The sequence below is a fragment of the Capra hircus genome, chromosome 26 (assembly GCF_001704415.2).
Source record: "Capra hircus breed San Clemente chromosome 26, ASM170441v1, whole genome shotgun sequence".
In the NCBI taxonomy this organism is placed as follows: domain Eukaryota; kingdom Metazoa; phylum Chordata; class Mammalia; order Artiodactyla; family Bovidae; genus Capra; species Capra hircus.
In genome coordinates this window covers 48,597,829-48,668,506 of record NC_030833.1, presented here as the reverse complement: position 1 = coordinate 48,668,506, position 70,678 = coordinate 48,597,829, and the positions used below count along the sequence as shown (strand labels likewise).

The window sequence follows — 70,678 nt, the reverse complement described above, 5'->3', positions numbered from 1 at the left end:
ATTTTGCTTGTGATTTGTGCTTTGAATAACTGCAGTTTATTTTTTGCATTGTATTGTTATGGATATTAGATGCTTCTAGATTGGTATTACTTTGAATGGTGTCATTATGAAAAAATTTTTTCAAGATCTAATAACTTTAACATCAAAGGTCCGTCTAGTCAAGGCTATGGTTTTTCCTGTGGTCATGTATAGATTTGAGAGTTGGACTGTGAAGAAAACTGAACACTGAAGAACTGATGCTTTTGAACGTGGTGTTGGAGAAGACTCTTGAAAGTCCCTTGGACTGCAAGGAGATCCAACCAGTCCATTCTGAAGATCAGCCCCGGGATTTCTTTGGAGGGAATGATGCTGAGGCTGAAATTGCAGTACTTTGGCCACCTCATGCGAAGAGTTGACTCATTGGAGAAGACTCTGATGCTGGGAAGGATTGGGGGCAGGAGGAGAAGGGGATGCCAGAGGATGAGATGGCTGATGGCATCACTGACTCGATGGACGTGAGTGTGAGTGAACTCCGGGAGTTGGTGATGGACAGGGAGGCCTGGCGTGCTGCGATTCATGGGATCACAAAGAGTCGGACACGACTGAGTGACTGAACTGAACTGAATTTTAACATCTCTTTCTATACTACTTTCTGTTTTAAATCCATTTTTATTGGAGTATAGTTGCTTTACAATGTTGTGTTAGTCTCTACTCTACAGCAAAATGAATCAGCCCTAGTTATACATGCATCCACTTCCTTTTGCATTTCCTTCCCATTTAGGTCACCACAGAGCATTAACTAGAGTTCCCTGTGCTATACAGGAGGCTCTATGCTACCTTTTTTTTTTTTTTAGATTTATTTATTTTTATTTTGGCTATGCTGGATGTTCATTGCTGTGCAAGGGCTTTTTCTAATTGCAGTGAGTAGGGACTACTCTTCAGTTGTGGTGCTCAAGGCTTCTCAATGTGGTGCATGGGCTTTAAGGCATGTGGGCTTCCGTAGTTGTGGCACACAGGCTTAGTTGCTTCTCAGCATGTGGGGTCTTCCTGGAGTAGGGACTGACCCATGTCCTCTACCTTGGCAGGCAGATTCTCAACCACTGGACCACCAGAGAAGTCCAATTATCTAATTTTTACACAGTATCAATAGTGTATATGTGTCCACCCCAATTTCCCAGTCCTCCTAACCCCTATACCCTTATCCCCCTTGGTATTCATTATCGTTCTCTACATCTGTGCCTCTATTTCTGCTTTGCAAATAGGATAATCTATACCATTTTTCTAGATTCCACATATATGTGTTAATATATGATATTTGTTTTCTTCTTTCTGACTTTCCTCACTCTGTATGACATACTCTAGGTCCATCCACAACTGTACTAATGATCCAACTCTGTCCCTTTTTATGGCTGAGTACCTCATGCGAAGAGTTGACTCACTGGAAAAGACTCTGATGCTGGGAGGGATTGAGGGCAGGAGGAGAAGGGGACAACAGAGGATGAGATGGCCGGATGGCGTCACTGACTCGATGGACATGAGTCTGAGTGAACTCCAGGAGTTTGTGATGGACAGGGAGGCCTGGCGTGCTGCGATTCATGGGGTCGCAAAGAGTTGGACACGACTCAGCGACTGAACTAAACTGAACTGAACTGAACTGCATATTTCATTGTATATGCACCACATCTGCGTTATCCATTCCTCTATTGATGGACTTTTAGGTTGCTTCTGTGTCCTGACTATTGTAAATAGCGCTGTTATGAACATTGGAGCACATGTATCTTTTTTAATTATGATATTCTCTGGGTAATATGCTCAGAAGTGGGATTGCTGGATCATAGGGAAGTTCTATTTTTAGTTTTTTAAGGAACTCCATTCTGTTTTCCATAGTGGTTGTATCAAATTACTCTCCCACCAACAATTTTTAAGTATGGCTTTTTGGCTTTTCCAATGTACTGTATTTCTGTTCAGTACATACTGACAAGTGGAATCGTTGGATAGGCATGTGTTCACTTTAAGTATATGTGTGTGTGTGCCTAGTTGCTCAGTCATGTCCAATTCTTTGTGATGCTATGGACCCACCATGATCCTCTGCCCATGGGATTTTCCATAGGCAAGAATACTTGAGTGGATTGCCATTAATAAACACTGCCAAATAATTGGCAAAATGATTGAATCAATTTATGGTTTACTTTGAGAGTGCCAGTTCCTTCACTTTCTTGTCAACACGTAGTATAATCTTTTTCCATTTTAATCATTCTGATGGGTATATAATAATACTTCATTGAAGTTTCAATTTGCATTTCTGTGAAGATTGTTTAACAATGTGGAGCACTTTTTCAGATGTCCACTAGCAGTATCAAATCTTTTGTGAAAGGCTTGTATATTTGGAAATGAACCCATAGTTGGCTCTCTCTATATAAACATACAGATATGTACATAATTATATTGTGCAAGTGTATAGGAAATTTGGTAGTATGTATTTTGAATAGGTTGAGAGTAAAATGCTGACCCAGTGTTCTAAAGATCTGAATACTTGGTATGCATTGTCTTAAAACTAGGTGATTTTCCTGCATGACCATGATACCAACTTAAATACAAACAGGAAATTAATATTGATGCATTTGGACCATCTAATTCTTATCTCTGTCTTTAACCAGTACATCCCAAAGATATTCCTTATTTCCAGTTCCTTAGAATCACATCCTGCAACTAGTTGTCCTGTCTCCTTAGTCACATTCAGTCTGGAAGAGTTCCTCAGTCTTTCCTTGATTTCCAGGACCCTGCCGCTCTTGAAGAGTATAGTCTGGGTATTTGTAAAACGTCCCTCAGTTTGAGTTTGTCTGATGTTTCCTCATGATTAGATTCAGGTTGTGTCTCTTTGACAGGAATGTTACAAAATGTTTTTTCTGTTTACTGCATCCTGTGAGGTGACAGTTTCAATCTGTTCATTATCGATGCTATTTGCTTTGATTACTTGGTTAGGTTAGTATTTGTCAGCTCTTCTCATCAACATGAATGGGCTATGACTTTTCAAACAAGGTAGCTCCCCCCCACCTGCTCCATGTGGGTGCCCTTCTTACCTCTCTTGGCTATGATACTCCATCTTGGGGTGTCCCTCAGTGGGAGTGCTTTCTTCATCCTACTTCATGCTAAGTCCCCTCTCCAGGTTGTCTCATACTCTGCCTCTGCACCTTCATCCCCACCCCAAATTAAGATATTTCAATAAAAAATATTTTTTTTAAATTAATCAAGCTTCAGCAATAAAATTACAAAGTAATTTTTAAAGTGTGCATACCATGGGACTTCCCTCATGATCCAGTGGCCAAGACTCCATGCTCCCAATGCAGGGGGCCCAGGTTTGATCCCTGGTCAGGGAACTAGATTCCACATGCCTCAACTAAAGATCTCACACTCACATGCTACAATTAAGACCCTGTTGAGGTCCTTTAATGGACCAGAACCCAGTTGTCCAGAGTTGACCGATAAGAAAGTAAAGGAGAGAGAAAGAGGCTGATATTCCTTGGTTTATGCAGAAAGCCAATAAAGCCCCTGACACAGGGCTTGCTCTGTTCATGGAGGCCTCAGGCGCCCTCTCAATGGGGTGAAGGCACAGAGTCCCTTCTTAAGATGGTTTTAGAAGCCCGGGCAGGAAAGTGAACTCAGAGAGCCTCTGCGTTCCAGGGGATCAGCCTGAAAGAGAGAGAGAGAGAGAGAGAGAGAGAGAGAGAGAGAGAGAGAGAGAGAGAGAGAGAGAGAGAGAGATGGGGACCAAAGCTCTGATGGAGCAAAGGTGTTTTAATCAACATGGTGTGGGCATATATACTGTAGTTATTCTCAACAAAGATAAAGATTAAAATTCCAGACTTACAAAACATAGGCGATCCATATTAAAGAGAGAGAGAGAGTTGTAAATAATCACTTTTACCTTATGGTTCACAAGAAGGAAGAGGGTACTTATCACCATATCCCCGTGTCTTTCTTTCTCTCTCTCTCTCAGGCTATTTCTTTGGAGCACAGAGGCTCTCTGAGTTCACTTTCCTGCCTGGGCTCCTAAGACCTTCTCGAGAAGGTGCTCTGCACCTTCACTCCATAGGAGGGCACCTGAGGCCTCCGTGAATAGAGCAAGCCCCGTGCCAGGGGCTTTATTGGCTTTCCGTGTAAACCAAGGAATATCAGCCTCTTTCTCTCTCCTTTACTTTCTTATAGGTTGACTGTGGACCACCAGGTTCCGGTCCATTAAAGGACCTCAACAAGATCCGACATAGCCAAATAAATTTTTTTAAAGTGTATGTCTTGTAATGATAATTCACAAAGAAAGAAAAATGAAAGTGCAAGGAGTAGATGAAAAAAGTTATATGGCATAATTATTCATCAGGGATTCACACTTCATGAAAAACGCTAAATTTCAAAAACAGTGATAATTGGCAAAGTTCTGGGAAACCCAGTACTGTAAGATTCTAAGAAAAATGTAAAAGTGCACCCGCTTTGGAAAAAGACAGGTACACATAAGATCTATATGATGTCTGGGGACCATGGGTTGAAGTGACAGCTAGAAAGACAGAACTGCCTGTCTCCCAGGCTAGTGGCATCCACTGGCCTGACCTGTTCTGGACCGCACAGAAGGGCAAGTTAAGAAGTTTAGGGAGAAGCACAGTCTCTTTAATTTTCAGTTTTCACATTTGGACGTGAGACTCTCAGCTTCCCCTGAATAGAGCACCTATACTGGGGGTGGTGTGAGTCTGGTTTACATTACCCACCCCACTCCGCCCCCCCCCCCAAACCTCCCATGAATGTATATTTTTCCAGCAGGGTTTTAAGCTGTACTTAGGGGAACCTTCTGCAGAGTTCAGAGTTCACTGTGCAACCTCAGCATCAGCCAATGATGGCTTTGTCCCTGCCTCACTCATTTCCTTCCTTATTGATTCATCCCACACCATTGTTAATGCAAGTTTGTGTGCCCAATGCACAGTGAGGCTAAACAAACAGAAAGGCTAGAATTTGGAGCAGAGAAAGAACCTGGTGCAACTTGAGGCGGTTCATATCCTAAAAAGCCTTGAGCTCCCTAAAGGGTATTGGCAAAGCCTTTATTTAAAGGGCAGGTGTGGTGGGGCAGGGGGCAGGATGCCATCTGCAGGGTATGTGATCAGCCTTGTGCAGAGTTCTCTGACTGGTAGCAGAGATGATGATAGTAGCAGAATGGTGTCACAGGGATTAATATTATCAGTCCTTAGGCTCCAGCAGGCCTGGGGCTGTGTATGTGCTTATGGTCATCAATCTGTTCCCCCACTTGTTGGTAAGGGGGATTCACATCTGCAAAACAACTCAGGAAATGTGCATCAAATACTAGTATCTAGGTAATTCAGAGAGAAGCTAAAGCAGAGGATACAAGGGAAGGCTCCAGAGGGTCCTGCTCAGTTATATCATAAACAGGCACATCCCAGACAGAAGGTCTGCACTTCCCTCCTTCTTCAAAGAAACCCTCCAATAGAATCCAAGAGAATCAGAATCTGTCCTTTTACTCTTTATACTTAAAATGATAAAACATTTTCAATACAAGTAAGGCATCAAGACTAGCCCAACCCTATGTACTGAAACTATTACAAACTGAGAAAAGCCTCAGAGTCTGTGTTGAGAGGCCAGTCACACCTCTGCAGGAAGCTGGCTCAAGATCAAATTCCAGGCAGCTTCTCTGCTGGATGTGGGAGTGTGTACAGTAGGTAAGTTGAAATCAAAGGACAGAATAAAAGTTAATGATGTGGCAAAAACATCTAGCAGAATGTTGAAGCATTATTGACTCAGTAGTGTCTAGCTCTGTGACCCCATGAACTATAGACCGCCAGGTTCCTCTGTCCATGGGATACTCCAGGCAAGAATACTGGAGTGGGTTGCCATACCCCTCTCCAGGGGATCTTCCTGATCTAGGGTTTGAACCCAGGTCTTGTGCATTGCAGACAGATTCTTTACCACCTGAGCCACCTGGGAAGCCCAGAGGACTTTGGAGGTAGGTTGCAAGTCAAGTGCTCATTTAACCATTCAAATCAAAGTGAACAACCCATCTTACACCAACGTGGCTGAGGAAAAGAAATAAAAACCCACCTGACATGTCATCATAAAACTTTCCAGACTAAAGAAGGCTTCTTTGAAAGAGTTTATCAACATGTTGAGGAAAAAGGAAATTAAATAACTGAACTTTATCAACATAAAAAAGGGGAGCGCCTGGAGGTATTACCTGTCAAGAGAGATTGTGGCTTGGAGCAAGAAGTGGGATTTTCCTTAAAACCTACAGAAAGTGACTTTAAAAACCTCAAAGAAATACTCCAAAGGATCATTTCTTTACAAAGGCAGATTCTGTTCCCTGGAACTAAAATCTTGTGTTCTTTGGTTGAGATCTTGGGAGGTTGGACAAAATCTCTTCATCTGTGGAGAGGAGATTACAGACTTTACACAAAGATCTACCCACCTGTGATTAAAGTCCAGCTTCCAGGCATGGAATCTTAGGTAGCTGGTGATTCCCTTGGAGCATGTGCTTCCTGATCCTTGTCCAAGGGTGCTGCTTCCTCTGAGACAGGAGAGCCCCACATTCCTTCCCTAGATCTTCCCCTTAAGAGAAGGCTGTCCTCCTTTCCTCCTAACCTGAAATTTCCCTTGGGTCTGAAAGAGCTGGTGTTAAAATCAAAAAAGGAAAGCCTCTCTTTTCCACACAACCCAAATTCAAGTCCCCACTTTGTGATGGTGGTGGTTTAGTCACTTAGTTGTGTTCGACTCTTGTGACCCCATGAACTGTTGCCTGCCAGGCTCCTCTGTCCATGGAATTCTCCAGGCAAGAGTTCCCACTTTAGTTAGAACCAATTTTTGGAAAGTTCTGGGTCCCATTGCAGGTCCTGAGAATGAAAAAACCTTGTGAAGAACCTCACCTCCAAGTGTGGCCCCAAAGGACTCTCCCCTTCATTGTCTGAAGGGTTTACAGACATTCTGCAATCAGGCATTGAAAGCAGTTAAAACCAGCTGCCCAGTCTTATTCCCAAAGACTCATTCTAGGGCAGGAGCTTTGAATTGGAGAGCAAGTGGGTTATCCTTTCGTTTAAGTCCACTGATGTGGTAGAGAAGTTAATCCTTCTGATACCTGGCGGAGTGGCTTGATCAAACCAACCTTGCCACGGATAACAGTGTTTCAACCTAGAGAAATTATCCACAAGAAAACAACTCACAGAAGTCACTGCAGAGTCACTTAAATTGGCATGTCCTAGAGAGGATAGAGTGATGGGGTAACACAAGAGGTGGATTCTCTGTTAGTGAAATTTTCCACCAGCTCCCTGAGTGATTTCACTTGTGTTCACTTCATACCTTGTCAATATTATAATTTTCTGAACAGTTTTATTACACAAAAGTTTACTCATTAATGTTGTTCTTTGTGTTATTTAGATAAGTAGCATTAAAGAACTTTTTTTAACATTTTTGTCTGTGCAGGGATTTTTTCATTATGGTTCACAGGCCTCTCTTGTTGTGGTGTATGAGTTTATTTGCCCCATAGCATGTAGGATCTTAGTTCCCCCTTCAGGGCTCAAACCTGCATCCCCTACATTGGCAGGTAGATTATTAACCACTGGACCACCAGAGATATCCCAATTAGCAGCAAATTTTAATTCAAGAAATCAATCTACTTTTCCCTAAAAAATATGATATTTTCTGTGAGAGATCAGCCACCAGAATCATTTGAAATGTCCAAACACTCTTCCCTTTTTAAATGTTTTTTAGTGTGAAGAGCTCCAGGGTGCCCCCAGGCTTCTCCTCAGATGCATGAGTCCTCCTCAAAGGACCTGGAGGATCCAAAAGACCATTCACCCAGCCCTCAACCCAAGAATTCAAGGCCAAGTCCAGGGCAGTGAGGAAAACACTACTCTTCACTTGTCCTGAGCTCGCTCATTGGGAGCAGTCACTTTGAGCCTGGATCACTCCATTCCCCTCACAGTGGGAGCCCCTGCACAGAGTATGCATGACTTAGAGCTGGCTTGAGGAAGGAGTCCCTGAATGCTCCACCTGTACTCAATAAATGAGATGAAGAACCCATTAGAAAGCACTGTGTGCAAAAATTCTCTACAAACAATTAAGTTAAGTTCAGTCACTCAGTGCTGACCGAACCTTTGTAACCTCACGAACCGTAGCACGCCAGGCCTCCCTGTCCATCAACAACTGCCAGAGTCTACCTAAACTCATATCCATTGAGTCGGTGTTGCCATCCAACCAACTCATCCTCTGTCGTCCCCTTCTCCTCCCACCTTCAATCTTTCCCAGCATCAGGCTCTTTTTCAAATGACTCTGTTCTTTGCATCAAGTGGCCAAAGTATTGGAGTTTCACCTTCAGTATCAGTCTTTCTAGTGAAAATTCAGGACTGATTTCCTTTAGGGTAGAGTGGTTGGATCTCTTTGCAGCCCAAGGGACTCTCAAGAGGTTTCTCCAACACCACAGTGCAAAAGCATCAATTATTTGGCACTCAGCTTTCTTCACAGTCCAACTCTCACATCTGTACATGACCACTGGAAAAACCATAGCCTTGTCTAGACAGAACTTTGTTGGCAAAGTAATGTCTCTGCTTTTTAGTATGCTGTCTAGGTTGGTCATAACTTTCCTTACAAGGAGTAAGTGTCTTTTAATTTCATGTCTGCAGTCACCATCTGCAGTGATTTTGGAGACCCCAAAATAAAGTCTAACACTTTTTCCCCATTTATTTGCCATGAAGTGATGGAACTGGTTGCACTCATCTCACATGCTAGTAAAGTAAGGCTCAAAATTCTCCAAGCCAGGCTTCAGCAATACGTGAACTGTGAACTGCCAGATGTTCAAGCTGGTTTTAGAAAAGGCAGAGGAACCAGAGATCAGATTCCCAACATCCACTGGATCATCAAAAAAGCAAGAGAATTCCAGAAAAACATCTATTTCTGCTTTATTGACTATGCCAAAGCCTTTGACTGTGTGGATCACAAGAAACTGTGGAAAATTCTGAAAGAGATCGGAATACCAGACCACCTGACCTGCCTCTTGAGAAATCTGTATGCAGGTCAGGAAGCAACAGTTAGAACTGGACATGGAACAACAGACTGGTTCCAAATAGGAAAAGGAGTATGTTAAGGCTGTATATTGTCACCCTGCTTATTTAACTTCTATGCAAAGTACATCATGAGAAATGCTGGGCGGGAAGAAGCACAAGCTGGAATCAAGATTGCCGGGAGAAATATCAATTACCTCAGATATGCAGATGACACCACCCTTAGTGCAGAAAGTGAAGAGGAGCTAAAAAGCCTCTTGATGAAAGTGAAAGAGGAGAGTGAAACAGTTGGCTTAAAGCTCAACATTCAGAAAACAAAGATCATGGTACCTCGTCCCATCACTTCATGGGAAATAGATGGGGAAACAATGGAAACAGTGTCAGACTTTATATTTTTGGGCTCCAAAATCACTGCAGATGGTGACTGCAGCCATGAAGTTAAAAGACGCTTACTCCTTGGAAGAAAAGTTATGACCAACCTAGATAGTATATTAAAAAACACTTGGATGACCCAGAAGGATGGTACAGGAAGCGTGGTGGGAGCAGGGTTCAGGATGGGGAACACGTGTACGCCCATGGTGAATTCATGTGGATGTGGGACAGAACCAATACAATAATGTAAAGTAATTAGCCTCCAATTAAAATAAATAAATTTAAATTAAAAAAATTAAAAGCAGAGACATTACTTTGCCAACAAAGGTCCATCTAGTCAAGGCTATGGTTTTTCCAGTGGTCGTGTATGGATGTGAGAGTTGGGCTGTGAAGAAAGCTGAGTACTGAAGAATTGATGCTTTTGAACTGTGGTGTTGGAGAAGACTCTTGAGAGTCCCTTGGACTGCAAGGAGTTCCAACCAGTCCATCCTAAAGGAGATCTGTCCTGGGTATTCATTGGAAGGACTGATGTTGAAGCTGAATCTCCAATACTTTGGCCACCTGATGCGAAGAGCTGACACATTTGAAAAGACCCTGATGTTGGGAAAGATTGAGGCAGGAGGAGAAGGGGACGACAGAGGATGAGATGGTTGGATGACATCACCGACTCAATGGACATGGGTTTGGGTGGACTCCAGGAGTTGGTGATGGACAGGGAAGCCTGGAATGCTGCAGTTCATGGCGTCGCAAAGAGTCAGACACAACTGAGTGACTGAACTGAACTGAGTAAGTAAAAGTGTCTAGTATTTGTCTTTCTTTATCTGACTTATCTCACTACGCATAATACCCTTCAGGATTATCCACGTTCTGAAAATAGTAAAATTTCATTCTTTTTTATGGCTGAGTTAAATTCCATTGTGTATATGATGTTACCTGTTGGTTTGTCATAAATAGCCTTTACTATCTTGAAATATGGTCCCTCTATATCGTCTGTTAAGAGTTTTTTTTTTTTTTTTTTTTTTAATCATGAATAGATATTGAATTTTCTCAAATGCTTTCTCTGCATCGGGGAAGATGATCATGTGATTTTAACCCTTTGTTTTATTAATGTGGTATATCACTTTGATTGATTTGTAGGTGTTGAATCATCCTTGCATCCCTAAAATTAACCCCACTAGATCATGGTATATGATCATTTGTATGTATTGTTGAATTCAGCTAATATTTTTTTCAGGACTTCTTTGTTTATCAGGGATATTGATCGGTAGTTTTCTCTTTTAGTAGTGTCTTGGTTTGGTATCAAAGTAGTGATGGGCTCACAGAATGAGTTTGGAGGTGTTCCCTCCTCTTCAGTTTTTTGGAATAGTTTGAGAAGGATAGGTATTAACTATTTTTTTCTGGCTGTGATGTGTAGCTTGTGGGTTCTTAGTTCCCTGACCAGGAATTGAATCTGATCACCAGCTGTGAAAGCACAAAGTCCTAATCACTGAATCACCAAGGAATTCTCAACTATTTTTTAAATGTTTGGTAAAATTCCCCTGTGAAGCCATCCAGTCCGGAACAGTTGTTTGGAGGCAGATTTTTAAATTGCTGCTTATTCATTTTCAGTACTAGTAATTCATCTGTTCTGATTATCTATTTCTTTTGATTTAGTCCTGGAAGCTTGTATGTTTCTAGGAATGTATCCATTTCTTCTAAGTTGTCCAGTTCATTGGCAAATAACTGTTGGTAGTATTCTCTGATGAGTCTTTGTATTTTTGTGATATTGGTTGTAACTTCTCAATGATTTCTAATTTTATATGTTCCACTCTTAATTTCCGTACAGAGTCCGGCTAAAATTTTATCAATTTTCTTTTCCTTATCAAAAAAAAAAAAACAATTCTTGGTTTTGTTGGTCTTTTCTATCATTCTTTTAGTCTCTGTTTTGCTTATTTCCACTGTAATTTTTATTAATTCCTTCTTTATGCTGACTACGGGCTTTGTTTGATTTTTATAATTCCTTTATATGGCACCAGTGTTCAATATTCCATGATTCACACTAATCAGTGACTTTCAAAATAGGTATTAATACAGTTAATAATTACAATGCCAGCTTATTAAAATGGAGTCAGAAAAGTTTGGTTCTGTAACCTTTAGAATTTAAGTGAACCCATGTCTCGGGGAACATTTTAACCAGGACAAACCAAAATACTACTTTTCTGTCTAACTCACATGGTTCTAACTCTAATAGAACAAGACCAGCTTCTTTTGAATAAAAAAGCTATCACTCTCTTGAAGTAACCATTTTATTCCCTGAGTAAGAGGTGTCCTGCTTGGTACCTCCTTCCTTCTATGTGCACTTCCTCTCCCAGATGTGGGAAGTTTTCTGTCATTGTTAATTTCAATTAACTTTCCGATCCCTTTTCTTTCTCTCTTCTCTGTCTATGACTCCTATACTGCATGTATTGATCTACTTGATAGTGTTCTGTAAGTCCCTGAAACTTCTTTTCTTTTTCTTCCTTTTTTCTTTTTTCTCTCAATTGAATAATTTCCAATGACTTATCTTCAAGTTTGCTGATGTTTTGTTCTGCGTGATCTAGTCTATTGTTACATTCTCTAATGAGTTTTTTAAATACAAAAAGTGATCTTCAGCTCTATGACTTCTGTTTCATACCTTTGAATTTTCTGCCCTGTTGTTGAAATTCCTACTTCAGTTGTTTACTGTTCTCCAGGCCACAGTGAACAACTTCATGACTTATTTTGAATGATGTTTTAGGTCAATCACACATCTCCTGTTTCTACATTTTCCTTGACTCTCTTCATTGCGGTTTGCACATTAGACAATAGCTCGTTTCAGTCTTCACTGACTAGTCACATGGAGGAGAAGAACTTCACCAATCAGCTCAGCCAGAGATTCTGGAGGTCTCTCAAACCTGTGTGCTGGCCCAGTCTGCTTCTTATGTTCTAGAAACTCCCAGGTATGTACAGCTCGTTGAGTCCTTTCAATGCTCCGAGACAGGTAACACAGAGGCCAGCTCCTCATGAAACTCCCCCACGACGCTGAGAGGTTGGAATGCCAGATGTGCATGCCAACTCCTTTGTTCCTCAAGGAGAAGCTGAGAGCTTGAAGGGAGATACCTGCCCAATCACATGGCATATTGTTGGGCTTGGTAGTTGTGATGAGAGAGGATCTGCTTCTCTTTCTGGCTTTGATGTGACTAGGTTTATATTCACTAAGGGTACAGAAGTCTGTCAACTGGTTTCAACTAGTTGATGTTACTCTTTCCTGTGTGAATTTTGACAGATTGTGTGTGAAATTAACCGATATCATTGAACTTCTCAAACTGGTGGGCATACTGCTTCATAATAATCCCTTATTATCCTTTTAGTGCTCTGGGACTTAAAGTTATGGTCCCTCTTTTAGCAATGATATTAATAATGTGTGTCTTCTCTCGGAGTGCAGGATAGGTTACTTATGGGTTTATCAATTCTGTTCAACTTTTCAAAGACTTAGGTTTGGTCTCATTGATTTTTATCGTGATTCCTTGTTTGCAATTTCACTGATTTCTGCTCTAATTTTCATTTGTAGTTTTCTGCAGCTTACTTTGGATTTAATTCCTTACTATCACTGATCTCAGTATTTTCCTACTGAGGCACTCCTGGACACAATTTCTTTCAGTTTTAAATCCAAACGTCAAGTAACTCTAGGTGACATGTAGCCAAGAGAACTTTCCTGCTTAATCTCCTTAGTCCTCTGTGCTGATCACTATGAGGCCAACATGACTTTGAATTACTTTCCTTCCTTTCTTACTTGCATTAGGCACACCATAAGGAAACTCTGAGAACTGGCTCATCAAATTATGCTTTTTATTATGAACGCACACTGGAATAATGACTCTCCATTGCCATACACTAATCATCTTGTTCTATTTTGTATTGACTACATAGTGCTACTCGATAATATATAAAGCATTAGCATATGTGATGGCCAATACAAATGTTACAGGACATGGAGAATAGCGGATACATTTCTGCAGTGAAACTGCACCATAACAAGAAGAGAGGTTGAGAAGGCATTCCTAGGCAGAAGAATGAAGAGGAAAGGAGGTGACCAATGCCCCAGATGAGAAGGAGTTGAAGACAACATTATAGGAGACACCTCCTTACAGAGGAATGAGGCAGAGCTTGTAAGGAGGTGGCACAGAAGCGAACCCATTGGCAATTGGGGTGGTGTCGATGTCCTTTGGGTCAACCACAGATTTCAAAGTAAATTTTTGTAAAATCGATGCCAGGAATAAAAACACCTCCATGCGGGCCAGGCCCTCTCCTGCACAAATCCGTTTTCCTGAAAATAACAAACACAGAGAGTACATACTCCTTGAACACTGTGTTTCTGGCTGTTAGAAAGAGTTGGCATGCGCATCTGGCATTCCAATCTCTCCCAGCTGTGGGGAAATTTCATGAGGAACTGGCCAATGTGTCACTTATCAGTGGTTAGAAAGTAACCATTGATGAATGGTTGAATGGATAAATGTAAGCCACAACAGTTAGATAGATAGATGGATGGATACACATGCTGTCCACATAAGTTCATATCTTAACGGCTACCCTTATTTACACAAATTTTTTATGAGCTTTGGCACTATGCCAAGTACTTCATTAACTATTCTCATGCAATTTGATATTTCATGTTTTCATCAATCTTTTTCTTCCCCTGGAAACACACAGTATAGTTGTATTAATTGTTCTTAGTCTGATGTCCCCATCATCTTTATTTCTACTCCTCACAGCCCCTGTTATCTCCTCTAACTACATCTTCATCAATCTTCAATACGTCTTGAAGTTTCAAGTTTTACAACACATGGTTCCTTCTGGTTAAGGTGCACTTCTCTTATATTTTCAGCCCCTAGCTCAAATTTTATTTGTGAATTTGAAAGAATTGGGTCATCTTTCCAAAGCTTTGGTGACTTAGTCCAATAAAGATCATATATTATGAGGAGGGAAATTGTGTGGGCATGGCAATTGCTACACCTGAGTGTAGGGAAAAGAGCAGTTCAACCAGTCCCTGAATGGGAATTTTATAAGAAGTTCCAACTGATTCCCCCCCCCCCCCCGCACCCCTCAGAAAACATCCCTGGGGGCTAAGAGGTTAAAGCATCTGCTTGAAATGCGGGAGACCCGGGTTCGATCCCTGGGTCGGGAAGATCCCCTGGAGAAGGAAATGGCAACCCACTCCAGGATTCTTGCCTGGAGAATCCCATGGACAGAGGATCCTGGTGGGCTACAGTCCACGGGGTCACAAAGAGTCAGACACGACTGAGCGACTTCACTTTCACTTTGAAGTAACGAAAGAAAAAATTTTGTTACCTGCTGAGAAAGGCATGAAGCAGTCACTCTTTTTAAAGTTACCACTCTCGTCCAGGAAGTGGCCAGGGTCAAATATTTCTGGGTTAGGAAATACTTTGTCATCATACAGCACAGAACTCAGTGATACTAATACACCTGTGCCCTGGGAAGAAAAGATGAAGATAAACTGAATTATAAAGAAGTCATGGAACTGGAAGAAATGTTATAAATTATTCATTCCAATCTTATGACCTACAGATGAGAAATCCTAGGTCCAAAGAAAGACAATGGCATTTTGAGCCAGACAAAGAATAAACAAGGAATATGCTTAAGGTAAGTGACAGTGATATTTGAAGTAGCGAGTCCATGGGTCCTAGGGTGTTAGACCTTATGAATCCGTTCTTCTTATCATACTGGTGTCTGTCCCCATCAGCTGCTTTATTTTACTACTTTAGTTTTCACTCATCTAATACGTGGATTCGGAGAAGGCAATGGCACCTTACTCCAGTACTCTTGCCTGGAAAATTCCATGGACGGAGGAGCCTGGTAGGCTGCAATCCATGGAGTCGCGAAGAGTCGGACACGACTGAGTGACTTCCCTTTCACTTTTAACTTTCATGCGCTGGAGAAGGAAATGGCAGCCCGTTCCAGTGTTCTTGCCTGGAGAATCCCAGGGATGGGGAATTCTGGTGGGCTTCCATCTATGGGGTCACACAGAGTTGGACACAACTGAAGCGACTTAGCAGCAGCAGCAGCAATACGTGGATTATGGTTTAAAACGGGGAGACTCTGTTAGAGTTTGGGATGTCTGGATTATAAATTCTTAAGGCTTTTATAAACAGATTTCTCATCTAATTAATAATAACTTCTGTAATAATAACAATAAGTATAATAAAAACTGCTGGTATTTATCATTGCCATGCAGATTGTTTGTCTTAAAGTATATGGCAGGGTTCATTAGAGATGGATGCTAGCTTAAAAACATATAGAAAGGTGAGGGGGTGGTCCTAAGATGGAGGAGGAATAGGACGGGGAGACCACTTTCTCCCCCACAAATTCATCGAAAGAACATTTGAGCCCCAAGCAAATTCCACAGAACAACTCCTGAATGCTGGCAGAGGATATCAGGTGCCCAGAAAAGCAGCCCATTGTCTTCAAAAGGAGGTAGGACAAAATATAAAAGATGAAAAGAGACAAAAGAGGTAGGGACTGAGATCTGTCCGGTGAAGGGAGTCTTAAAAAAAAAAAAAAAAGAGAGGTTTCCAAACACCATGAAACACTCTCTCCGGTGGGTCTGTGGCGAGCCTTGGAATCTGAGAGGGCAAAATAATCGGGAGGAAACATAAATAAATAATTAAACCCCACAGATTACATCCCTAACAGCAACTCCCAGTGGTGCAACAGCCCAGAGGCTCGCATCCCCCACTAGCAAGCGGGGAGGGCCAGGGAGGAGCAGGCTGTATTGCTTAAGATAAGGCATGAATGCCCTGAGGGCAATGTGAGGGAACTAGCTTGAGATCGCAACCCAGACTGTGGAATAGCTATCCTGTGATCCCCCGAAAAGCCCTAACCACCGCCAGGCATGCTCACAGAACAAAGGACTGAGCAGAGCTAGCTGGCTGTGGACCCAGCCCATCCCCCACCAGAGACAGGCAGGTGAGGGCAGCCAGAGCCGGAAGGGGGCAATCACAGCCCCATGGAGGCACCCTATACCAAACTGCAGTCAGACTTCCTAGATAACCAAGACTTCTTGGGATTCTGGATGGTCGACATCCGCAGGGAGGGTCGCAGCCAGAGATCAGCTTCCCAGAAGAGACACACAGCACACCTGAGAAGGTGCGCCTGTTGTACACCCAGAAAAACGAGTGGCTGGGACGGGGGAGGGGATAAGTCGCAGCCTTCAACTGAGGGCGGCTACGCGTGCCAAGGACCTGGTCACCTGAGCTGCTCGGACCTGGGACGGGTGTAAAATGCAGGCCCAACCAAGTCTGCACCTTAGTGGAGTACCCAAGAACCTGAACCTGAGCAGCTTAGACCTGGGAAGTACATGCAAACCAGGGCCCGCATCAGACAGTTCCCAGCAGAGCAAACTAGAGTCTGAGCAGTGTAGACTGGGAAAGCACACATGCTGTGAGCAGGGGGAAACCTAGTGTGGCTGAATCACTATGAACACACACCAGTGATATTTGTTTGCAGTGTTCCTGCCTCCCCAAAGCACGACTGAACAAGCTAGCCTAAAAAAAGTGACCACCGTGCCCCTTGTGTCAGAGCAGAAATTAGACACTGAAGAGATCAGCAAACAGAAGAAGTTAAACAGAGGGAAACGCTTTGGTTCAGGTGCAATAGATTAAAACTCTGTAGTTAGCACCAACTACGTAGGAAGGGGCCTATAGACTGTGAGAAGTACAAGCCGGACCAAGGAACCATCTGAAAATGAACCAACCCCACACTGTCCACAACAGCTCCAGAGAAAGTCTTAGATATATTTTTACTATTATTTTTTAAATTAAAAAAAATATTTTATTTTATTTTATTGTTATTTTTAAGTCCCCATTACTCCTTTAATTTTCATTTTTATAACCTACTATTACCTTGCAAAAGAAAAAAAAAGATCCTATTTTTAAAGCAAACTTCATATATATATATACTTTATAATTTCTGTGACTTTGTGTTTTTGTTTGTTTGTTTTCTGGGTTTTTTTTGCTTTGTTTTTGTTTTGCTTTTTCTTTTTTAATATTGTATTTTTGAGAATCTAGCCTCTATTCAAGATTTTTACTTTTTGCTGATTGGTATTTGTTATCAACTTTGTACCTTTAAGAACCCAATTTACAGGACCCATTATTACTTGGGAGCAAGATCACTGGCCTGATTGCTCTCTCCCTCTTTTGACTCTCCTTTTTCTCCAAAAGGTCCCCTCTATCTCCCCCCTTCCCCGTTTCTTCTCTACCCGAATCGGTGAATCTCCTTCTGTTCTGAGCTGTGGAGAACACGTAGGGAACTGATTACTAGCTGGATCTGCCTCTCTCCTTTTGATTCCCCCTTTTATTCTCCTGGTCACCTCTGTCTCCTTCCTCCCTCTTCTCTTCTATGTGCAACTCCATGAACATCTCTGAGGGATCCAGACTGTGGAGAGCACATAGGGAAGTGATTACTGGCTAGCTTGCTCTCTCCCCTTTTGATTCCCCCTCTTCTCCTACTAGTTATGCCTATCTCCCTCCTCCCTCTTCTCTTCTCCATGTAACTCTGTGTACCTCACTGGGTGTCGCTCACTGTGGAGAAACTTTTCATCATTAACCTCGTTGTTTTATCATTGATGCTGTATGGATGGTGAAGTCTTGAGGTTGCTGTAAGGATAAGACTGAAAACCAGAGGCAGGAGGCTTAAGGCCGAATCCTGAGAACATCAGAGAATTTCTGAATCCAGGGAACATTAATCTATAGGAGCTCATGAAACACTTCCATAGCTACACTGAAACCAAGCACCACCCAAGGGCCAGCAAGCTTCAGATCAAGACATACCACTCAAATTCTCCAGCAACATAACTCTGAGCCTCAATATACAGGCTGACCAAAGTCACACCAAACCCATTGACATCTCAAAACTTATTACTGGACACTTCATTGCACTCCAGAAAGAAGAAATCCAGCTCCATCCACCAGAACACTAACACAAGCTTCCCTAACCAGAAAAACTTGACAAGCCACCCATCCAACCCCACACACAGTGAGGAACTTCCACAATAAAGAGGAGCCACCAAATGCCAGAATACAGATAACGCTACCCCAAACAGAGCAATCTAAACAAAATGAAAAGGCAGAAAAATACCCAGAAAGTAAAGGAACAGGATAAAAACCCACCAAACCAAACAAAAGAGGAAGAGATAGGGAATCTACCTGATAAAGAATTCCAAATAATGATAGTGAAATGATCCAAAATCTTGAAAACAAATTGGAGTTACAGATAAACAGCCTGGAGGCAAGGATCAAGAAGATGCAAGAAAGGTTTAACAAGGACCTACCTAGAAGAAATAAAAGTCAATATATACTGAATAATGCAATAAATGAGATCAAAAACACTCTGGAGTGAACTAAAAGTAGAATAAGGGAGACAGGAGATAAGATAAGTGAGGTAGTAGACAGAATGGTAGAAATAAATGAAACAGTGAGGAAAAAGGAAAAATGAATTAAAAGAAATGAGGACAACCTTAGAGACCTCTGGGACAATGTTCAACATGCCAACATTCAAATCATAGGAGTCTCAGAAGAAGAAGACAAAAAGAAAGACCATGAGAAAATACTTGAGAAGATAATAGTTGAAAACTTCCATAAAATGGGGGAAGAAATAGTCACCCAAGTCCAAGAAACCCAAAGATTCCCAAACAGGATAAACCTAAGAAAAAACAATCCAAGACACATATTAATCAAGTTAAAAAAGATCAAACACAAAAAACAAATATTAAAAGCAGCAAGGGAAAAACAACAAATAACACACAAGGGGATTCCCATAAGGATAACAGCTTATCTTTCAATAGAAACTCTTCAGGCCAGAAGGGAATGACAGGACATACTTAAAGTGATGAAAGAAAATAACCTACAGCCCAGATTTCTGTACCCAGCAAGGATCTCATTCAAATATGAGGGAGAAATCAAAAGCTTTACAGACAAGCAAAAGCTGAGAGAATTCAGCACCACTAAACCGGCTCTCCAACAAATGATAAAGGATCTCCTCTAGACAGTAAACACAGAAAGGGTATATAAACTCGAACCCAAAACAATAAAGTAAATGGCAACAGGATCATACTTATCAATAATTATCTTGAATGTAAATGGCCTGAATGCCCCAACCAAAAGACAAAGAATGGCTGAATGGATACAAAAACGAGACCCATATATATGTTGTCTACAAGAGACCCACCTCGAAACAAGGCACACATACAGACTGAAAGTGAAGGGTGGGAAAAAGATATTCCACACAAATAGAAACCCAAAGAAAGCAGGAGTAGCAATACTCATATCAGATAAAATAGACTTTAAAACAAAGGCTGTGAAAAGAGACAAAATGGACACTACATAATGATCAAAGGATCAATCCAAGAAGAAGATGTAACTATCATAAATATATATGCACCCAACATAGGAGCACCACAATATGTAAGACAAATGCTAACAAGTATGAAAGGGGAAATTAACAGCAACACAACAATAGTGGGAGACTTTAATACCCCACTCATGCCTATGGATAGATCAACTAAACAGAAAATTGACAAGGAAACACAAACTTTAAATAACATAATAGACCAGTTAGACCTAATTGATATCTATAGGACATTTCACCACAAAGCAATGAATTTCACCTTTTTCTCAAGCACACACGAAACCTTCTCCAGGATAAATCAAATCCTGGGCTTGGTAAATTCAAAGAAATTGAAATCATTCCAAGCATCTTTTCTGACCACAATGCAGTAAGATTAGATCTCAATTATAGGAGAAAAACTACTTAAAATTCCAACATATGGAGGCTGAACAACACGCTGCTGAATAACAACAAATCACAGAAGAAATAAAAAAGATATCAAAATTTGCATAGAAATGAATGAAAATGAAAACACAACAACCCCAAACCTATGGAACACTGTAAAAGCAGTGCTAAAGGGAAAGTTCATAGCAATACAGGCTTACCTCCAGAAATAAGAAAAAAGTCAAATAAATAACCTAACTCTACACCTAAAGCAACATGAAAATGAAGAAATTATGAATCCCAGGGTTAGTAGAAGGAAAGAAATCTTAAAAATTAAGGGAGAAACAAAAGCAAAAGAAACAAAAGAGACTATAGCTAAAATCAACAAAACCCAAAGCTGGTTCTTTGAAAGGATAAATAAAATTGACAAACCATTAACCAGACTCATCAAGAAAGAGAGAAAAATAATCATCAAATGGAGAAAAGTCAAATCAACAAGATTAGAAATGAAAATGGAAAGATCAAAATAGACAACACAGAAATACAAAGGATCATGAGAGAGTATTATCAGCAACTATATGTAAATAAAGTGGACAACTTGGAAAATACAGACAAATTCTTAGAGAAGTACAACTTTCCAAAATTAAACCAGGAAGAAATAGAAAATCTTAACAGATTCATCACCAGCACGGATATAGAAACTGTAATCAGAAATCTTCCAGCAAACAAAAGCCCAGGACCAGATGGCTTCACAGCTGAATGCTACCAAAAATTTAGAAAAGAAGTAACACCTATCCTACTCAAACTCTTCCAGAAAATTGCAGAGGAAGGTAAACTTCCAAACTCATCCTATGAAGGCACCATCACCCTAATTACCAAAACCTGACAAAGATGCCACAAAAAAAGAAAACTACAGGCCAATATCACTGATGAACACAGATGAAAAAACCCTTAACAAAATTCTAGCAAACAGAATCCAACAACATATTAAAAAGAGCATACATCATGACTAAGTGGGCTTTATCCCAGGGATGCAAAGATTCTTCAATATCCGCAAATCAATCAACGTAATACACCACATTAACAAATTGAAAAATAAAAACCATATGATTATCTCAATAGATGCAGAGAAAACCTTTGACAAAATTCAATATCCATTTATGAGAAAAAAATCTCCAGAAAGCAGGTATAGAAGGAACATACCTCAACATAATAAAAGCTATATATGACAAACCCACAGTAAACATTATCCTCAATGGTGAAAAATTGAAACCATTTCCCCTAAAGTCAGGAACAAGACAAGGGTGCCCACTCTCACCACTACTATTCAACATAGTTTTGGAAGTTTTGACCACAGCAATCAGAGCAGAAAAGCAAATAAAAGGAATCCAGTATGGAAAAGAAGAAGTAAAACTCTGACTGTATGCAGAATACATGATCCTCTACATAGAAAACCCTACAGACTCCACCAGAAAATTACTAGAGCTAATCTATGAATATTTAAAGTTGCCGGGTATAAAATTAACACACAGAAATCCCTTGCATTCCTATACACTAACAACGAGAAAAAAGAAAGAGAAATTAAGGAAACAATTCCATTCACCATTGCAACAAAAAGAATAAAATACTTAGGAATATATCTACCTAAAGAAACTAAAGGCCTATATATGGAAAACTATAAAACACTGGTGAAGGAAATCAAATAGGACATCAAAGATTTCTCCAATCAAAGATGGAGAAATATACTGTGTTCAAGAATTGGAAAAATCATTATAGTGAAAATGAGTATGGTACCCAAAGCAATCTATAGATTCAATGCAATCCCTACAAACTACCAATGGTATTTTTCAGAGAACTAGTACAAATAATGTCACAATTTGTATGGAAATACAAAAAGACTTCGAATAGCCAGAGCAAATTTGAGAAAGAAGAATGGAACTGGAGGAATCAACCTGCCTGACTTCAGGCTTTACTACAAAGCCACAGTCATCAAGACAGTATGGTAATGGCACAAAGACAGAAATATAGATCAATGGAACAAAATAGAAAGCCCAGAGATAAATCCACACACATATGGACACCTTATCTTTGACAAAGGAGGCAAGAATATACAATGGAGAAAAGGCAATCTCTTTAACAAGTGATACTGGGAAAACTGGTTACCACTTGTAAAAGAATGAAACTAGAACACTTTCTAACATCATACACAAAAATAAACTCAAAATAAAAGAGCTAAACATAAGACTAGAATCTATAAAACTCCTAGAGGAAAACATAGGCAAAACACTCTCCGACATAAACCACAGCAGGATCCTCTATGACCCACCTCCTAGAATATTGGAAATAAAAGCAAAAATAAACAAATGGGATCTAATTAAAATTAAAAGCTTCTGCACAACAAAGGAAACTATAAGCAAGGTGAAAAGACAGCCTTCAGAATGGGAGAAAATAAAGCAAATGAAGCAACTGACAAAGAATTAATCTCAAAAATATACAAGCAACTCCTGCAGCTCAATTCCAGAACAATGAAAGACCCAATCAAAACGTGGGCCAAAGAATTAAACACACATTTCTCCAAGGAAGACATACAGATGGCTAACAAACACATGAAAAGGTGCTGAACATCACTCATTATCAGAGAAATGCAAATCAAAACCACAATGATGTATGATTTCAGGCCAGTCAGAATGGCTGCGATCCAAAAGTCTACAAACAATAAATGACGGAGAGGATGTGGAGAAAAGGGAACCCTCTTACACTGTTGGTGGGAATGCAAACTAGTTCAGCCGCTATGGAGAAAAGTATGGAGATTCCATAAAAAACTGGAAATAGAACTGCCATATGACCCAGTAATCCCACTGCTGGGTGTACACACTGAAGAAACCAGAGTCAAAAGAGACAAGTGTACCCCAATATTCATCACAGCACTGTTTATAATAGCAGGACATGGAAGCAACCCAGATGTCCATCAGCAGATGAATGGATTAGAAAGCTGTGAAATGGAATAGAATATTACTCAGCCATTAAAAAGAATGCACTTGAATCAGTTCTAATGAGGTGGATGAAACTGGAGCCTATTATACAGAGTGAAGTAAGCCAGAAAGAAAAACAAAAACACAGTATACTAATGCTTATATGTGGAATTTAGAAAGAAAGTAATGATAACCCTGTTTGTGAGACAGAAAAAGAGACACAGATGTATTGAACAGTCTTTTGAACTCTGTGGGAGAGGATGAGGGAGGGATGGTATGGGAGAATGGCATTGAAACATGTAAAATATCATGTGTGAAATGAATCGCCAGTCCAGGTTTGATGCATAATACAGGGTGCTCAGGGCTGGTGCAGTGGGATGACCCAGAGGGATAGTATAGAGAGGGAGGTGGGAGGGGGGTTCAGGATGGGAAACACATGTACACTCATGGCAGATTCACGTCAATGTATGGCAAAACCAATTCAATATTGTAAAGTAAAATATATAAATTAATTAATGAAAAATAAAATTAAAAAAGAAATATACAGAAATCATGAAAAAGGTAGAAAAATCATTTTATAACAATTCACCTTAGGGTCACTGACTTAAGCAACATTTACCTATTAATGCTAAAACTGTAGGGTGAATGATAAGCATGAAATTCACCAAGTTCTAGTACTTTGCCATAGATTTTTATTAATTAAGTGTAAAAAAATGTCAGAACATAGGCTATGGAAAAACCTGACAGATACTATTTTATTATGTGAACAACAGTGCATAACCAATAACGAGGTAAGTGACATGATGTGGCCTCTCTCTTCCCAATGAAATTCAGTGGGAAACACTAAGTACCTATGTAGTTCTCTTGCACAGTCATAACTGGAATCTAATTTCTAGAGAACCAGCTTGAAGAATATTTTACATGAGTATTGGCCTGGACATTTCACATAGTGAAATGTAGCGAAAGAAAACAAAAGGGCAAAGAGAACTCATATTGGAAGACTAAAAAGTGAAGATAGCCAGATTTCATGCTTGTTCTTTGGCTGGATATTGAATTAAAAAGGGAAAAAAAGACCATAAAGGATATTCCAGTAAAAGTGGGAAACATTGAAATACAGGCTGGGGGGACCTCCCTGATGGTCCAATGGTTAAGACTCATGCTTCCACTGCCTTAACATCTAAAGTTATTAATAATTTTAGTCTGTGTCAATGCCCACATTTTACTTAAAAGGGAGGTGTTATATCATTCCAAATATCCACTAGGAGAAGGATGAACTTTTTGTGGAAGAATATAAACATCATCTGAAACTCAGCATTTTCTCATTTATAACAATTGATACTCAACAAAAAGTTATTAGGCACTTCAAAAGCACAGCTAGGTGACCACAAGTAGAAGAAGGGAAGACTTATAAAATATGCCCACCATAGGGAATATTTCTCATCTCACTTTATAAGGACAACATTATCTTAATATCAGAAATCTGACAAGAAAATTTTGAGGAAGAAATATAGTAGACCAAAATTCTTTACTCTAAACAGAGAAGTTCTGAACAAAATGTGGCAAACCAAATTCAGCTGTGTGTATACTTCTAATATGTATATTTAGTGGGAAATTGAGGCCATAAATCATAGCAATAGTTGCAGAAATCCATATGAAAAAATTGTATAGCAATTATAACCTATAAATCATAAAAAATAAAGATAAATTTTCCTAATCTAATTTTTTAAATCTACCAAAATATACATAAAACATGCTCAGTAGTGAGAGGTTAACCTCCACTCTCCTGTAGATCAGAAATGAAACAAAGATGAAACATGGATATTAACCCAGATTACAGGTCAATGTATATAGAAATTGCAATTAATTTAGAGAAAGATTATTAGTAATGATTTTAAAATTAGCAAGTTTCCTGCCATTAAATTCATCAAATGATAAAAGCTGATTATATTCCCATATTCCAGTTAAAAGAAATAGAAAAGACTAAAAAGTTTATAAAAGCAAGAATGATATTCAGCACCTAGGGGGGAAACATAACAAAAGATTTGCAAGCCAATCAGTACACTGAAAATTTTTGAGAGAACTATAAACCCCCCAAAACTGGAAGTATATACCAGATTTATTAACACAAAGATAAAATGAGTCATGATGTTAAACCTTTCTAAATAGATCTAATGTAACACTGATAAAAATCCCAGCAGAGAGCTTTGATAAATTGACAAACTAGTACTAACACTGTTTGGAAAAGTAAACATCTAAGATCAGAAAAACAATATTAACGAAGCAGAACAAATTTGGAAGACTTACACTGCTACCTGTCAAAATCTGTTATAAAGCTTTCTAGACTAACCTGGAAACAATACACAAACCATTGAATTGCCTCACATATGATTTTAGTGCTTCTCTCATCTGTGTTCATTAAGGGTTGCACACATACTACGAAATGGGAATGTCAAGACCACTGAAGTCACTGTAAGAAAACCAATCTAACCTTGGGGATGATGTAGTTTCTGAATTCAATGTCATGGGTCACCATATGGGGAAGACTGGAAGGGACCAGGTCAATGTATCTCTGGATCTCATGGACCACAGCATCCGTGTAGGGCATGTGGCTTCTGTCCTGCATGCAGGGGCTCCGGTGTCTTCCAATCACATGGTCAATCTCTTCCTGGACCTTAGCTGATAAGAGATAGTATGACTAATGCAAAAAAGAAAAACGCATATCACATTTTCATACCAATTCAGGGATTAGTTCAGTTCAGTTGCTCAGTCATGTCTGACTCTTTGCAACCCCATGGATCTCAGTACACCGGCTTCTCTGTCCATTACAAACTCCTGGAGCTTGCTAAAACTCATGTGCATTGAGTCAGTGATGCCATCCAACCATCTCATCATTTGTTGTCTCCTTCCCCTCCCACCTTCAAACTTTCCCAGCATCAGGGTCTTTTCCAGTGAGTCAATCCTTCACATCAGGTGGCCAGAGTATTGGAGTTTCAGCTTCAGCATCAGTCCTTCCAATGAATATTTAGGACTGAATTCAGGGATACATGAGGCATTATGAAGGTATTCCAACATCATTTTAAACATCAGTTAGGACTCCCCTAGAGATACCAAGGGAAAATTTCATGCAAAGATGGGCTTGATAAAGGACAGAAATGATATGGACCTAACAGAAGCAGAAGATATTAAGAAGAGGTGGCAAGAATACACAGAAGAACTGTACAAAAAAGGTCTTCACGACCTGGATAATCACGATGGTGTGATCACTCATCTAGAGCCAGACCTCCTGGAATGTGAAGTCAAGTGGGCCTTAGAAAGCATCACTACGAACAAAGCTAGTGGAGGTGATGGAATTCCAGTTGAGCTCTTTCAAATCCTGAAAGATGATGCTGTGGAAGTGCTGCACTCAATATGTCAGCAAATTTGGAAAGCTCAGCAGTGGCCACAGGACTGGAAAAGGTCAGTTTTCATTCCAATCCCAAAGAAAGGCAGTGCCAAAGAATGCTCAAACTATCGCATAATTTCACTCATCTCACATACTAGTAAAGTCATGCTCAAAATTCTCCAAGCCAGGCTTCAGCAATACGTGAACCATGAACTTCCTGATGTTCAAGCTGGTTTTAGAAAAGGCAGAGGAATCAGAGATCAAATTGCCAACATCCGCAGACCATGGAAAAAGCAAGAGAATTCCAGAAAAACATCTATTTCTGCTTTATTGACTATATCAAAGCCTTTGACTGTGTGGATCACAATAACCTGTGGAAAATTCTGAGAGAGATGGGAATACCAGACCACCTAACCTGCCTCTTGAGAAATCTGTACGCAGGTCAGGAAGCAACAGTTAGAAGTGGACATGGAACAACAGACTGGTTCCAAATAGGAAAAGGAGTATGTCAAGGCTATATATTGTCACCCTGCTTATTTAACTTATATGCAGAGTACATCATGAGAAACGCTGGACTGGAAGTAGCACAAGCTGGAATCAAGATTGCCGGGAGAAATATCAATAACCTCAGATAAGCAGATGACACCATCCTTATGGCAGAAAGTGAAGAGGAACTAAAAAGCCTCTTGATGAAAGTGAAAGAGGAGAGTGAAACAGTTGGCTTAAAGTTCAACCTTCAGAAAACGAAGATCATGGCATCCGGTCCCATCACTTCATGGGAAATAGATGCGGAAACAGTGGAAACAGTGTCAGACTTCATCTTTTTGGGCTCCAAAATCACTGCAGATGGTGATTGCAGCCATGAAATTAAAAGACACTTACTACTTGGAAGAAAAATATGACCAACCTAGATATTATATTCAAAAGCAGAGACATTACTTTGCCGACTAAGGTCCATCTAGTCAAGGCCAGTGGTCATGTATGGATGTGAGAGTTAGGCTGTGAAGAAGGCTGAGCACTGAAGAATTGATGGTTTTGAACTGTGGTGTTGGAGAAGACTCTTGAGAGTCCTTTGGACTGCAAGGAGATCCAGCCAGTCCATTCTGAAGGAGATCAGCCCTGGGATTTCTTTGGAAGGAATGATGCTGAAGCTGAAACTCCAGTACTTTGGCCACCTCATGCGAAGAGTTGACTCATTGGAAAAGACTCTGATGCTGGGAGGAATTGGGGACAGGAGGAGAAGGGGACGACAGAGGATGAGATGGTTGGATTGCATCACTGACTCGATGGACGTGAATCTGAGTGAACTCCGGGAGTTGGTGATGGACAGGGAGGCCTGACGTGCTGCGATTCATGGGGTTGCAAAGAGTCAGACACGACTGAGTGACTGAACTGAACTGAACTGGTGGATAAGAATCTGCCTGCCAATGCAGGGAGCACATGTTCAATCTCTGGTCTAGGAAGATTCCATATACTGCGGGGCAACTGAACACATGCCTCGCAATTACTGAGCCTACGTGTTGTAAGTACTGAAGCCTGTGTGCCCTAGAGCCTGTGCTCCACAACAAGAGAAGCCATCACAAGGAGAAGCCTGAATGCAAGAACTAGAAAGTAGCCCCCAGTCGCTAAAACTAGAGAAAGTCCACCTGCAACAACAAAGACCCAGCACAGCTAAAACTACATGAATAAAGAAACAACAAAAAAATTTTTTAAAATCAGTTACACGCCCAGATCTACACCCAGACATAGAGAGAAAATGACCGTAATATAGATGTATGTACATTTCCTACAAACTACACTTAAGATACATCTATACATATCTCTATATTAACATACATGATAAAACAAATAATGAACTATTTCAAAATATAAACAAACATAACCTCAAGACATTATAGTCCTTGCTGAAAGAAAAATAGGAATCAGATGTTAATTTTTAACAAAATAATATAGAGGTAGAAAAGTTAAATTATACATCTTTTTGTGTATTTGTACAATTTGCAATGATACTCTTTTCATCTTCCAATTTCCATAAGCCACCACACTGAGTATTCTAGCAGTTTCTTCTGAAATTGATGCTTTACTTCTAAATAATAATTCACTATTTCTATTTTTAACATACCTATTTCTAGACAATATTGTCCTGTGGGAGATGAGAATTTATTAGTATAGCTCCATCTCCACTTCATATTGAACGCACATAACACACATAATTCCTGTTATTCCATTTCCCCCAATATATTTAGATCACAACTTTCAGCTGTTAGAATTTCATTTTATCATCATTCTGACTATGTAAACAAAGCTTCCTGATCAGACAACTATGATTATGTTTCATTTTTTTGTATTTTCTTGGACTTAAATATGTCTCTTTATTTCATCTTATAAATTTTTTCATCTTGATCTACAATTATTTCCAAATACTGAGATAAATATTCCAAACTCCAAATAACAGTTTTCCTTTTATAAGGAAATCTCAGTCATCAATCACTTCTCTTTTGTTTGGTGTCTCCCTTCATAGCTGCTTTATCTATCTAATCCATTTTGAAGCGAATATTTTCTATGCCTGATACCTAGCTATAGCCCTGACACTTTCATTTTCCTTCATGAGTTCTCAAGATTTTTGGAGCCATGACTTCCTATGACATGACTTCAGGCATTTGGATGAGAAAAGGGAAAAAAATGGGTAAAAATTTTGTCAGACACACTGGTCTGAAAATACCCTTTATAAAATCAATACCCAGTTTGATAGTTGGTGCGGGGGACTGCCCGTGAAGGGTTAAGTCTTGGGAGCTGCTCGGCGTTATGCAGAGCCTTAGGCATGTTCCTAAGCTCCCTGTCCCGCCCCCCTGAAGAATTTATTACCCTTAAGGCTCCAGGACGTTTGGTTCTTGCAACATTTCATAGAAGATAGATTATCTTATTGATAGAAGATAGATTATCTTATTGTGATCTGTACACAATGGTAAGGGTCTTGTGATTGTATTTGGAGATTAAGAACAATCTTGTGAATGTCAGAAGTCACGTACTTTATCCTATATATACTGCAGCACAATAAAGGAAGGCATCAGCCATTTTGGTCTGATCCTCTCAACCCCATCTTTTGTCTCTCTCTTATTTTTCTTAGCGGGGACGCTCTGTTCTCTCCCTGTGCAGGTGCGACTCTTGCTTGTGCTGGCCGCGGCAGGTGGCGCCCAACGTGGGGCTCGACTTCGACAGTTTTCCTCGCCACTACTCTTATTCGCTAAAAAGAGTGAGTATATACGTATACAAGTGAATTTAAATTGAGGAGGAGTAGTAAGGTATATAGTTGAGAGTATAAATATGGGACAGACGCATAGTCGTCAATTGTTTGTACATATGTTATCTGTAATGTTGAAACATCAGGGAATTACTGTTTCCAAACCTAAATTAATCAATTTTCTTTCATTTATTGAGGAAGTTTGCCCTTGGTTCCCCAGAGAAGGTACAGTAAATTTAGAAACATGGAAAAAGGTAGGGGAACAAATTCGGGCTCATTATACTCTACATGGCCCTGAAAAGGTGCCTGTTGAAACTTTATCCTTTTGGACACTAATTCGTGATTGTCTGGACTTTGATAACGATGAATTAAAACGTTTAGAAAATTTATTAAAACAGGAAGAAAATCCTCTACATGTTCCTGATCCGGAACCCAGGTATGCTGTTCCCAAGGGAGTTGAAGGCGACCCTCCGTTTTCTAAATTATCGCGTCCTTCAGATAATGATGATTCACTTTCATCCACAGATGAGGCGGAATTAGACGAAGAAGCTGCTAAATACCATCAAGAAGATTGGGGTTTTTTAGCACAAGAAAAGGGGGCGTCAACATCTAAAGATGATTTGATTGAATGTTTAAAAAACCTCACTGTTGCTTTACAGAACTCAGGAATTAAGCTTCCTAGTAACAACTCTAAATCTCCTTCTGCTCCGCCTCTTCCCCCTGCCTATGCTCCTTCCGTTATAGCAGGTCTCGATCCCCCTCCGGGGCCTCCTCCTCCTCCTCCATCTGAGATTATGTCTCCGCTGCAGAAGGCATTGAAACAAGCACAACGACTTGGTGAGGTCGTCTCCGATTTTTCTCTTGCTTTTCCTGTCTTTGAAAATAACAACCAGCGTTTTTATGAAGCGCTGCCTTTCAAACAATTAAAAGAGTTAAAGATTGCTTGCTCACAATACGGTCCTACTGCTCCATTCACTGTTGCTATGATAGAAAATTTGGGTACTCAAAATCTACCCCCAAATGATTGGAAACAAATAGCTAGGGCCTGTCTTTCGGGGGGAGATTATTTACTATGGAAATCTGAATATGCTGAACAGTGTGCTCGTATAGCCGATGTCAATCAGCAACAAGGTATACAGACTTCCTACGAAATGTTGACTGGTGAAGGCGCTTTCTAGGCTACTAATACTCAACTTAACTTTTTACCTGGTGCATATCCACAAATATCAAATGCGGCTCGACAGGCATGGAAAAAACTTCCTAACTCTAGTATTAAGACAGAAGATCTCTCAAAAGTCCGACAGGGACCTGATGAGCCTTATCAGGACTTCGTGGCACGGCTCTTAGACGCTATAGGTAAGATAATGTCAGATGAAAAGGCTGGGATGGTATTTGCAAAACAATTGGCTTTTGAAAATGCTAATTCTGCCTGTCAAGCTGCTTTATGACCTTATAGAAAAAAGGGAGATCTGTCTGATTTTATTCGCATTTGTGCTGATATTGGACCCTCCTACATGCAAGGTATTGCTATGGCAGCGGCATTACAAGGAAAAAGCATTAAAGAGGTACTTTTTCAGCAACAAGCCAAGAACAAGAAAGGATATCAAAAGTCAGGTAATTCGAGTTGCTTTGTTTGTGGTCAACCTGGCCATTGGGCTGCAGTGTGCCCTCAAAAACAACAAATCCCTGCTAACACTCCTAATTCGTGCCCACGATGTAAAAAAGGAAAGCATTGGGCATGGGATTGTCGTTCCAAAACGGATGTTCAAGGTAATCCTTTACCCCCGGTTTCGGGAAACTGGGTGAGGGGCCAGCCCCTGGCCCCGAAACAATGTTATGGGGCAACACTGCAGGTTCCAAAAGAACCATTGCAGACCTCTGTCGAGCCACAAGAGGCAGCGCGGGATTGGACCTCTGTGCCACCTCCTACACAGTATTAACTCCCGAGATGGGGGTTCAAACCCTTGCCACAGGAGTGTTTGGGCCTTTACCTCCAGGAACTGCTGGACTGCTTTTGGGGTGCAGCAGTGCATCTTTAAAAGGAATACTTATTCATCCTGGTGTGATTGACTCTGATTATACAGGAGAGATAAAAATATTAGCCTCCGCTCCTAACAGAATTATTGTGATTAATGCAGGACAACGTATAGCTCAACTTCTTTTAGTTCCATTAGTTATACAAGGAAAAAAATTAACCGAGATCGTCAAGAAAGAGGCTTCGGGTCCTCTGACGCCTATTGGGTGCAAAATGTTACCGAGGCACGACCAGAACTTGAGCTACGCATTGATGGTAAGCTTTTCCGCGGAGTGCTTGATACAGGGGCCGATATTAGCGTTATTTCTGAAAAATACTGGCCTACTACATGGCCTAAACAAATAGCTATTTCCACTCTTCAGGGTATTGGCCAAACTACCAATCCAGAACAAAGTTCGTCCCTTCTTACTTGGAGGGATAAAGATGGTCATACAGGCCAATTTAAGCCTTATATTCTGCCCCATCTTCCAGTTAATCTATGGGGGCGTGATATATTAAGCAAAATGGGTGTTTATTTATATAGTCCTTCACCCACCGTAACAGAATTAATGTTGGATCAGGGCTTACTCCCAAACCAAGGTTTGGGTAAACAACATCAAGGCATCATTTTACCCCTTGATTTAAAATCTAATCAAAGTCGAAAGGGCTTGGGGTGTTTTCCCTAGGGACCTCTGATTCTCCTGTGACACATGCCGATCCTATTGATTGGAAATCTGAGGAACCGGTATGGGTCGATCAGTGGCCCCTAACACAGGAAAAACTTTCTGCCGCACAACAGCTGGTGCAGGAACAGCTGAGGCTTGGACATATTGAACCCTCTACCTCTGCTTGGAATTCCCCAATTTTTGTTATTAAAAAGAAGTCTGGGAAATGGAGATTGCTACAAGACCTTCGCAAGCCATTATTTGACATCCTTAAAGGTGACTCTGACCCTGCGTCACCCCGAACACTTTCTTCAGAAGGACGATCAGCCTTACAATCAATAGAAGAAGCTATTAGACAACAACAGATTACTTATTGTGATTACCAACGATCATGGGGTTTGTATATACTTCCTACCCCTCGAGCACCCACAGGGGTTCTTTATCAAGATAAACCTTTGCGATGGATATACCTATCTGCTACTCCAACTAAACATCTGCTCCCTTACTATGAGCTTGTTGCAAAAACTGTAGCAAAAGGACGTCATGAGGCCATCCAATATTTTGGTATAGAACCCCCTTTCATTTGTATTCCTTATGCTTTAGAACAACAAGATTGGCTTTTTCAATTTTCAGATAATTGGTCTATAGCTTTTGCAAACTACCCGGGATGGATTACTCATCATTATCCTTCTGATAAATTGTTACAATTTGCTAGCCTTCATGCCTTTATTTTTCCAAAAATAGTTCGCCGACAACCCATTCCTGAAGCGACACTTATATTTACAGATGGATCTTCTAATGGTACTGCAGCTTTAATTATTAACCATCAAACTTATTATGCACATACCAGTTTCTCTTCTGCCCAGGTTGTGGAATTATTTGCAGTCCATCAAGCATTGCTAACTGTACCCACTTCCTTCAATTTATTTACAGACAGCTCCTATGTGGTCGGTGCTTTACAGATGATTGAAACTGTTCCAATTATCGGCACAACCACTCCTGAAGTTCTTAATTTATTTAAATTAATTCAACAGGCCCTCCACCGTCGTCAATACCCGTGTTTCTCTGGGCATATTCGTGCGCATTCCACCCTTCCTGGTGCCCTAGTACAAGGCAATCACACTGCGGACGTTCTTACTAAACAGGTGTTTTTTCAATCGGCTATCGATGCAGCCAAAAAAATCTCATAACTTACATCATCAAAATAGTCATTCTTTACGGTTACAATTTAAGATTTCCCGTGAAGCTGCACGACAAATCGTAAAATCTTGCTCTACCTGTCCTCAATTCTTTGTTCTCCCTCAATATGGTATTAACCCTCGAGGTTTATGCCCTAATCATCTCTGGCAAACAGATGTCACTCACATTCTTCAATTTGGACGTCTTAAATATGTTCATGTCTCCATCGACACCTTTTCTCATTTTCTCATGGCCTCCCTTCATACTGGAGAATCAACTCGTCACTGTATTCAACATTTGCTCTTTTGCTTCTCTATTTCAGGAATTCCACACACCCTTAAAACAGATAATGGACCTGGTTATACTAGCCGCTCTTTTCAACGTTTTTGTCTTTCCTTCCAAATCCATCATAAAACAGGAATTCCCTATAACCCACAGGGACAAGGTATTGTGGAACGAGCCCATCAGCGTCTCAAACATCAACTATTAAAACAAAAAAAGGGGAATGGCTTGTATAGCCCCTCACCGCATAATGCCTTGAATCATGCTCTTTATGTTCTAAAATTTTTAACTCTAGACGCAGAAGGCAATTCAGCAGCCCAACGTTTTTGGGGAGAACAGTCCTCATGCAAAAAACCACTCGTACGATGGAAAGATCCACTTACCAATCTGTGGTATGGGCCAGACCCTGTATTAATATGGGGACGCGGGCATGTTTGTGTTTTTTCACAGGATGCCGAAGCGCCGCCGCTGGATCCCGGAGAGGCTGGTACGCGCGGCGGAGGAACTCCCTGACACATCAAATGCACCACATGACACTGAGCGAGCCCACGAGTGAGCTGCCTACCCAAAGGCAGATTGAGGCGTTGATGCGATATGCTCAGAATGAGGCTCATGTACAACCTCCGGTGACGCCTACCAATATACTAATCATGTTATTATTATTGTTACAGCGGATACAAAACGGGGCGGCTGCAGCTTTTTGGGCATACATTCCCGATCCACCTACGATTCAATCATTAGGTTGGGATAAAGAAGTAGTACCTGTCTATGTCAATGATACAAGTCTTTTGGGAGGAAAATCAGATATTCATATTTCTCCCCAGCAAGCTAATATCTCTTTTTATGGTCTTACTACACAATATCCTATGTGCTTTTCTTATCAATCACAACATCCTCACTGTATACAGGTGTCAGCTGATATATCTTATCCTCGAGTGACTATTTCTGGCATTGATGAAAAAACCGGAAAAAGATCGTACCGTGACGGAACTGGACCTCTCGACATTCCATTTTGCGACAAACATCTAAGCATCGGCATAGGAATAGACACTCCTTGGACTTTATGTCGAGCCCGGGTTGCGTCAGTGTACGACATCAACAACGCCGATGCCACCCTTTTATGGGATTGGGCACCTGGGGGAACACCTGATTTCCCTGAATATCGAGGACAGCATCCACCCATTTTCTCTGTAAACACTGCTCAAGTATATCAAACAGAACTGTGGAAACTTTTGGCTGCTTTTGGTCATGGCAATAGTCTATATTTACAACCCAATATTAATGGGAACAAATATGGTAATGTAGGAGTTACGGGGTTTTTATATCCCAGAGCTTGTGTCCCTTATCCATTCATGCTGATACAAGGCCATGTGGAAATAACAGTCATTGAATATTTATCATTTAAATTGTTCTAATTGCATACTTACTAATTGCATAAGAGGTGTTGCCAAAGGAGAACAAGTTATAATAGTAAAACAACCAGCTTTTGTAATGTTACCTGTTGAAAGAACTGAAAGCTTGGTATGACGAGACTGCTTTAAAATTGCTACAACGCATTAACATGGCTCTTAGCCACACTGAAAGAAGTGTGAGCCTGATTGTTCTGGGTATAGTATCTTTAATCACCCTTATAGCAACTGCTGTTACCGCTTCTGTATCTTTAGCACAATCCATTCAAGCTGCTCATACTGTAGATTCCTTGTCATATAATGTTACTAAAGTAATGGGAACACAAGAAGATATAGATAGAAAAATAGAAGATAGATTATCAGCTTTATATGATGTGGTTAGAGTTCTAGGAGAACAAGTTCAGAGCATTAGTTTTCGCATGAAAATCCAATGTCATGCTAATTATAAGTGGATTTGTGTCACAAAAAAGACTTATAATGCATCTGACTTTCCGTGGGATAAGGTAAAAAAACATCTACAAGGAGTATGGTTTAATACTAATGTGTCTTTAGATCTATTGCAATTGCATAATGAAATTCTTAATTTTGAAAATTCTCCAAAAGCTACTTTGAATATAGCTGATACTGTTGATAATTTTTTACAAAATTTATTTTCTAACTTCCCTAACCTTCATTCACTGTGGCGAAGCATAATTGCTGTGGGCGCAGTTCTGACTGTTGTGCTTATCATAATTTGTCTAGCTCCTTGTCTTATTCGTAGTATTGTTAAAGAATTTCTACATATGAGAGTTTTAATACATAAAAATATGTTGCAACACCGACATCTTATGGAGCTTTTAAAAAATAAAGAGAGGGGAGCTGCGGGGGACTGCCCATGAAGGGTTAAGTCTTGGGAGCTGCTCGGCGTTATGCAGAGCCTTAGGCATGTTCCTAAGCTCCCTGTCCCGCCCCCCTGAAGAATTTATTACCCTTAAGGCTCCAGGACGTTTGGTTCTTGCAACATTTCATAGAAGATAGATTATCTTATTGATAGAAGATAGATTATCTTATTGTGATCTGTACACAATGGTAAGGGTCTTGTGATTGTATTTGGAGATTAAGAACAATCTTGTGAATGTCAGAAGTCACGTACTTTATCCTATATATACTGCAGCACAATAAAGGAAGGCATCAGCCATTTTGGTCTGATCCTCTCAACCCCATCTTTTGTCTCTCTCTTATTTTTCTTAGCGGGGACGCTCCGTTCTCTCCCTGTGCAGGTGCGACTCTTGCTTGTGCTGGCCGCGGCAGTTGGTCTTAAATTCTGATGCTGTTGTGAACTCTGATCCTTTATCTATAACCTGCTACATTTCTCTGAAAGTTTTTGCAATTTTCTCTTTTATCCTGGTGTTCTGAAATTTCATGACCCTCTATCATGAGGTGAATGTTTTTATTTCATTCACTCTGCTAGACACATCAAGAGAATTATCTATCTACATGGCAATATTTAGGGGTCTTTTCTCCAGAGTGTTCACTCTCTGGAGTTTTTCTCTTGCTGCTGAATTTCAGGAAGCAGGATGCAGAATAGAGCTGAATCTGAAGTCAAGATGTGGATTCTTCCCTAAATTTTCTTCCATGCTGTGACTTCACTATTTCCTCCTGTCTCTGCCCAGTGTCCTGGGCATAGGGCCTCTTAGATTCCACTTCTCTAGAGAGTAAACCTCTCTCATCCTATTGGGGGAACACAGTGATCTGATAAAGTGTAAGTGTTAGTGTCTCAGTCATGTCCAACTCTTTGTGATCCCATGGACTGTAGCCTTCCAGGTTCCTCTGTCCATGGAATTCTCCAGGGAAGAATACTGGAGTGGATTACCTTTCCCTTCTCCAGAGGATCTTTCTGACCAAGGGATTGAACCTGGGTCTCCTTCATCGCAGTCAGATTTTTTATCTTCTGAGCCACTAAGGAGTTGTCAAAGAGTTGTGGCTAGGTGAGCTACTTTTATCAGCCTTTGTCTCTCCCTCTTCTGTTTGACACCTGCTACTTCTAAATGTGGAAACTTACAGGCTGATAGGGATATAAACAACTTTTCCTAATTATGTATCTTCCTTTTCTGATATTTAGGGCACAACTTAATCTTCTCTGTGCTGTGCTTAGTCACACAATTGTGTCTGACTCTCTGCGACCCCATGGACTGTAGCCCGCCAGGCTCCTCTGTCAATGGGGATTCTCCAGGCAAGAATACTATAGTGGGTTGCCATGACTTCCTTCATGGGATCTTCCCAACCCAGGGATCAAACTCAGGCCTCCCGCATCAGAGATGGATTCTTTATCATCTGAGCTACCAGGGAAGTCCAAGAATACTGGACTGGGCAGCCTATCCCTTCTCCAGGGCAATCTTCCTGACCCGGAAATCAAACCTGGGTCTCCTGCATTACAGGTGGGTTCTTTACCAACTGAGCCAGTAGGGAAGTATGTTCCTTTTCTGATATTTAAAATACAACTTCATCTTCTCTACTGGCTTTACTATCACCTCTCAATATGTTTTCTGTGTTTTAGAAGTTTGTTAAAGATCTATCTGTTGCTGTTTCCTGGCTTCTTCTTGTCCAACTTTAGAAGACTGATTCTCATCTGTAATAGGTCATAGTCATTGTAGAGACATCCTGACAGGTGACAGGACATTGTTTCTAAATTGCTATGAACAATCATAACTCTTTAAATGTAAATGTTTTATATAATGTTCTTTGTAAAAATTATAGACCACCAAATATCTTATTTTGGCAAGCACTGTTTCTCTAGAACCAGACTTCCGGACTAATAAAATACCTTTACAGGCACCTGAAACCTGAATAGTACAATTTCTTGTGAATCTAAATTTTTAGATCACTTCCCAGAAAGTAGACGTTATATCTGGCTATGTCACTAAATTTCTAGGATTTCCATTTAGGCTTCAGTAAGGAGAGTATCCAGAGAAGGAAATGGCAACCCACTCCAGTATTTTTGCCTGGAGAATCCCAGGGACAGAGAAGCCTGGTGGACTGCCATATGGGGTCACACAGAGTTGGACATGACTGAAGCAACTTAGCAGCAGCAGCAGCAGCAGCAGCAGCAGCAGCAGCAGCAGCAGCAGCAGCAGCAGCAGCAGCAGCAAGGAGAGCTTCCATTTTCCCTTTAGAAAACTTTAGAACATTGCATTTTCAGAATGAGATGGCAACAAATTGGCCTTTCCATAATAAAGACACTATGCAGCCCCAGGCCAATTCATGCTGGGAGTGCCTGCTACACATGACCTCCCATGAAATCCAGATGCTGTTTTATTGCTTTTGTTATTTTCCACAGTGTTTCACTCCTGTCTGTCATCCTCCTGTATTATGTAAAGATGTCCCAATACCATCCCTTCATTAAATCTGAAAACATTAAGCTGCTCAAACAGAGATTTACATAATTCTGCAAGAGCAACAAGATGGAAAACACTCCCAGTCTCTTTCCAATATCTCTTCTGCAGTCACCCTGCTCACCATGTACCATACCTGTGACCTCTGGGTGCTTCAGTAGCAGAAGGAGCCCATATCTCAGAGTGGTGCTCGTCGTCTCTGTCCCAGCTCCAAACAAATCAAATACAGTGGTTGTCAGGTTTTCCAAAGTAAACTCCAATTGTTGATTTTGTTTTTCCTAGGAATGATTTGATAAAATTGTTTAACAAGCTAGTTTATCAGAATTGCCCTTAATCCAAAATAGCTCATGGTGTTTTAAAGTTAAGGCAACATACAAACTACTGGGCAATCATAGGGAAAAAACCACTGTATAGAAAAACAAAATACTGTAGATCAGTTGACTTAAATGTCATTTTCTTCTGCCTTATTCCTCATTTGCCTAAAAGTTCCATTCATCAGCCTTTTCTGCATTTAGGTAGTGGTTCAGACAGTAAAGAATCTTCCTGCAATTTAGGAGACTCAAGTTTGATTCCTGGGTAGGGAAGATCCCCTGGAGAAGGCAATAGCTTCTCCATCCCCTGGTTATTGGAATGGCTACCCACTCCAATATTCTTGCCTGGAGTATTCCACGGACAGAGAGAAGCCTGGTGGGCTACAGTCTGTGAAGTCGAAAAGAGGCAGATGCAACTGAGTGACTAACACATTCACTTTCAGGCTATGCAGCTTAATTTTTTGCCAGCAAGATATAAATAGACGCCTACTGGTACACTTCCTCTTTCTTACTCAAAACAAGTATTTGATAGATTGAAAGTGATTTCCATACAAATGGAAATCAAAAGAAACCTGGAGTAGCAATACTCATATCGGACAAAAGAGACTTTAAAATAAAGACTGCCATTTCCCTGGTGGTCCAGTGACTAAGATTCGGCACTCCCAGTGCAGTCCCAGGTTTGATCCCTAGTTGGGAAACTAAATCTCACATGCTGCAACTAAGTGTTCGCTTGCCACAATTAGAAGATCCTGCATGCCACAACTAAGACCTGGCCTAGCCAAATAGATAAAGATAAACAAATAAATTAAATAAAGACTGTTACCAGAGACAAGGAAGGACAGTATATAATGATCAAGGATCAATCCAAGAAGATGTAACAATTGTAAGTACATAAGCACCCAACATAGGAGCACCTCAGTGTATCAGGCTAGTGCTGCTGCTGCTGCTGCTGCTAAGTCACTTCAGTCGTGTCCGACTCTGTGCAACCCCAGAGATGGCAGCCCACCAGGCTCCCCCATCCCTGGGATTCTCCAGGCAAGAACACTGGAGTGGGTTGCCATTTCCTTCTCCAATGCATGAAAGTGGAAAGTGAAAGTGAAGTCTCTCAGTCGTGTCCTACTCCTAGTGACCCCATGGACTGCAGCCTATCAGGCTCCTCCGTCCATGGGATTTTCCAGGCAAGAGTACTGGAGTGGGTTGCTATTGCTTCTCCCAGGCAAATGTTAACAGCCATTAGAGGGGAAATCTATACTAACAAAATAATAGTAGGCAACTTAAACTTACAGCACTGGACAGATCATCCAGACAGAAAATTAAGGAAACACAAGCCTTAAATAACCCATTAGACTAGATAAACTTACTGTCCTAGATGTTAATTGGAAATTCCATTTAAAGGCAGCAGAATACACTTTTTTGTTAAACACACATGGAACATTCTCCAGGATATCATCTTGGGTCACAAATCAAAGCTCAGTAAATTTTAGAAAATTGAAATCATATCAAGAAACCTTTCCAACCACAAGGCTATGAGATTAGATATCAATTACAGAAAAAAATGTATAAAACACAAACAAATGGAGGCTAAACAATATGTTATTAAATAACCAATGGATTGAACATGACTGAGCACACACAACCCACATTGCAACCAATGGTATTATACATGATATTATACACAGAAAATCCTAAAGATGCTACCATAAAACTACTAGAGCTCATTGATAAATTTGGTAAAGTTGCAGGATACAAAATTAATACATAGAAAAGAAATCTCTTTCATTCCTATACACTAACAATGAAAGATCAGAACGAGAAATCAAGGAAACAGACTCATTTGCCATCACACCTAAAAGAATAAAGTAGCTAGGCATAAACCTACCTAATGAGGCAAAAGATCTGCACTCAGGAAACTAAAAGATCCCAATGAAAAAATCAAAGATGACATAAACAGATGGAGAGATATATCATGTTCGTGGATCAGAAAAATCAATATTGTGAAAATGACTATACTACCCAAGGCAATCTACAGATTAAATGTTCAGTTCAGTTCAGTTCAGTTCAGTCTCTCAGTCGTGTCCAACTCTTTGTGACCCCATGAACTGCAGCACGCCAGGCCTCCCTGTCCATCACCAACTCCCAGAGTTCACTCAGACTCACATCCATCGAGTCGGTGATGCCATCCAGCCATCTCATCCTCTGTCATCCCCTTCTCCTCCTGCCCCAATCCCTCCCAGCATCACAGTCTTTTCCAATGAGTCAACACTTTGCATGAGGTGGCCAAAGTATTGGAGTTTCAGCTTTAGCATCATTCCTTCCAAAGAACACCCAGGACTGATCTCCTTTAGAATGGACTAGTTGGATCTCCTTGCAGATTCAATATAATCCCTATCAAATTACCAAGGGCATTTTTCACAGAATCAAAACAAACAAACATCAAAAGCACTTGACAAGTAAAAGTAAGCAGGCTGTTTAATACTGAGTAGAAGGGACTGTTCATATGCAAAAACATTGTGAACCTGTCCTTAGGCCAATATTAATTTCACGATGCATTTGCAACCTCCAGTGGTCCACTGCCATGTCTAATATCAAGTAATAAACACCCTCAAGGGAGAACAAACACTCTGAATGACTATACTTTTTAGAAAAACTGATTGTCTTTGACTTTACACAAGCTATAAGCTTGTCAATTCAAAACTATTCTAAAGTCAGTTAGAAAAGCAGTGAACTCACAAAACAGTACTAGTATTTTGATTTCTTGAATTGGATTTGAAGATAAAGTCGTTATGTGTACATAGTCTATCATTCTTAGGCTATAGAAAATACTGCTGAAAGGAATTATATAAAACAATGTTGAAAATTTAAAGAGAACCTATATAAATAAAGGGCTTCCCAGGTGGTGCTAATGCTAAAGAACCCACTGGCCAGTGCAGGTAGATGGAAGAGAGACAGGTTTGATCCCTGAGTTGGGAAGAGCTCTTGGAGGAGGACCGAAGTCCTCCACTCCAGTATTCTTGCCTGGAGTATCCCATGGACAGGGGAGTCTGGCAGGCTGCAGTCCACAGATAGTACTGAAGTGACTAATCATGAATAAAAATAAAAAACCTTCCTCGATATAGATCTAAAACACTCAGTATTATTATGATAGCATTGCTGAATTAATGTCACAAAGAAGGCAGATCAGTTCAGTTCAGTTCAGTCACTCAGTCGTGTCCATATCTTTGTGACCCCATGAATCACAGCATGCCAGGCCTCCCTGTCCATCACCAACTCCAGGAGTTCACTCAGACTCACGTCCATCGAGTCAGTGACGCCATCCGCTATCTCATCCTCGGTCGTCCCCTTCTCCTCTTGCCCCCAATCCCTCCCAGCATCAAAGTCTTTTCCAATGAGTCAACTCTTCGCATGAGGTGGCCAAAGTACTGGAGTTTCAGCTTTAGCATCATTCCTTCCAAAGAACACCCAGGACTGATCTCCTTCAGAATGGACTGGCTGGATCTCCTTGCAGCCCAAAGGACTCTCAAGAGTCTTCTCCAACACCATAGTTCAAAAGCATCAATTCTTTGGCACTCAGCCTTCTTCACAGTCCAACTCTCACATTCATACATGACCACTGGGAAAACCATAGCCTTGACTAGATGGACCTTTGTTGGCAAAGTAATGTGTCTGCTTTTGAATATGCTATCTAGGTTGGTCATAACTTTTCTTCCAAGGAGTAAGTGTCTTTTAATTTCATGGCTGCAATCACCATCTGCAGTGATTTTGGAGCCCAGAAAAATAAAGTGTGACATTGTTTCCACTGTTTCCCCATCTATTTCCCATGATGTGATGGAACCAGATGCCATGATCTTCATTTTCTGAATGTTGAGCTTTAGGCCAACTTTTTCACTCTCCTCTTTCACTTTTATCAAGAGGCTTTTTAGTTCCTCTTCACTTTCTGCCATAAGGGTGGTGTCATCTGCATATCTGAGATAATTGATATTTCTCCCGGCAATCTTGATTCTGGCTTGTGCTTCTTCCAGTCCAGTGTTTCTCATGATGTACTCTGCATATAAGTTAAATAAACAGGGTGACAATATACAGCCTTGACATACTCTTTTTCCTATTTGGAACCAGTCAGTTGTTCCATGTCCAGTTTTAACTGCTGCTTCCTGACCTGAATACAGATTTCTCAAGAGGCAGGTTAGGTGGTCTGGTATTCCAGTCTTTTGAAGAATTTTCCACAGTTTCTTGTGATCCACACAGTCAAAGGCTTTAGCATAGTCAAGAAAGCATAAATAGATGTTTTTCTGGAACTGTCTTGCTTTTTCCATGATCCAGTGGATGTTGACAATTTGATCTCTGGTTCCTCTGCCTTTTCTTAAACTCTCTTGAACATCAAGAAGTTCACGGCTCACATATTGCTGAAGCCTAGCTTGGAGAATTTTGAGCATTACTGTACTAGCATGTGAGATGAGTGCAATTGTGCTGTAGTTTGAGAATTCTTTGGCATTTTCTTTCTTTGGAATTTGAATAAAAACTGACCTTTTCCAGTCCTGTGGCCACTGCTGAGTTTCCAAATTTGCTGGCATATTGAGTGCAGCACTTTCACAGCATCATCGGGGCAACCCAAGACGGGCGGGTCATGGAGGAGAGGTCTAACAGAATGTGGTCCACTGGAGAAGGGCATGGCAAACCACTTCAGTATTCTTGCCTTGAGAATCCCATAAACAGTATGAAAAGGCAAACTGATAGGATACTGAAAGAGGAACTCCCCAAGTCAGTAGGAGCCCAATGTGCTACCTGAGATCAGTGGAGAAATAACTCCAGAAAGAATGAAGGGATGGAGCCAAAGCAAAAACAGTACCCCGCTGTGGATGTGACTGGTGATAGAAGCAAGGTCTGATGCTGTAAAGAGCAATATTGCATAGGAACCTGGAATGTCAGGTCCGTGAATCAAGGCAAATTGGAAGTGGTCATACAGGAGATGGCAAGAGTGAATGTCAACATTCTTGGAATCAGCCAACTAAAATGCACTGGAATGGGTGAATTTAACTCAGATGACCACTATATCTACACCTGCGGGCAGAAATCCCTCAGAAGAAATGGAGTAGCCATCATGGTCAACAAAAGAGTCTGAAATGCAGTACTTGGATGCAATCTCAAAAACGACAGAATGATCTCTGTTTGTCTCCAAGGCAAACCATTCAATGTCACAGTAATCCAAGTCTGTGCCCCAACCAGTAACTCTGAAGAAGCTGAAGTTGAACGGTTTTATGAAGACCTGCAAGACCTTTTAGAACTAACACCCAAAAGAGATGTCATTTTCATTATAGGGGACTGGAATGCAAATATAGGAAGTCAGAAACACCTGGAGCAATAGGCAAATTTGGCCTTGGAATGCGGAATGAAGCAGAGCAAAGACGAATAGAGTTTTGCCAAGAAAATGCACTGGTCATAGCAAACACCCTCTTCCAACAACACAAGAGAAGACTCTACACATGGACATCACCAGATGGTCAACACTGAAATCAGATTGATTATATTCTTTGCAGCCAAAGATGGAGAAGCTCTATACAGTCAACAAAAACAAGACCAGGAGCTGACTGTGGCTCAGATCATGAACTCCGTATTACCAATTCAGACTTAAATTGAAGAAAGTAGGGAAAACCGCTAGACCATTCAGGTATGACCTAAAGCAAATCCCTTATGATTATACAGTGGAAGTGAGAAATCGATTTAATGGCCTAAATCTGATAGATAGAGTGCCTGATGAACTATGGAATGAGGTTCGTGACATTGTACAGGAGACAGGGATCAAGACCATCCCCATGGAAAAGAAATGCAAAAAGCCAAATGGCTGTCTGGGGAGGCCTTACAAATAGCTGTAAATGAAGAGAGGTGAAAAGCAAAGGAGAAAAGGAAAGATATAAGCATCTGAATGCAGAGTTCCAGAGAATAGCAAGAAGAGATAAAAAAAGTCTTCTTCAGCAATCAATGCGAAGAAATAGAGAAAAAGAACAGAATGGGAAAGACTAGAGATCTCTTCAAGAAAATTAGAGATACCAAGGGAACATTTCATGCAAAGATGGGCTCAATAAAGGACAGAAATGGTCTGGACCTAACAGAAACAGAAGATATTAAGAAGAGGTTGCAAGAATACACAGAAGAACTGTACAAAAAAAGATCTTCACTACCTGGATAATCATGATGGTGTGATCACTCATCTAGGGCCAGACATCCTGGAATGTGAAGTCAAGTGGGCCTTGGAAAGCATCGCTACGAACAAAGCTAGTGGAGGTGATGAAATTCCAGTTGAGATCTTTCAAATCCTGAAAGATGATGCTGTGAAAGTGCTGCACTCAATATGCCAGCAAATTTGGAAAGCTCAGCAGTGGCCACAGGACTGGAAAAGGTCAGTTTTCATTCCAATTCCAAAGAAAGAAGGCAGATAGGAAGTTTCAAAAATCCATCCCTCTACTGACACAACAACTGATCATGCACAAAGTGTCTGAGCAACTACTTTGGGACTCTGGAAACTAGTTAGACACTTGCAGCTGATGTGCTTAAGTGCAGTGTCTGATAAACGTGAGATCTCCCATGCTGACTAACATTCCTCATAACCCAGTTCCAAGGCAGACAGTTATGGAGAGTGTGGACTTTATTTGTGGTGTAGCCAGTGGATCTCAGAACAGGAAACTGGACCACATTCTTCTACATTGGAGGCTGGCGCAGAAAGCAGCCATTGTTTCAATCTCCATGACTTTCATTGAAAACATAAAGAGAATGCTTTCTTTTCCCATTTATATTTAGGTACAGGTATTTAAGAGAATCTCTGTAAGGTCACTATCTGACTATGGAGATAACAGAACAGAGAGTCAAGTGACCACAAAAGATAAGAAAATAGTCTTGGCAAAAATAATCTGGAAAAGTTACTACACAAAGGAATTAATACAGTCTTCTTCAAATAACAATAACAATTGTTAGAAGAGTGTAAAATCTTATTTCCAGAGTTACCACATTACATTATATAAATCATGTAAGTATGGTCCATTAACAACTGAAAAAAAATGGACACAAACCACTGTTGAGGAAACCCAGACAATGGACTTACTAGATTAAAAACTATAAGATAGATGTCTTAGGTATGTGCAAAGAGATGAAGGAAACCATGTATGAGGAACTAAGACTATCAGAAAAGTATAAGAACAGTTAGGGAATATCAATAATGAGAACAGCATTGTAATAAAGAACCAATAGAAATTCAGGAGCTAAAAGTACAATACCATAAATATTTAAAAACTTACCAGAAACTTTCTGGTATTGTACTTTTTACAATAAAAAGTAGTACACTGAAGTAAATCATTCACTACATCTAATCATTATAAACTGTGTAGATAAATATCCTATATATAATGTAATATAATATAGCCATAAAAAGGAAGGAAATCCTGCAATTTATGATTGCATGGATGGGACTTGAAGGCATTATGCTAAATGGAATAAATCAGGAAGAGAAAATAAAATATCATATTGTCTCACATATACATGGACTATGGGCTTTCCCAGTGGTGCAGTGGTAAAGAATCTGCTTACCAAAGCAGGAGACACAAAAGACCTGGGTTTGATCCCTGGGTCAGGAAGATCCCCTGGAGTAGGAAATGGCAACATATTCAGTATTCTTGCCTGGAGAATCCCATGGACAGAGGAGCTTTGTGGGCTACAGTCCATGGGGTCGCAAAGAGTCGGATACAACTGAGCGACTGAGCATGCACACATATGTGGATTATAAAATAAAAATCTGAACTCATAAATGCAGAGAACACATTGGTGACTGTCAGAGATGAAGAGGGGTCAAAATGAATGAATGTGGGCAAAAAGTACAAACCTCCAGTTGTAAAATATAAATAAATCTTAGGGATATACTATACAGCATGATAACTGTAGTTAATACTATATTGTAAATTTGCAAGTTGCTAGGAGGGTAAATCTTAAAAATTCTTATCACAAGAAAAAAAATGCAATTATATGTGAGATGGAGGTTAATTAGACTTATCTTGGTGATCATTTGGCAATACATGCATATATTGAATCTTTATGTTGTACATCTCAAGGAAATATATGTTTATTATATTAATTTCTCAAATTAGAAATAAAAATCTATACTGTCTACAAGAAAGTCACTTAAGACCCAAATACACAAATACGTTGAATGTCAAAGGAGAAAAAAGATATTGCAAGACTGAGTAGCCAAATAAAGTCTTAAGAAGGCCTGTCCTCAAGAGAAGCTAGTTAACCAGAGCCTCACCTGCTGGGGTTCTATCAGACACTAACCAACCTGAGGGTAGAGAAATATCCCATCCAGTTAGCTCTAGCTGTGGGAGAAGTGAAATTCCCAGCTCTGGCCCACTCTCGCTTTCCTGCCCCATCTAAGGGGGGAGAAAAACACTGAGGAACACACATGAAGTTGAGTCCAGAGGCATAGGCTCACTAAAATTTTGCGATCCCTAGCGAAATCACTTTCTTGGTATGAACTGACAAGTTTATTCTAATATCCACATGGAAGTTTAAGAGACCACAAAAGCCAAAACAATCTTTAGAAAGAACAACAAAGTTAAAGGACGTCTCAGTTTCAAAACTAACTACAAAGCTAATAATTAAGACCGTCAGATGATGTGATACTAACATAAGGACTGACAGAGATTATTGAAATAGAATTGAGATTACACAAATAAACCCCCACATTTTGAGTCAACTGATTTCTAACAAGGATGTCAAGATGATTCATGTGGGAAAAACAGTCTTTTCCACAGACACCAACTTCCAACTCAGTATCTATGTCAATCCGTTTTACTTTACACTCAATTAAGGTTTCTCTCTTCCATCCACCTACTCTTTCCCATCACACTTCTCTGCACTGCTGAATACACCCATCTGAATATACCCATCTGAAATTCCCTCCCCTGTCTTTCAATGCAAATATATTATTATATTTCCAACCACTGGACATACAGGAAGGCCAGCTGCCTTAAGTCATTCTTTTCCATTCCCTCACACAGTGTGCGATTACCATGACCACCTTCATATTACAGCATGATATTTTGCATTTTCTCAAAATAATAGGACACAACTTAGTGAATAAACAACAACTTGTTTGTAATTGTTTACATTTCACCTGAGGTGTCATTCTGTCTCTCTTTGGGTAGATTCTTATTTCACAAAGAGCAGGATCAATTTTTCTACTTACCATGCACACAATATGTATTTAAACTGCTTGACAGCATTGCTTCCCTGACCATTAAAATAACTCTGATAAATACAGAACTAGTCAATGAACCACAGAATGCACAATCGGTCAGATAACTGAACTGTCATTAACATTTTACCTGCTCCATTCTGATCAGGAAACAATCAATATAGTCCCGAGGGTTGTTAATATCCAGGGATGCTTTGTGTTCCATTGCTTTCTCCAACACATAACTTTTTAAATTAGCAACATTTTTAATTACTTTGTTATGACTTCCTGGTAAATAATCAATGAGTGCAGGGAAATTATTGCAAACCTAGGAGACAAACAATTGTTTATTAAATAAAGATCACTTTAATAATACTTCTATACCATAAGCCAAAACCTTGTCAGAAATGGTATTATAAGTATTAATATAATTTGGTCTCTGTATTGAGGGAAATTCTTACCTTACAGGTAAATAATTTGCCATACTGATAGATATCTATGAGGGAGAACATTCTGACCAGGTATCAAATATGATAATCATTTCCTATAATCATGTATTATATATATAGTATAAAAGCACTGTTATAAAAATTATCTCATTTTCTTATATCAACTCTTCCCTTCTATCATGAAATATGGGATGGCATGAAATACTATGACTCACATTTTGTAGATGACAAACGACAGTAGTTAAGAGAGTTTGGACAATCTGATATACAGTTCAGAGCTGGTCCCAGATGTTTCTACTGTTGTCTCATAGACTCAAACATAAGATCATGTTTGAGGACTGAAAGAATACTAAAACCCACGAAACTTAACTCAGTGTGATAAAGTCGCTGGCCCCCAGAGCAATTAAGTGACCTCTGCAAGGTCACATCATTGTCTTTTAGGTAGAAGGCAGAATATGTCAGCTCAGCAAAGGTACACCTGTGATGTTGGTTTGTGGTTCCTACACCAAACAACCCCAATCACCTTTGTCATCCCCAAACAATTACCTTGTCAGTTAAGATGCCAATTGAAGCACCAAACACTCCTATCCTAGTCAGTGTCCCCTGGCACTACTCTCCCCCATTGAAGGAGACATTTTTTTCCTTTCCAAACACAGATATTTCTGTGAACTTAATATGCCAAAGAAGTTCTTAAGTGGTGACTGGGTGACAAGGCTTGTGGGCAATGGAAGGCTTTCCAGAAGGACATGGACATCCTTCTACTGCTGTAGGCATGCTTTGAGGAAGCTACCAAAATAGTTTATGGAAAGTGGCTTTGAAAATTGGTGGGAAAACCACTGAAGAGTGTCAATAAGACTGAATTACAATTCTGTATTCTGGGCACGAATTTTCCTCTCTATCATTAAAGGGCCCCACCATCGTCCCCAGATGAGCACTCCATGATGCTAAGCTCTGGGCAAGACTGTACTGTTCACACATTAACCTCACAGCTTGGTGTATCTGGACCTCATGGAGAAAAGAGCAGAAATGATTCCCAGAGAAGAAAGGACGTGGGCCTCACCTGAACCCATGGAGAGCTCAGAATCCTGAGGATTTCGTTCAATCTTTCCATTAGATCTAAAAAAACTGGATCTTTATAATCAAAACGGTTCTGGAAAATAATGGAGCAGATCACATTGCAGGGAGCACAGCCCAGGATGAAAGTGGGGTCACAAGGCAACCCTAAAGAATAACAAACAATTTAAACACATCATTAAAACATACGTCAGACATTTGTATTTAAGATAACAGGTAAAGGTAATTTTAGATACTCTAAAGCAATATTTTGGGCTTCCTTGTGGCTCAGCTGGTGAAGAATCTGCCTGCAATGTGGGAGACCTGGGTTCGATCCCTGGGTTGGGAAGATCCCTTGGAGAAGGAAAAGGCTACCCACTCCAGTTAAAGCGTCTGCCTCCAATGCGGGAGACCTGGGTTCGATCCCTGGGTCGGGCAGATCCCCTGGAGAAGGAAACGGCAATCCATTCCAGTATTCTTGCCTGGAGAATCCCTTGGACGGAGAAGCCTAGTAGGTTACAGTCCACGGGGTCGCAAAGAGTCGGACACGACTGAGGGACTTCACCTTCACCTTAACCCACTCCAGTATTCTGGCCTGGAGAATTCCATGGATAGTCCATGGGGTTGCAAAGAGTCGGACACAACTGAGTGACTATCATTTTCACAAAGCAATATTTTACCAGGTAACTGTCTTAATAGCAAAGTATTCCACATGCATAAAATCAACACATCACTTTTACCTTAACCTGAGTAGGTCATTTCACCCTACCTATGTAAATAATGGTTTTTGAAAAAAAAAAAAAAAAAGAATCAATTAAAATCCACTGCTTTAACTTGTACTGTTTTCACCTAAGGGGCCTGTTAAGTTGAAGGGAGTGGGGGGAAACAGTTTAAAATACTATTTTTATAACATTTAATAACCTAAATTTATCAGTGCTGAATATTATCTGTTTGCAAAGCCTGTAGAAAATAAAGCACTGATAAAGAAAAAAAGAGAATAGTTGAGAACCTCAAAATCCTTTATATAATGAATAGTTGAAAGAATCATCTCTAGAATCAACATAGAAGTTAAACAGAGACTGTAGGTGAATTCACATATTTAAAGGAACAGATTTTTTTTGTCTTTTTTTAAAATATAAATTTATTTATTTTAATTGGAGGTTAATTTTAAAAGCAGCAAGTATCCATGCTGTAAGAGAAAAAACTAATACAAATGAACAATGTTGGCCACCACAACATTGTAAAGCAAAAATCCTCCAATTAAAAACAAATAAAATAAATGAGAACAAGAAAAATAACTTTTTATAAAATGAGTTTCTTGTCTAAAATATAAATTGTTGTTATTGTTCAGTCACTAAGTCATGTCTGTCTCTTTGTGACCTCACAAACTGCAGCACGCCAGGCTTCTCTGTCCATCACTATCTCCCTGACTTTGTTCAAGCTCATGTCCATTGAGTCAGTGATATCACTCAATCATCTCCTCTGTCACCCCTTGCCCTCAATTTCCCCCAGCATTACGGTCTTTTCCAATGAGTCAACTTTTTGCATTGTGTTGGCCAAAGTATTGGAGCTTCAGCTTCAGCATCAGTCCTTCCAAAGCATATTCAGTGTTGATGATACCACTTTAATGACAGAAAGTGAAGAAGAACTAAAGAGCTTCTTGATGAAGGTGAAAGAAGAGAGTGAAAAAACCTTAAAACTCAATATTCAAATATTGGCTTAAAACTCAATATTCAAAACACTAAGATCATGGCATCTGATCCTATCTCTTCATGGCAAATAGATGGGCATAAAGTGGGCACAGTGTCAGATTTCATGCTCTTTAGCTCCAAAATCAGAGACTGCAGCCACAAAATTAAAATATGCTAGCTCCTTGGCAGAATAGCTATGTCAAAGCCAGACAGTGTTTTAAAAAGCAGAGACAGTTTGCATTCCCACCAACAGTGTAAGAGGGTTCCTTTTTCTCCATACTCTCTCCAGTATTTATTGCTTGTAGACTTTTGGATTGCAGCCATTCTGACTGGCGTGAAATGGTACCTCATTGTTGTTTTGATTTGCATTTCTCTGATAATGAGTGATGCGAGACAGCAAAAGAGACGCATATGTATAGAACAGTCTTTTGGACTCTGTGGGAGAGGGAGAGGGTGGGATGATTTGGGAGAATGGCATTGAAACATGTATAATATCGTATATGAAATGAATCACCAGTCCAGGTTCGATGCATGATACTGGATGCTTGGGGCTGGTGCATTGAGATGACCCAGAGGGATGGTGTGGGGAGGGAGGAGAGAGGGGGGTTCACGACAGGAAACACGTGTATACCTGTGGCGGATTCATGTTGATGTATGGCAAAACCAATACAATATTGTAAAGTAATTAACCTCCAATTAAAATAAATAAATTTATATTAAAAAATAATAAAAAGCAGAGACATCACTTTGCCCACAAAGGTCCGTATAGTCAAAGCTATGGTTTTTAAAGTAGTCATGTATAGATGTGAGAGTTGGACAATAAAGAAGGCTGAGAGCTGAAGAGCTGATGCTTTGGAACTGTGGTGCTGGAGAAGACTCTTGAGAGTCTCTTGGACAGCAAGGAGATGAAACCAGCCAATCCATATCAGATGATCTGGTATTCTCATCTCCTTAAGAATATTCCACAGTTTGTTGTGAGCCACACAGTCAATAGAGAAAAGGAAAATTTTACCCACCTGAATAAGAGTTCCAAAGAATAGCAAGGAGAAATAAGAAAGCCTTCCTAAGTGATCAATGCTAAGAAATAGAGGAAAACAATAGAATGAGAAAGACTAGAGATCTCTTCAGGAAAATTAGAGATACCAAGGGAACACTTTACAAAGTTGGTCACAATAAAGAACAGAAATGGCATGGACCTAACAGAGCCATAAGATATTATCAGAGGTAGCAAGAATACACAAAAGAACTATACAAAAAAGATCTTAATGACCCAGATAACTAAGATGGTATGGTCACTCACCTTGAGCCAGACGTCTTGGAGTGTGAAGTCAAGTGGGCCTTAGGAAACATTATGTGAAAAAGATACTGGAGGTGATGGAATTCCAGCTGAGCTATTTCAAATCCTTGAAATAATGCTGTTAAAGTGCTGTAGTCAATATACCAGCGAATTTGGAAAACTCAGCAGTGGCCACAGAACTGGAAAAGGTCAGTTTTCATTCCAATCCCAAAGAAAGTCAATGCCAAAGAATATTCAAACTACTGCACAATTTCACTCATTTCACATGCTAGCAAAATAATACTCAAAATTCTCCAAGCAAGGCTTCAACAGTATATGAACCAAGAACTTCCAGATGTTCAAGCTGGATTTAGAAAAGTCAGAGGAACAAGAGGCCAAATTGCCAACATCTGTTGGCTCTTAGAAAAAGCAAGAGAATTCCAGAAAAACATCTACTGCTTCACTGACTACACTAAAAGCCTTTGACTGTGTGGATCACAACAAACTGGAAAATTCTTAAAGAGATGGGAATACCAGACCACCTCACCTGCTTCCTAAGAAATCTGTATGCAGGTCAAGAAGCAACAGTTAGAACTGGACATAGAAAAATGGACTTTCCAAAACTGGGAAAGAAGTATGACAAGGCTGTCTATTGTCACCCTGCTTATTTAACTTCTATGCGGAGTACATCATGGGAAATGCTGGGCTGGATGAAGCACAAGCTGGAATCAAGATTGCTGGGAAAAACATCGATAACCTCAGATATGCAGATGACACAACCCTTATGGCAGAAAGTGAAGAAGAGCTAGAGTCTCTTGATGAAGGTGAAAGAGCAGAGTGAAAAAGCTGGCTTAAAACTCAACATTAAAAAAACAAAGATCATACTATCTGGTCCCATCACTTCATGACAAATAAATGGGGAACAATGGAAACAGTGACAAACTTTATTTTGGGGGACTCCAAAATCACTGCAGGTGGTGCCTGAAGCCATGAAATTAAAAGACGTGTGCTCCTTGGAAGAAAAGCTATGACAAACATAGATAACATAGTAACAAACAGAGACATTACTTTGCAACAAAATTCCATCTTGTCTAAGCTATGGTTTTTCCAGTAGTAATGTATGGATGTGAGAGTTGGACCATGAAGAAGGCTGAATGTGGAAGAGTTGATGATTTTGAACTGTGGTATTGAAGAAGACTGTGGAGGAGTTCCTCGGACTACAAGGAAACCAAATCAGTCAATGTAAAGGAAATCAACCCTGAATATTCTTTGGAAGGACTGATGCTGAATGCTTTGGTCACCTGATGCCAAGGTCTGACCCATTTGAAAAGACCCTGATGCTTGGAAAGATTGAAGGCAGGAGGAGAAGGGCATGACAGAGGATGAGATGGTTGGATGGCATCACTGGCTCAATGGACGTAAGTTTGAGCAAGCTCCAGGAGATGGTGAAGGACAAGGAAGCCTGGCATGCTGCAGTCCATGGGGTCGCAAAGAGTCAGACACAACCAAGGGACTAAACAACAATACACAGTTAAAAACATTAGCAGAGTCAATGAAGCAAAAGCAGATGAATTTTTTAGAATTCCCTTGCCTTTTCTGTCATCCAAAAAATCCTTTAAGTTAGGCTTCAGCAGTACATGAACCAAGAACTTTCAGATGAACAAGTTGGATGTAGAAAAGGCAGAGCAACCAGAGATCAAATTGCCAACATAGGCTGGATCATAGAAAAATATGAATAAAATGTAAAATTTCTATTTCAAACATAAATCTGAGGTAAATGAAGCAGAAAAGGTAAATTGATGAAAATTTTTTAAAAACTGTCTTCTTAGGAATTAATTGTTAATCATTTATTTCAGATCAAAAATTAATTATTTGGGCAGAGTTGCCCTATGTGAACATCTGGGATATTGTTCTGTGTAGCTAGCAACAGAATAGTATATTTCAATCAGTTTTAAATGCATCATTTAAATCAAGATTATCATATTTCCAGTAAAGAAATCACATTAGAGGAAAAGTTTTCTTTTTTGGTAGGAGATCTATAAAGCAAAATTGCTGCAATGAAATAATCAATGAATAATAATCAATCATTTGTTATGTGGAGAGATAAAATGTTCATATCTATAGATTAATAATTACTTGAATAAAAAAATATACTGACAGAGTGACATCAGGAAGATGGTGACCTAGCCCTTGTTCTCCCATAGAAACACTGATTTAGAAATGATAAATGAGGTAAAAATTTTAATGAGGTTTTCAGAATCCAGTTAAGTGCTGCAGTACCATAGATGAGTACACAGCTAAGAACAGCCATATTAAAATTATAGAAGTGCGATTTCATTTTTCCTGTATTAGCAACTCCCCCAACCTGGCACAACTCAGTGCTGGAAGAGAATGTCCAAGGTGGTGACTATTCCATTGCAGAAAAGAGAAGGATGAAGTATGCATCCAATGAACTGACTTTTCAGGGGCTTCTTTAGGAAGTGGTTTCTGTCTTAACTAACTTGGGGTGCTCTCAGAACTAGGATAGTATGGATGTCTGGGACCACTGAGAATAAAGGAAAGTGAGGATAGTGGTTTGTTATGGCCAGCATGGCTTGGCACAATCTAGAGAAAGTGAACCACTTCAGCCTTTTTCTTGAAGGAGATGGGAGAGGAGTAGAGCTTGCACCTGGTGCTCTGGCCTTTTGCAGGGCTACCCAAGGGAATGGTATCTGTCTCATCTGATTCAGGGTACTAAGGGGGAACTTGCTGCAGACAGAAAACAAAAGGAACAAGAGATTACCTGAAATGAATTTGGCAAGCTTCACTAATTGTGAAATTCTGCACTCAAGGCCAGAGAAGCTGCATCTTCATTTTCAAAAGAAAAAGATTTCGGAGGCCCCCAGAATCCCTAGCCAAGATACCTGGTGAGAGTTTGCCTCATATAAAGACTGGGCCACAATAATGTAAAGCAATTATCCTCCAATTTAAAATAAATGAATTAAATATAAATAATTAAAAAAGAAGGCAGAATGAGCTGTGAACTACCCATTTAAGAAAAAAGAAAGAGTGGGAAGATTGGCAATTTTTTTTCAAAATCCTGGATTTTAGCATGAAGTCACAAAACACAGAAAGAAGCAGGAAACATGGCTCAAAGGTAGAAAATAAATCTCTGGAAACTGACCCTAAAGAAATGGAGATATTACTTATATGAAAATAATTTTTTAAAAATGTGATAAAGATGCTTCATCAGTTCAAGAAGATGATTCATGAACAAAATGAGACTGTCAACAAAGAGACAAAACACACACACAAAATCAAACAAGGGCTTCCCTGGTAGTCCAATGGTTAAGAATCTGCCTTCACATACAGGAGACATGGGTTCCATTCCCAGTTGGGAAACTAAGATCCCATATGCCTCAGAGTAACTAAGCCCATGCTAATATTATTTAATCAGAAGATCAAAAGGGAAAAATATGAAAAAGAATGAAGAAATCCTAAGGAACTTATAGAACACCAATAATTATATCAATATGCATATTATAGGGAAGAGAGATAGAAAGGGACAGAAAGCTTACTTGAAGAAATAGTGGCAAAAACTTTCCATATCAGGGGGAAAACTGACGCTCAGATTCTAGAAGGTCAACACACTCTAACTAGGATGAACAAAAGAATCCACATTGAAAGACATTGTAATCAAATTGTCAACAGTCAAAGATAAAGAGAGAAGTGTGATAACAGCAAGGAAATAGTGATTTGTCTCTTACAACAGAAGCATCATACAACTAACAACAGGTTTCTAAGCAGAGATGTTGGAGGCCAGAAATGAGTGGGATGATAAAGCAAAAAGAAAAAAAATTGTCAACCAAGAAAACTGTTAACATATTTGGCAAAACAATTTTCCAAAAAAAAGGACAAATAAAAGCTGAAGGTGTTCATCACCACTAGACATGTCTTACAAGAAATGCTAAAACATGTCATTAAACTTGAAACAATAGGGCACAGAACAACAACACAAAAACACAAAAGTACAAAGCTTACTGATATAAGTAAATATATAGACAAATCCAGAATAACACAGTAATGTAGAGGTGGTGCATAAACCACCATTACCTCTAGCATAGAAATTCAAAGATAAACTGACAAACCTTTACCTAGATTATCTAAAAAAAAGAGAGCAAGAGGGCAGGGACTTCCCTGGAAGTCTAATAGTTGAGACTGCACTTCCAATACAGGGGGCATGTGTTTGATCCCTGGTCAGGGAACAAAGATCCCACATGCCACGCAGCCAAAACACAACAAAAAAATAAATGAGTGAAAAGGTGTACAAGAAAGTCTCACTCAAAATAACAAATGCTATTTAAAATTTTTTAATTAAAAAAGAGAAAATTCAAATGAAAAACAATCAGAAGTGAAGATGAGACATTACCACTGATACCACAGAAATACAAAAAATGTTGAAGCAACTACTATGATGTCAACAAATTGTATAGCATAGAAGAAATGGATAGACAAGCTGTTAGGACTGAATCATGAAGAAACAGAAATTTTCACAAACCAAAAATGATAAGGTTGTCAAATCAGTAATCAAAACCCAACAACAACAACAAAAAGCCTAGAACCAGATAGTTTCACTGGTGGATTCCACAAACATTTAAGGATTAGAAACATTGCCAATCCTTCTCAAACTCTTTTGAACATATGCAAATTTATCAATGCAATATACCACATTATTAAAATGAAAAGCAAAAATCAACACAATAGATGCAGAAAAAGCATTTGACAAAATTAGAAATTCTTTTTGATAAAAACACTTCTATATTACTCAACATAATAAAGTGATATATGACAAACCTACAGTTAACATCATACTCAAAGGTGACAGTCTGAAAGCTTCTCCTCTAGGATCAGGAAAAATATAAGATTGCCCCCTCTTACCACTCCTATTCAACATAGTACTGGGGGTTCAGGCCACAGCTATCTCTCAGCAAAAAGAAATAAAATGTGTCCAAAGGAAAAGGAAGAAGTAAAAACTGTCTGCTTGCGCATCTTACGATCTTATGTATGGAAAGCCCTAAAGACCCTACTAAAAGCTTAGAACCAATCAGTGAATTCAGTAAAGTTGCAGGATATGAAGTCAACTTAAAAAATGAGACATTACAACTGAAAGTGATCTATGACAACCCCACAGCTAACATTGTACTCAGAGGTGACAGATCAAAAGCTTTTCCTCTAGGATCAAGAACAATAAGAATGCCCACTCTTACCACTCCTATTCAATATAGTACTGGAATCCTAGCCCCAGCAGTCTCTCAGTGGCAACCCACTCCAGTATTCTTGCTTGGAAAATTCCATGGACAGAAAAGACTGATGCTGCAGCCCCTGGGGTTGTAGAGTTAGATACGACTGAGCATGCATACACACATAAAGGAAAAGGAAGAAGTAAAAAAGTCTTCTTGCACATGCTATGATCTTATACATGGAAAACCCTGAAGACCCTACTGAAAACTGTTAGAACTAATCAGTGAATTCAGTAAAGTTGCAGGATATGAAGTCAACATAAAAAATGATTTGCATTTCTGTACATTGAAAACAAACTATCTAAAAGAAATAAAGAAAACAATCCCATTTTTCTCACAATAAAATGATAAAATGCTTAGGAATACATTTAACCAATAAATAAAAGTGTTTATACTGATCTCTCAAAGACAATGATGAAAATAATTAAATAAGGCATGAATAGCTATTTAGTGTCCATGAATCAGAAGTATTAATACTATTATTATCTCCATAATATCCAAAGCAGTCTGTAGATTCATTGTAATTTCATCAAATTCTATCAAATTCTAATGGCATTTCTTACAGAAATACAAAAAAAAATCATTCTAAAAATCCACATGGAATTAGAAAAAGACCCCAAATACCCAAAGAAGTCTCAAGAAGAATGGAAAATGCTGAACACATTAAAATTACTGACTTCAAATCATATTGCAAAGCTAAGATATCAAAAGAATATTGTACTGGCATAAAAACAAACACATAAACCAATGCAACAGAATTCAGAGCCTAGCAATAAGCCCATACATATATTATCAACTAATATTTGACAAGGGAGCTAAGAATACTCAGTGGAGAAGGTTAGTCTCTTCAATAAATAGTGTTAGGAAAACTACAAATTCACATGCAAAAGAATGAAACAAGACCCCTATCTTTACCACTCATAAAAGTAACTTTAAGTGAATTAAAGACTTCAATGGAAGACCTGAAAGCATAAAACTACTAGAATTAAACTTAGAGAAAACACTCCTTGAGAACGGTTTTGGCAATGTGATTTTTTAAATGTGACACCAAAAGCACAAGCAATAAAATAAAAAGTAAACTAATGGGACTACATCAAAGTAAAAAGCTTTTCTGCACAGCAAAATAAGTATGAAAGGAAACCTACAAAATGTGAGAAAATATTTGCAAACCATATTTCTTAGAAGGGGTTAATATCCAAAATATGTAGAGAACTCATACAATGCAATAAAAAGAAAAGCAACCTGGTTAAAAGTGGGCAGAGGAACTGAACAGACATCTGCCAAAAGACATGCAAATGGCCAACAAGTGCATAAAAGGTTCTCAACATTACCATGACACTACTGGAGGGAATGTAAACTTCTACAGTCACTGTGTAAAACAGTGTGGAAGTTCTTCTATATATTAAAAATAGAACTACCATATGATCCAGCATTGCTACTTCTGAATGAAATGAAAACAGAATATCATAGAGGTTTCTATACTTCATGTTTATTGCAGCATTATTTACAATATCTAAGATGTGGAGACAAACTAAGTCTCCATCAGCTGTTGAATGGATAAAGAAAAAATAAGTATACACACAAAGAGCTGACCCTTGAACAACATGGGAATGGAGCACTGACCCCCATCCCACGTGGCCACAGTTGAAAGTCCATGTACAACTTTACAGTTGGCCTTCCACATCTGCAGTTACATGTTCCAGGATCCAACCAAGCATGAATCATGTGGTACTGTAGCAAACACTTACTGGAAAATATACACATATCAGGAGACCAATGAGTTCAAACCCACATTGTTCAAGTGTCTGCTGTATATACATCACTTTACGTGCAGCGCTTGAGTGATATATACATATACACATACAATGGAATACTATTCATCCATGAGAGGAAGTAAATCCTTGTATTTGCTACCACTGAATCGATCATGAGCACATTATGCTGACTGAAATAAGACAGACAAGACAAATACTATATGAAATCACTTATATGTGGAATGTAAAAAAACAAAAATAAAAACAAAATAATAACACATGGAAACAGAGTAGAAGGATGGTTTTTAGGGGGCAGGAGGTTGGGGAAATAAGGAGATATTACTGAAAGAGTACAGATTTCCAGTTAGAAAATGAATCAGTTCTGGGGAATCTAATGCACAACAGTATTAATAGAGTTAACATAGCCATATTACATATCAAAAAATTGCTGAGACATTAGATTTTATATGTTTTCTAAAGAAAGGTAATTATGGGACTCGATGGAGGTGCTAGACAGTGCTATGGTAGTAATCTATTTCAATATATGAGTATATAAAATCAACATATTGTATACTTTAAACTTTCACAGTATCAATTATATCTCAATGAACCTGGGGGGAAATATTGAGTATAGACCACACCCATTCAGGTAGTTGATTTTTTAAAAACCTGGATAGGTAGGTGTAGTTACAGCTACTATGTAGGGAAAATGTATGGTTCATTAGAAAACTTTGCACTATCTATGTAGTTCACTCTTCTGTAATTCTATGGGAGATATTTTGCAACTTTTTCAATTTTCAACAATAGATAGTGACACAAAATAATTCTTGTCTCTAGACATACAAACTCTGTTCTGTAGAGATTCAGTTGACTTTCCTAGATAGTTTTGTCTACATTTGTACATTCATATCAACATTTTTTCACTCTAAATAAATCCGTACTCTTCCACCCTTGTCCTGTAACCTGGTTGGAACACTCTGTTACTACTTGTTCTAACTTATTTCCTCATTAATGAGTTATATAATATTTTTAACTTGTGTTCATTTAAAAAAATAAAGAAGATTGGTCAATAGGTATCTAAGACAATGTTAACATCACTAATCATTAAGTTTTGCACTGGTCTCAGTTTATTAATAACCAATGGTGTGGTTGGACCAGCCCTTGTGTTCATATTTTGACTGTGGAAGCTCCTCAAAAAACAGAAATATTCAATATAATTACTATATTACCTAAAAGTCCCATTTATGAGTTTTTATTCAAAAGAAATGAACTGATTTGGGATCTCAAATAGATATAGCCATGGGGTGGAAAGAACCTAAATACCCTCAATAATTAGCAAAAAGAAAATATGTAAATACACACAGTGGAGTATAATTCAGTCATAAACATGAAATAAATCTTGTCACATACTACGATGTGGATGACCCATGAGCATATTTTGCTAAATAGATAAGTCAGTCATGAAAGGAGCAATGTTGCATGATTCCAATTAAATGAAGTAGCCAAAGAAGTCAAACTCACAGAAATAGAAAGTAGATTGCTGGTTAGCAGGGCCTCGGGGAAAGGAAATGGAGAGTTCGATGGGTAGAGAGTATCAGTCATGAAGGACGAAAGTTCTAAAGGCCTACTGTGTGATTAACTTCCCTGGTGGTTCAGGCGGTAAAGCGTCTGCCTACAATGCGGGAGACCTGGGTTCAATCCCTGGGTCAGGAAGATCTCCTGGAGAAGGGAATGGCAACCCACTCCAGTATTCTTGCCTGGAAAATCCCATGGATGGAGGATCCTGGTAGGCTACATTCCATGGGGTCACTAAGAGTCAGACATGACTGAGTGACTTCAATTTCACTGTGTGATTGTAGTTAATAATACTGTCCTGCACACAATAATATGTTAAGAGGATAGATCTCAGGTTATATGTTGTTTACTATAAAAATACTTTAATTCTGAAGAAAAAAAAAAAACTGTAGCTGAAAAATCGGAGTCATTGTGACAAACACTTTGTGCCTGGTAGTGGGAAGTAAATATTTACCATAAATTTGTTATCAAAATCCAATAATGATGGAGCAAAGTTTGGCAACCTGAAAACAGAGTCAAATTCTAGTTCGAGAAGACAGGGTAAAATGGTATTAATTAGGTTGAAATATAGTTAAATAAAACATTTCATATTAATCACTTGGTTTGGTGTATTGTGCTGAATATGTGTAGCATATATTTTTTCAAAATATAAATATAGTGAGTATTGAGTAGCAAAAATCATTGATGTTGATATGTTTAAATAGTGCTGCCTTTACAGAGAGGGCTTCCCAGGTGGAGCTAATGGTAAAGAGCCTGCCTGCCAATACAGAAAACTTCAGAGGGAGACACGGGTTCAATCCCTGAGTCAGAAAGATCCCCTGGAGGAGGGGACAGCAACACACTCCAGTATTCTTGCAAGGAGAATCCTATGGGTAGAGGAGCCTAGTGGGCTACAGTCCATAAGGTCACAAAGTGTCGGACATGACCAAAGGGACTTAGCACGCACTCATGCCTTTACAGAGAACTCATGATTGAGGAGAACTTCACTGAGATAGATATTCCTAATGGACTGAAATTATAGATGACATGACTATTGGCCAGAACTTCAGGTCTGGGTCCTGGAATATCTCTCAGATGTGTCTGTGAGACAGAATATAAGAATATAGTTTAATTAGGTAAATACATATGACACTTGTTTCATGCTCCCTAAGGGCATGAGGAGGTCATTCCCACCCTGTCCACTTAACAAGTATTCCCTGGTGAAATGCTCTAAAACAGACAACCACATTTGTGATACAGGAAAACCATTGATCTCTCTATCATGAAATGATTCAAAACCATTCTTAGTGATTTCTGATACTAAAACAGGGCTCAGGAGACACTATGAATAAATGACTTTTTGTAACCACATGGTGTGTGTAATCATAGAAGTCCACACCCAGCAAGCATAGATACACAAAAGCCCGCTTGGTTCTCTTCTTCAAACACTCTCTCCTCCACATGAGGGCTGACAGTCATGACCCACAGGAAAGATGTGGCCCATCCTGAAATGCTTCCAAGAGGCATCATTGGAGAAAGAGAAGACTATTAAAGATAGAGCTATCAGAGCATAGAATTGCTCACCATTGGTTTTTCTCAACTCCTCCACCAGGCAGCGGGCTTCCTCTTGAACTCGGTCCTCAATGCTCCTCTTCCCCATCCCAAAATTTCTCAGGGTCATGAGGGAGAAGCGCCGCATCTCCTTCCATGTCTTCCCATTGCTGAAAAGGATTCCTACCAGGAGGAGAAATAGAACTAGGAGGGAGGTCCTAGGGAAGGAGAAGGAAGCTGACACTTGGCAGCCCCCCACATGGACCAAGCTCTGCTGGAGAGCTCTTCAAATTCCTGTTTCCATTCTGCCCACTCCCATTGCCAATGCTTAACACATACCATTTACTATATTAGCTCTTTCAGCCAGTGGAAATGCTCCTCTTCCAGAAAACTCCTCTCCCAGATCAATCAGGGCTTCTTTCACTGCTTCATATCCATGCAAGACCACGATGGGCTTCATGCCAAAATACACAGTGAACACAGGGCCGTAGAGTTTTGAGAGCTGTGAAGGGAGGCACACATAATAACAAAAGAAGTCAATATTTGAAACTATATTGTGCCTGAGGCAGAATGTATTATCATCCTACTATTATGCTTTCATTCTGCCACATACAACCTAAATATTTCTGAATTTGATGCATAAGTATGATGGTAATTGAAAAGAAGAGACATTACTTTGCCAACAAAGGTCCGTCTAGTCAAAGCTATGGTTTTTCCAGTGGTTATGTATGGATGTGAGAGTTGGACTGTGAAGAAGGCTGAGCGCCAAAGAATTGATGCTTTTCTACTGTGGTGTTGGAGAACTCTTGAGAGTCCCTTGGACTGCAAGGAGATCCAACCAGTCCATTCTGAAGGAGATCAGCCCTGGGATTTCTTTGGAAGGAATGATGCTAAAGCTGAAACTCCAGTACTCTGGCCACCTCATGCAAAGAGTTGACTCATTGGAAAAGACTCTGATGCTGGGAGGGATTGGGGACAGGAGGAGAAGGGGATGAGAGAGGATGAGATGACTGAATGGCATCACTGACTCAATGGACGTGAGTCTGAGTGAACTCCGGAAGTTGGTGATGGACAGGGAGGCCTGGCGTGCTGCGATTCATGGGGTTGCAGAGTCAGACACGACTGAGTGACTGAACTAAACTGATGATGGTAATTGTTACCATTTCCATTTCCATCTGTTATGCTAGGCAATGGCCCAAGTAACTGGTACCCAGATTACAATGAATTCTCATATCAGCACCTTCAGCAGGTTTATTTGCCTGGCTTATAAATAAGGAGTATATCATGAGAAATGCCGGGCTTGATGAAGCTCAAGCTGGAATCAAGATTGTCAGGAGAAATATCAATAACCTCAGATATGCAGATGACACCACATTTATGGCAGAAAGCAAAGAGGAAGTAAAGAGCCTCTTGATGAAAGTGAAAGAGGAGAGTGAAAAAGTTGGCTTAAAGCTCAACATTCAGAAAACTAAGATCATGGCATCTGGTTCCATCACTTCATGGCAAATAGATGGGAAAACAATGGAAACAGTGACAGATTTTATTTTCTTGGGCTTCAAAATCACTGCAGATGGTGACTACAGCAATGAAGTTAATAGGTGCTTGCTCCTTGGAAGAAAAGCTATGACCAAACTAGACAACATATTAAAAAACAGAGACATTACTCTGATGACATAAGTCTGTCTAGTCAAAGCTATGGTGTTTTCAGTAGTTATGTATGGATGTGAGAGTTGGACCATAAAGAAGGCTGAGTGCTGAAGAATTGATGCTTTTGAACTGTAGCACTGGATAAGACTCTTCAGAGTTCCTTGGATTGCAAGCAGATCAAACCAGTCAATCCTAAATGAAATCAACCCTGAATATCCATTAGAAGGATTGATGCTGAAGCTGAAGCTCCAACGTTTTGGCCACTTGATGGGAAGAGGTGACTCATTTGAAAAGATCCTGATACTGGGAAAGAGTGCAGGCAGGAGGAGAAGGCGATGACAGAGGACAAGATGGTTGGATGGCATCACTGACTCAATGGACATGAGTTTGAGCAAGCTCCAGCAGATAGTGATGGACAAGGAAGCCTGGCATGCTGCAGTCCACAGGGTCACAGAGTCAGACACGACTGAGCAACTGAACAATAACAACAACAATAAATAAGGAAACAGGTTGTAGAATTTCATTTCTTTTCCAGCATCCCATGTACATAGAAGATTTAAATTTGAAACTCTTATTCACCCTCTGATCCTTAATGAGCAAGGCATCAATCCCCGAGGCCCACCTTTAAACCATCACCTAGCTGGCTGCTTCAGAGCCATGTGCAGGGTTCTTCCAATGGGAATTCATATTCCCTAGCCCCCGATGAATACTAGAATTCGGTATTTTTAAAAATGAATTCAGATAACTTTAATGCCCAGCTTAGTTTGAGATCCAGTGGTGTCACTAACACAGAAAGGGAGGAATCATCATAGAGGCAGCGTTAGGACATGCATATCTCATGGAGGAACAATATCTTGCATCCTGCAGTATTTACCAGATGCAGACAGGAGCTTCCTGCAGAATCCAAATGAGTGCTTCTGCCGCCAGTGGAACCCCGACTGGTGACTTCTTTCTCTCATTCACTCATCCTGTGCTGAATGCAGAGCTATTTCCTTAATACCAACCACAATGTACTTCAGAAAAGTTCTATTTTCGTGGCCATCTGAACAAAACATACAGCTTATATAGTAAAAGACTTCTGCAAGGAAATCTCTAATCACAAAAAAACTTATCATTGACTTTCAGTCCCAAATCATAGCAAAAGGCTGTGAAACAAAAAAGGGAAGTAACACTTGCAACTTTTGCCACTTTATTACTTTGATTCTATTACTTGTGCAAAGACAAATATTTCTCTGCTCACAAAACATATTAATTCTTTTCTCTACTTATGACGACAGGCCAGAAAAGGCAACAGGAACACCAGAATTTACAGGGAGTAATTTGCTGATCTGTTTTAACAATGTGCCCAGGACTTCCCTGGTGGTCCAGTGGTTAAGAATTCACCCACTGATGAAAGTTCAATCCCTGGTGCAGAAAGATTCCTTATGCCAAAGGGCAACTAAGCCTGTTTTCCACAACTCCTGAGTCCATGTGCCCGAGAATCCATGCTCCGCAACAAGAGAAGCCACCACAATGAGAAGCCTGTGCACCATGACTAAAGAGTAGCTCCAATCTGCCACAACTAGAGAAAGCAAGGAAGACCCAATGCACTCAAAAATAAACTAATACAAACTAAAAGGTAAAAGAAAAAAAAAACAATGTGCTCAGAGAAACATATATTATTTTAAAAACTGGACTTAAATATAAATTTATTTATTTTAATTGGAGGTTAATTACATTAAAAAAAAAAAGATTTGACAACATAGTTGACCTGCAAAATAACTGGACTTAATTTACCCTTTTCAAGCCACTGGAGGAGCATAAAGGCTACTTACATTGGTTAAAGATTTGCTGATGTTCTTAACATCTAACTGTAGGATATTTCCAAGAATCGGGAGAGGAGTGGGGCCCGGCGGGAGCTTCCCTTTCCCAGAGCTCTGTTTCCAGAGTGAGATGAGAAGCAGGCAGGAGAGACAGAGCACCAGGACCACAGCCAGATCCATTGACACCTTCTCTTCCTACTCAGACGACTGTGAGCCTGAAATCTAAGTCCCTGCTGATCCAATATGGGTCTCTCTGAGGACTAAAGATATCAATCAATCACATCCACTTTATACTCTATTCTGAGTAGACTTTGGCCACTGATAAAGATAAAATTAAAGTACTTTAGTCTTGTTTTCCCTCTGTCCAGTAATGACTTTGGAGATTGCCATTTACTTGTACTGGGCTGGGATCCACATTTGATAATTAAAAAAAAAAAAATTTCCATTGTGCATTCAGGATTCAGAACCACTGAAATAAATAATTTGATGCCAAAAACCAGCTCAAAACTCTGGATTCAAGTCAATGATCAGTTGTAAATTTATGACTTGAAGACAATCAGTATATTCTATGCCATTTTTATTTATTTATTACTAAATTAAACAAGTTTATTGGAGTACACTTGATTTACAAATGTTAGTTTCAAGTATACAGCAAAGTGAATAGGTTGTACATATACATATATCCACTCTTTTTATCCTTTAGATTATTTTCCTATATACTAAATTATAGAATATTGAGTAGACCCCCATGCTATACAGTAAGTCCTAGTCAGTTATCTACTTTTTAATTTTAAATATTTTTAGTTCTTTAAATTATGAAAGTATGATACCACATTTACAGACGACTTTGGCAAAAGCAAGAGAGTTTAAGAAAAACATCTATTTCTGCTTTATTGACTATGCCAAAGCCTTTGACTGTGTGGGTCACAAGAAACTGTGGAAAATTCTGAAAAAGATGGGAATACCAGACCACCTGATCTGCCTCTTGAGAAACCTATAAGTAGGTCAGGAAGCAACAGTTAGAACTGGACATGGAACAACAGACTGGTTCCAAATAGGAAAAGGAATATGTCAAGGCTGTATATTGTCACCCTGCTTATTTAACTTGTATGCAGAGTACATCATGAGAAACGCTGGGCTGGAAGAAACACAAGCTGGAATCAAGATTGCCAGGAGAAATATCAATAATCTCAGATATGCATATGACATCACCCTTATGGAAGAAAGTGAAAAGGAACTCAAAAGCCTCTTGATGAAACTGAAAGTGGAGTGTGAAAAAGTTGGCTTAAAGCTCAACATTCAGAAAACAAAGATCACAGCATCTGGTCCCATCACTTCATGGGAAATAGATGGGGAAACAGTGGAAACAGTGTCAGACTTTAATTTTGGGGGCTCCAAAATCACTGCAGATGGTGACTGCAGCCATGAAACTAAAAGTCGCTTACTCTTTGGAAGGAAAGTTATGAAAGCAGAGATATTACTTTGCCAACAAAGGCCCATCTAGTCAAGGCTATGGTTTTTCCAGTAGTCATGTATGGATGTGAGAGTTGGACTGTGAAGAAAGCTGAGCACCGAAGAATTGATGCTTTTGAACTGTGGTGTTGGAGAAGACTCTTGAGAGTCCCTTGGATTGCAAGGAGATCCAGCCAGTCCATTCTGAAGAAGATCAGCCCTGGGTTTTCTTTGGAAGGAGTGATGCTGAAGCTGAAACTCCAATATTTTGGCCACCTCATGCAAAGAGTTGACTCACTGGAAAAGATTTTGATGCTGGGAAGGATTGGGGCCAGGAGGAGAAGGGGACGACAGGATGAGGTGGCTGGATGGCATCACCAACTCAATGGACATAAGTTTGAGTAAACTCTGGGAGTTGGTGATGGACAGAGAGGCCTGGCGTGCTGCGATTCATGGAGTCGCAAAGAGTCTGACACGACTGAGCAACTGAACTGAGCTGGAAAATATAGAACAAATTTGCATATAGTTCCACTGTGTATTACAATGATTTTTTTAAGTGGATAAATTAAGGTTTTTAGTCGGAGTTTCAATATCAAATTCTCAAAAATCAATAAAATGAATAGAAAGAAAAGTAGAAGTATACAGTAGATCTAGAAAGCACTATGAACCAATTCAACATAGTTAGATTTATACAGTTTTCACACAATTGCTGCTAAGTCACTTCAGTCGTGTCCGACTCTGTACGACCCCATAGACGGCAGCTCACCAGGCTCCCCCGTCCCTGGGATTCTCCAGGCAAGAACACTGGAGTGGGTTGCCATTTCCTTCTCCAATGCATGAAACTGAAAAGTGAAAGTGAAGTCGCTCAGTTGTATCCGACTCTTAGAGACCCCAGGGACTGCAGCCTACCAGACTCCTCCATCCATAGGATTTTCCAGGCAAGAGTACTGGAGTGGGGTGCCATTGTCTTCACACAATAGCAGGATACAAATTCTATTCAAGTTCCCATATACTATAAACCAAGAGACAGTGGAACACATCCAGGAACATAAAGCAAGGTGCAAAAACTTCATGATCTAAAGATATTGAAATCATACAGAGTGTGTTCTCTTACTACTGTGGATTATGTCAGAAGTCAATATCAAAAGATATTTTTAAATAGCCCACTATTTTCTTTTTGTTTTAATTTTTTAAAACTTTTTATTTTACTTTATTTTACTTTATAATACTGTATTGGTTTTGCCACACATTGACATGAATCCACCATGGGTGTACATGCGATCCCAAACATGAACCCCCCTCCCACCTCCCTCCCCACAACATCCCTCTGGGTCATCCCCGTGCACCAGCCCCAAGCATGCTGTATCCTGCATCGGATGTAGACTGGTGATTCGATTCTTACATGATAGTATACATGTTTCAATGCCATTCTCCCAAATCATCCCACTCTCTCCCTCTCCCTCTGAGTCCAATAGTCCGCTATACACATCTGTGTCTTTTTTGCTGTCTTGCATACAGGGTCATCATTGCCATCTTTCTGAATTCCATATATATGTGTTAGTATACTGTATTGGTGTTTTTCTTTCTGGCTTACTTCACTCTGTATAATCGGCTCCAGTTTCATCCATCTCATCAGAACTGATTCAAATGTATTCTTTTTAATGGGAAATAGCCCACATATTTTCAAGTGCAATGTGACATTTATCAAGACAGATCTTTGACTTAGCCATTGAAAACCTTAAAAAAGTTAAAAGAAAAAGCACAGAGGGTGATTGAAGAGAAGAAAGCATCTAAATAAGAAAATAATATCAAGGATAATATTGTAAAGTAATTAACCTCCAATTAAAATAAACAAATTTATATTTTGAAAAATAGAATAAAAACTCTATGTATCTGGAAAGTAAGTATCCACTTTTAAATGATGGGCATATCTAAGAAGCCATAACAAGGAAAAGTTAAAAATATTTGTAATGAAATAAAAATGAAAAGAGCATTTATCAGAATTTGCTGCATGCAGCTGAAGCAGCTCAAGGCAAATAAATACAATGAGGAATCTTGAATAAGGTATGAAAACAAACAATGGACACTAGCATAAAATTTTGTGAAATTTGAACAAATTCTCTGCTTTAGTTAATACTGTGCTGTGCTGTGCTGAGTTTTGCTGAGTTGCTCAGTCATGCCCAAGTTACTTTGTGATCCCACGGACTGTAGCCTACCAGGCTCCTCTCTGTCCATGGGGATTCTCTAGGCAAGAATACTGGAGGTGGGTTGCCAGGTCCTTCTCCAGGGGATCTTCACAATCCAGGTGTCAAACCCAGGTCTCCCGCACCACTGGTAGATTCTCTACTGTCTGAGCCACCAGGGAAGCCCAAGAATACTGGAGTGGGTAGGCTATCTCCAGGGGATCTACCCAACTCAGGAATGAGCTGGGGTCACCTGCACTGCAGGCAGAATCTTTGCCAGCTGGGCTACCAGGGAAGCCCAGTTAATACTGTTCAGTTCAGTTCAGTTCAGTTCAGTCGCTCAGTCACGTCCAACTCTTTGCAGCCCCATGAATCGCAGCATGCCAGGCCTCCCTGTCCATCACCAACTTCCGGAGTTCACTCAGACTCACGGCCATCGAGTCAGTGATGCCATCCAGCCATCTCATCCTTGGTCGCCCCCTTCTCCTCCTGCCCCCAATTCCTCCCAGCATCAGAGTCTTTTCCAATGAGCCAACTCTTCACATGAGGTGGCCAAAGTACTGGAGTTTCAGCTTTAGCATCATTCCTTCCAAAGAAATCCCAGGGCTGATCTCCTTCAGAATGGACTGGTTGGATCTCCTTGCAGTCCAAGGGACTCTCAAGAGTCTTCTCCAACACCACAGTTAATACTGTACCACATGTTAATTTCCTGTTTTGTGTTTGTCTTTTTACAACATAGTATCTCTTAATTATTTTTCAGAATTGGATTAGAA

The 70,678-nt window shown here is 39.8% G+C and overlaps 1 protein-coding gene across 2 annotated transcripts; it reads right to left on the bottom strand.

The window, feature by feature from the left end:
• LOC102186455 (cytochrome P450 2C9-like) lies at nt 13,538-66,450 on the bottom strand. Of its 2 annotated transcripts, XM_018041109.1 has the most exons (9): nt 66,283-66,450; nt 63,161-63,323; nt 62,855-63,004; nt 49,724-49,884; nt 48,366-48,542; nt 38,829-38,970; nt 25,638-25,825; nt 14,742-14,883; nt 13,538-13,719 (listed from the first exon to the last, which is right to left on the bottom strand). In XM_018041109.1, exons 1-9 carry the CDS (start codon nt 66,448-66,450, stop codon nt 13,538-13,540), a joined length of 1,473 nt encoding a protein of 490 aa, XP_017896598.1. The 2 variants fall into 2 exon arrangements, with proteins under 2 accessions (XP_017896598.1, XP_017896599.1); XM_018041110.1 differs by lacking the exon at nt 48,366-48,542.

What these genes read in the sequence shown, in the direction of transcription:
- LOC102186455 (XM_018041109.1), bottom strand. Translation starts at nt 66,450, where the DNA reads ATGGATCTGGCTGTGGTCCTGGTGCTCTGTCTCTCCTGCCTGCTTCTC. An exon ending in TCAGCAAATCTTTAACCAAT is followed by an intron (nt 63,324 to 66,282) that starts GTAAGTAGCCTT and finishes CTCCCTTCACAG; the next exon opens with CTCTCAAAACTCTACGGCCC. An exon ending in GAAGCACCCAGAGGTCACAG is followed by an intron (nt 25,826 to 38,828) that starts GTATGGTACATG and finishes ATCTCTTATCAG; the next exon opens with CTAAGGTCCAGGAAGAGATT.